This window comes from Nicotiana tabacum, chromosome 5, assembly GCF_000715075.1.
Source record: "Nicotiana tabacum cultivar K326 chromosome 5, ASM71507v2, whole genome shotgun sequence".
Taxonomy (NCBI): Eukaryota; Viridiplantae; Streptophyta; class Magnoliopsida; order Solanales; family Solanaceae; genus Nicotiana; species Nicotiana tabacum.
The window spans coordinates 37,225,819-37,297,907 of record NC_134084.1 but is presented as its reverse complement, the minus strand read 5'-3'; the positions used below and the strand labels follow the sequence as shown (position 1 = coordinate 37,297,907).

General features: G+C 39.8%; 2 protein-coding genes across 2 annotated transcripts; both read left to right on the top strand.

The window, feature by feature from the left end:
* The first annotated feature begins 31,532 nt into the window (after nt 1-31,532).
* On the top strand, nt 31,533-37,316 carry LOC107828681 (uncharacterized). Its single transcript, XM_075253486.1, has 7 exons — nt 31,533-31,947; nt 32,747-32,845; nt 33,712-34,285; nt 34,511-34,597; nt 34,688-34,813; nt 34,919-35,357; nt 37,073-37,316. Exons 3-6 carry the CDS (start codon nt 33,857-33,859, stop codon nt 35,129-35,131), a joined length of 855 nt encoding a protein of 284 aa, XP_075109587.1. The 5' UTR covers nt 31,533-31,947; nt 32,747-32,845; nt 33,712-33,856; the 3' UTR covers nt 35,132-35,357; nt 37,073-37,316.
* Nucleotides 37,317-42,539: 5,223 nt separating this feature from the next.
* Nucleotides 42,540-45,456, top strand: LOC107828680 (uncharacterized). Its single transcript, XM_075252820.1, has 5 exons — nt 42,540-43,162; nt 43,262-43,907; nt 44,004-44,173; nt 44,629-44,737; nt 44,878-45,456. Exons 1-5 carry the CDS (start codon nt 42,540-42,542, stop codon nt 45,454-45,456), a joined length of 2,127 nt encoding a protein of 708 aa, XP_075108921.1.
* The last annotated feature ends 26,633 nt before the right edge of the window (nt 45,457-72,089 follow it).

Genomic DNA, 72,089 nt, shown 5'->3' with positions numbered 1-72,089 from the left:
AAAGAAGAAGGTACATGGGTACAAGAAACATTTCGGCAATAAGGAATTCACTCGAAAGGTAAGTTTCCACGGAACTCCCTTTTATCTTCTACTAAGACAAGAAAATTCAAAAAAAAAAAAAAAAGAGGTCAGTTGTTGTTCTCGAATTTCGCCCCCAGCCATCAGCATTAGGGTTTTAAACCCTGAACTGAATTTTTCCTTTAGTCAGCATTAGGGTTTTAAAACCCTAAACTGAACTTTTTTCATTCAGCCAGCATTAGGGTTCTAAACCCTAAACTAAGCTTTCCACGCAATCAGCATTAGGGTTTTAAACCCTAAACTGAATTTTCTTTTAGTCAGCATTAGGGTTTTAAACCCTAAACTGAACTTTTTCATTCAGCCAGCATTAGGGTTTTAAACCCTAAACTGAGCTCTCCATGCAATCAGCATTAGGGTTTTAAACCCTAAACTGAATTTTTCCTTAATCAGCATTAGGGTTTTAAACCCTAAACTGAATTTTTCCTTTAGTCAGCATTAGGGTTTTAAACCCTAAACTGAACTTTTTCCATGCAGCCAGCATTAGGGTTTTAAACCCTAAACTGAGCTTTTCCATGCAATCAGCATTAGGGTTTTAAACCCTAAACTGAATTTTTTCCATTCAGCCAGCATTAGGGTTTTAAACCCTAAACTGAGCTTCTCCTTTCAGCCAGCATTAGGGTTTTAAACCCTAAACTGAACTTTTTTCCATTCAGCCAGCATTAGGGTTTTAAACCCTAAACTGAGCTTTTCCATGCAATCAGCAATAGGGTTTTAAACCCTAAACTGAATTTTTCCTTTAGTCAGCATTAGGGTTTTAAATCCTAAACTGAACTTTTTTCCCATTCAGCCAGCATTAGGGTTTTAAACCCTAAACTGAGCTTTTCCATACAATCAACGTTAGGGTTTTAAACCCTAAACTGAACCTTTTTCCTTTCAGCCAGCATTAGGGTTTTAAACCCTGAACTGAGCTTTTCCATTTAATCAGCATTAGGGTTTTAAACCCTAAACTGAACCTTTTTCCTTTCAGCCAGCATTAGGGATTTAAACCCTGAACTGAGCTTTTCCATTTAATCAGCATTAGGGTTTTAAACCCTAAACTGAACTCTTTTCCTATCAGCCAGCATTAGGGTTTTAAACCCTAAACTAAGCTTTTCCATGCAATCAGCGTTAGGGTTTTAAACCCTAAACTGAACCTTTTTCCTTTCAGCCAGCATTAGGGTTTTAAACCCTGAACTGAGCTTTTCCATTTAATCAGCATTAGGGTTTTAAACCCTAAACTGAACTCTTTTCCTGTCAGCCAGCATTAGGGTTTTAAACCCTAAACTGAGCTTTTCCATTTAATCAGCATTAGGGTTTTAAACCCTAAACTGAACTCTTTTCCTGTCAGCCAGCATTAGGGTTTTAAACCCTAAACTGAGCTTTTCCATGCAATCAGCGTTAGGGTTTTAAACCCTAAACTGAATTTTTCCTTTAGTCAGCATTAGGGTTTTAAACCCTAAACTGAACTTTTTTCCCATTCAGCCAGCATTAGGGTTTTAAACCCTAAACTGAGCTTTTCCATGCAATCAGCATTAGGGTTTTAAACCCTAAACTGAATTTTTCCTTTAGTCAGCATTAGGGTTTTAAACCCTAAACTGAGCTTTTCCACGCAGTCAGCATTATGGTTTTAAACCCTAAACTGAATTTTTCCTTTAGTCAGCATTAGGGTTTTAAACCCTAAACTGAATTTTCCTTTTAGTCAACATTAGGGTTTTAAACCCTAAACTGAGCTTTTTCCATTCAGCCAGCATTAGGGTTTTAAACCCTAAACTGAGCTTTTCCATGCAATCAGCATTAGGGTTTTAAACCCTAAACTAAACCTTTCCTTTAGTCAGCACTAGGGTTTTAAACCCTAAACCGAACTCTTTCATTCAGCCAGCATTAGGGTTTTAAACCCTAAACTGAGCTTTTCCATGCAGTCAGCATTAGGGTTTTAAACCCTAAACTGAACTTTTTCCATTCAGTCAGCATTAGGGTTTTAAACCCTAAGCTGAACTTTTTCCATTTAGTCAGCATTAGGGTTTTAAACCCTAAACCGAACTCTTTCATTCAGCCAGCATTAGGGTTTTAAACCCTAAACTGAGTTTTTCCATGTAGTCAGCATTAGGGTTTTAAACCCTAAACTGAACTTTTTCCATTTAGTCAGCATTAGGGTTTTAAACCCTAAACTGAACTTTTTCTTTAGTCAGCATTAGGGTTTTAAACCCTAAACTGAACTCTTTCATTCAGCCAGCATTAGGGTTTTAAACCCTAAACTGAGCTTTTCCATGCAATCAGCGTTAGGGTTTTAAACCCTAAACTGAACTTTTTCCTTTTAGTCAGCATTAGGGTTTTAAACCCTAAACTGAACTTTTCCTTTCAGTCAGCATTAGGGTTTTAAACCCTAAACTGAACTCTTTTCCTTTCAGTCAGCATTAGGGTTTTAAACCCTAAACTGAACTTTTTCCTTTAATCAGCATTAGGGTTTTAAACCCTAAACTGAACTTTTCCTTTAGTCAGCATTAGGGTTTTAAACCCTAAACTGAATTTTTCCTTTGGTCAGCATTAGGGTTTTAAACCCTAAACTGAACTTTTCCCTAGTTGGTCAGTATTAGAGTTTCAACTCTAAACTGAACCTTTCCCCAGCTAGTCGATATTAGGGCTCCAACCCTGAACTGAGCATGCATATCCTCTTTCATCAATTTTATGAACTTCCTGGCAAATAATTCACGAAATTTTCCTAGTGAAACTGGGGCAGAAAATTTCGTTCATTTGTTTTTCCCGTAGGTCTAACCTCGAGCCACACGGATCGAAACGACCCACAAGATGAGTCTCAACTCAGAATCTAAGAAGAAAAAGAAAAAAGATGTCCCGAGACACCAATGAAAATGGAAGGCGGATCGCTCCAAGATTTGATCAAGGTCCCGAGTTCTACCAACCCCGTCCTATTCAGTATCGCAGAAATAAATAGGCGCCTACAACTTGCAAGCATCAAGATTCAGATCGGAGTCTACAAGCAGAATCAGCTAAGACCCAAGATCAAGTCGCAAAAGAATCATAGATAGGAATCTTGTAATTAGCAGTTGACATGCATATAAGTGTTTAGTTCAGTTTCAATTTTTCTTTGGTTGTAATAAGGCGGTCAGTAAAGCAGCGGTGACAACAGTAACAGCAGTAACAGCAAGCATTGCAATCCCATGGTAGTCCCAGCTACCAAAACTTCCCGAACTACATTAACCTGATTCCCCTTTAGCCAGGGATATGTAGGAAACCTTTGAAGCAGAGGTTCGGTTAAATCTTTTTCAAAAAAAATGCTTCACACGGAGTACTCGGATAGGCAAAAATCGCTCACTTTATCTTTGCACGAAAACCCTTCGTGTCTTCGGGCAAAGAGGGGCAGCTGTGAGCACATGATTTTTGTTTTACACGACAATCACTCCAAAAGAATTAAAAAATAATAACAAATGGTCCTACTGTACAAATTGGATTTTTACATGGCACTTTGTTAATTATTTATGATTTTTGCCCATTTTTATTAAAACAAAATACAAAAAAAATGTGTGTGTCATGTGCTGTTTTAACCGAAAATCCGGTTATTAAATAAAAAAAATCATAAATATGCATCTTTGTTCCGTGATTGTTGTTTTGTTCGATCTTGCCTTCTTTAAATATTTTGATATATGTGTGCAAATAATTGTATTAAGTGTTTATGAAATTTTATTTTTATTTACTTAGGTTTTGTTTTAAAAATAAAATAAAAAAAATATATATATAAAAATAATAAAAAAGAGATACAGAATTGGGTTTAAAAATCGGTTGGGCCTATCTTTATTTTTAATTCAAAGCCCAAACAAACTCAGCCCAAACCCCATGTAAACCCGGTCCAGACCAGCTGGCCTCAGGGGGCGTTCCAAACGACACCGTTTTAATCCAGTCCGATCTGGGCCGTTGATCTCAAATTGATCAACGGCCAAGATCAATTCCCCATAACCCACTGAGGAACCCGACCCGTTTCCACTCGGACCGACCCAAACCCCTTTTGGATGAAACGACACCGTTTCCCCATCAGATGAAAGATCTGGGCCTTCCATCTTGCCTCATCCAACGGCCGAGATCAACCCACCCATCCCATATATAACCTTCCAACCATACCCTACCCCCCTATCCAATACCACAGCTTCCGTCTTCATCTCCTTCCCCACGAAACCCTAGCCGCCCCCTTATCCCTCGCCGTTAATCCCTGCGGCATGAACGCCGATGACCTTCACCTTAACACCCTAAAACCACCTTGACACCCTGAACATGGATCTGTAGTCCGTTTAGTTCGAATCATCCTCTAGGTCCTCGAATCTTCATTTGAAGATTCGAGCAAAACTCGATCTACACCGATCTGCCCTAGATTCATACCAGACAATTACCGGACCCCCCTCGTGACCAAACCATGCTTGGTTTGGTCCGAATCTAACCTTGGAAGCCCAAATCCCAAATCTACCATCCATGAACCCTATAAACCCCAAGCCTAGTCCATGCCTATTTAAGCCAAGAGATTAGGGTCTAATGGACCTTAGTCGAAGTGTTTCTCATCCAAGAAACACTTCGTTTAAAGTCCGTTCAACCTTAAAGAAGGTTTGTTCAAGCACAAGTTGATTTTCTGTTTCTTCTTGCAAAGTTTTTAAGGTAAGTTTGTTTTTCTCCTTGTTATTCAGTACGTGTGTGGTTTCAAGGTCTGTTCATATTTTGTGTAATTTATTTCGAATTTTATCAACTGTGTCCTATCCACCTTGCCTGAACCTTTGTTGTTTGATTGAGTTTCTTCTTCTACTTGTTCTGATAATGTGTATGTATGTATTTGTTGTGCAATTAGTTGAATCTCAAATTTGAACTGATTAACTGATTCCTCGGATACAATTCTGTTTAGTCAATACAATTCGAATCATGTGTCCTATACTGTTAAATGTTTGATTTTGGTTTCGATTGTATGTGTTATAACTAATATAGTCGAGTCGACATGTGTCGTCAATTAGTTTCAGCTATCTGAACAAAAATAAATCGATTTGCTTCTGTTAAACATTGCCTGAATCAATTAAGAACTAAGTTTAGTTACTTATAGTTTTTAATGTGATTTCAGAAACCTAAGGTTTGGTCTGTAATTGCAATCTGAATTGATGGCATGTGCACTTGTGCACAACATGTGCATAGAGGCCCTTTTTGAATTAAAATAGTTTGACAGGATGTTTGTCAGATTATATTCCTGCTGCCCATGTTTGCTTTTAGTAAATAAAATGGGAAAGAGGACTGTCAGGGAATGTCATGGGAGGGTTTTATTTTTAAGTAATTAAGTGAAAAAAGAAAACAGATCACATGGGAGGTTTGTATACTTAAAGGTTTGAGTGGAAACTGAAAAAGGGAGAGCACATGGGAGTGTGTTTGGGTGATTGATGAACAGGCTGTTAAGGGCAGACTTTAGGCTTATAAAAGGAAGAACTTCCATCAGTTTAAAGGAGGACAGACAGAGGAAAGAGATAAGAGAGAGATAAAAGATAGAGAGAGGGAGAGAACTAAGAAGGAGGAGAGCTGAAGTTCTGAGAAATAGATACACACACAGACAGAAATAGATAGATAGAGGCATATCACAGAAAAAGGGACTGCATTTTCATCTGTCTTGATTCTCATTGGTCTGGATTTCCTTGTCCCATATTGTTTTCTTCTGAGTCTTGATTAAGGTTACTGGTTGGGTGGTAGCTTTAGTTCACTTCTGGATTTGTTCTGCCTAAATTCTGATTCCACACTACTGGGAAATTGTTTCATTTTTGCCATTTTTCCATCGGCTCTAACTGCATCTTGCACTGGGATTTTGGTTACCTGCTGTTACTGTTGCTACACTTGTTGCCATTGTTACTCTGCTGACTTCCCTTTTTCTTCAATTGTCAAACATTTCCAGGTACACAACTTCTGAAACCATATGTTGTTGAAAGTTTGAAGTTGAAGCAGAAATAAAGAAACGAATGTCTGTTTACTTTATAATACTAGTGGTCAAAAATAGGTTGAATGTTAGTTTGACCTGTATTTATTTAACTGGAAACTGCAAATACTCTGTATAAACTAACATACAGTCTAAGTTGAGATGAACAATTAGATAGCATTGGCTTGTTAGATCAGATGTGTTTTAATGCATACAACCGTTAGTTTGTTTCAGTTATGACATCATAATATAGAATCATAGCAAGCATATGCATGTATTTTTGCCTAGATCTCTGAACTATCGAATATGCTATATTCGGTTCCATGTGACTTCAAGATAAGTGTACCCCAAACTAATTCTCATGCAGCGTTACGTTAACAGGGTAATAATGTACGCCAACCCTTTTGTTAGACTACTTGTTTCTACATAGTTTCGATATGGGCTTCAATATAGATTCATCGTTTCGGAATAATGCGATGACTTTCGAGGAAAACTAATAGGCATTCTCGAATCCAATTAACAGTAGTTTTTCTTAATAAGTAGCCGATTTCATTTATCAAGCCTAAATAAGTTAATTATAAAGTTCAAACTTAAGGTTTGTTTAATGTAAATTTAGTATGAGTTATCTGTTGCTTGCAATCCCTCCTATCAAATTAACAAAACTTATTCACTCCTTGAAGACGAGGCATGAAATAATTCTCACCTCATAAACAATCAATTAGGCAATCAAGCAAAATTCGGACTCGTCATATACAGTAGAGATTTAGTATGTTAGTTACTTAAACAAGTAAGTTTGGTATTTTTTCTCTTTTATTTTTTTAGAGACAAACGTAATAGAAATGTAGTCGCTTCAGGATATCCTTTTCTAAAATAATGAGACGAGCCTTGCCAAGTAAGAATGCAAATTGCGGGGCCCTCAATAACTAACCATAATAAATATTTAGAATTTGGGACAGGCTGTTTAGCAAATTTCATGGCCTTCTCCAAAAATAATAATGCGTTAAACTCTTTAGGCGCGACTCGATTAAATTATATTCTTAAATTTGGGTGCGCATTGATGTGACCCTAATCCAAATCTCAACGGAGTCGAATTGTGTTTAACAATTACGGGTGCATTGATTGCGACGTAGTTCGAGATACATTTTCACGACGTTGCAATTCTATAAAAATAAATGATAATAATAAAAGCGGTTTAAACTTAATAAAAGCACGTAAGTCATAACATGTATTTAAATTAGATATTTAGCCATTATAACAATTTAAGCGACCGTGCTAGAACCACGGGATTCGAGGGTGCCTAACACCTTCCCTCGGGTCAACAGAATTCCTTACTTTGAATTTCTGGTTCGCAGACTTCATTTGGAAAAGTCGAAAATTTCCTCGATTTGGGATTCAAGATAAACCGGTGACTTGGGACACCAAAAGCCAAACCTTTCCCAAGTGGCGACTCTGAATTAAATAAATAATCCCATTTCGAATATTGTCACTTAAATTAGAAAAACTCCCCTCGCGCATTTAACCCTTCGGGGCGGGCGCGCAAAAAGGAGGTGTGACACCCGAGGGGCAGATTTCTGTGCTTATCTGCACTAATTGTTTTGCATTCGTTGCATAACTATTGAAAAAGTCATTTTCAAAAGGAGTTTAAAAGGAGCTAAGATGTTTTAAGAGATTTCACAGCTTCATTACTTTTCTCAAAATGGCTTTTACACTGCTTCTGTACGACATACTGATACGCTTTACGAGATTTCTTACTGCTCAATTGTTATTTACCTTTATTACTCACTAAGTCGGAGTACTCACTTTACTCCCTGCACCTTATGTGCAGATGTAGGTATTTATACACCCGGTAGCAGGTTTTGGCTGATCAGAGACAGAGTCATCGGAGTTTAGCGAGGTGGCTGCCAGCGTTCGCATCACCGCTTTTCTCCTTTTTCATTCATTAGTCCTATTCTATATATTCGAGACCTTGTAGTTGTATTCATATTCTAATAGATGCTCGTGACTTGTGACACCCCAGTTTGGGCTATGTCGGGTTGTACTTTTACTAATTATTATTATTATTTAATCACATTTAAAACTGCTTATAAACTGTTTAACCGCTTTAATAAGAAGAATTGGGTTTAGTTGGGTGGCCTTGTCTTCACGAGAGGAGCCATCACGACTGGATCGGGGATTGGATCATGATTGAATGGGGTGATCTATTTCCTTTCCTTTTATGGGGTATTTAGATTAACAGAAACAAAAACAATTACAACAACACTAATTTCCCTACAACGCTAAAAATTATGATTGATCAAGCTAAGGAATTCCTCTTTCTAAACTCCAAGGGTGGACCTCTTTAATAAAAAAATGGCGGTTAACATAACTTGGCATGCACCCCAAAAATATTGGTATAAACTAAACACTGACGGTGCATATAAAAATAGTGCAAAAATATCAGGATTAAGTGGAGTGTTAAGAGATCACACAGGTAAGTGGATCATTGGCTTCCAAAGGCAGCACACAGTGCTTTCTCCGCTACATACTGAATTACAGGCAATACATGATGTCACACCTCCTTTTCCTGAGGGGATATGGAGTTTTTCTAATTAAGGTGACAATAATCGAAATGGGATTATTTATTTATTTTAGAGTCGCCACTTAGAATAATTTATGGTGTCCCGATTCACCGGTTTATTTTAAATCCCAAATCAAGGAAATTTGACTCTATTGTAAAGTCCATGAAATCAGAAGATCGGCTAAGGAATTCTTAACCCGGGAGAAAGTGTTAGGTACTCCCGAGTCCCGTGATTTTAGTACGGTCGCTCTACAATTATATACCTGGCTTAATTAACATATTATTACGTGTTTTAGATCCTATATGCGTTTTACCTTTTACCGATTTTAATTGCTTGATTATTTGCGATTATGGTATTATCATGAAACGAGTCACGCATATGTGTACCCATTTTGTTTGGCATGTCAAAGTCATGTCACGCGTACGTGTACACAACTAATAACTATTTATTATTGTTAAGATTGTTTGGTCAAGGTCACGTGAACGCGTACCTCGATTTATTTTGGGAATCATAATTATGTTATGCGAACGTGTACGTACTCACGATAATTTATTTGTTAAGCAAGCCTAAAGCCTTCTACGAATTAAAAATTATTTTTCCAAAACTAGTTTTGAGATTATTATGAAGGCCATGATTTATAGATATAGAATTTATGAAAGTAGAGTAATCATTACTAAGCATCATTTGATTTTAAAGTATTGCAATTATTCATAAAATAAAAATAAACCTTTCTAATTCACTGGCAGTAAGATAAAAGTTTAAACTGAAAAGGGCCTGATATACCCATCTACTATGACATATTGTTCAATACCGTCCCCCGTTATACTTTCTGATTGTTCAATACCGTCCCCCGTTATACTTTCTATCCCTTAAATCCCTTACCGTCCAACAAAGTTTTATATATTCCCCAATTTTAACGGTTGGGACACGTGGCACGCTCTGAGAAGACCAAGAATCACCTACACTAAATAAAACCAACCCGCCCAAATTCCACTGCCCTACCCGCCCGGCTCATAAACCCGACCAACTTAGTAAATACACTAAAATCACTATAAATAACACATAAATAAAAGATCAAAAACTGAGAAAAAGAAATGACAAACGGGATGGGTTCCATTTAGGGTTTCCATCAATGACAAAATTGCGGATATGAGACTCAAAAAGATGAGTTATTTCTTAAAATATTTCATGATTCAGCTAAGTAAAGTGGTGTTTCTGCTAATTTTGTTAAAGAATGTGGGATTTCTACCTAATGTTTTGAGCTAGGGTTTTTTTCTGGAAAAATGTGCATATTTCTATTATTATACATGTTTCCTACTTTGTAATTTGTCGATTTAATGTTATTTTATCGTGCATGTGCATCTTTTGAGGTGGTCCTTTAATTTCTGATTTCTGATGGTCTATTATTGCTTTGAGTTGTGTCTTTTTGCTAGTGTATGATCGAATGGGGTCCATATATACCTTATGTATGTGATTAAGTACATTGGAAAGTGGTAGCTATGCATTCTTTATTGTAATGTTCTGCATTCTTTACTGTTTTTTTCCTAATGTTTTGCTTTCTTTACTATTTTACCCCAATCTTTATTGTTTGATTTCTGAGTTCTTTATTAAGCGGGGTCCATTTTGTATAAAGTATTACTTTATGGTCATAAAGTTTTTACATTGTCTTATTTATGTTTGTAGATGGTTCTTGTTGACCTAGTTTTCAATTATGGGGGTGACTGGATTAAAGAGCCAACCTAGTCTATTCAAAGAAGTTGGTCCACATTTGGAAAGATAAAGATTCTGACCTATTGTCCTTTAAAGATATAGTAGATGACATTCTTCTGTTAGGGTATATGGGGTTCAACAATTAATAATTGCTGGCCCATCTGGTAAGTATTATGAAGTTGAAGGAGATATAGGGATTAGACGACTTTTATGCCTTGTCTATAATGAATTTAAGGTACTAAATGTCTATGCTATAGATGAGTGTGAAGAAACTCTTTGTGTCCCAAACATTGTCAACCATAGTGAGGCTTATATATCTCAAGTATTATTGGTACTGATGATAGTAGTAGTGAAGAAGAAGAGGAAGCTGAAGATCAGGCATGTTCTGATGGTCTGGCCTATGATTCTGAAGAGTTAGAACAATTTGAGGCTCAATGTAAAAAGCATCCTAGTGAAAACCTTAATGAATACAAAGAGATTTACAAAGGCATGTCTTTTAAGGACATTCCTGAAGCTAGAAAGTTCATGAACCTTTATTCATTGGTTAATCAAAAGAAATTAAAGCTGGTGAAAAGTGACAAAATTAGAGTGAGGTATAAGTGTGTATTGGGCTTCCCATTTAAATGTCTTATTTCCATTGAAAAGGGAAATTAGGGGTGTAGAGTGAAGACACTAGATCCAAGACATGACTGTAATCCTGCTTTTGATAACAATAGTGTTAAATATAGCACTATAGCTTACTACTTCAAGAAAAAGTTGCAAGACAACCCTAAGTATAAGGTGAGAGAAATGAGGGCAGACCTGAAGAATTCATTTCAACTTAATGCTAGTAAATCTAAGGTTAAAAGGGCAAAGAGAATGATATTGGAGAAGTTGGAAGGGAGTTTCACTGATGATTATAACAAGCTTGAAGCATATGCCAATGCTTTGAGGGACAGTAATCCTGGAAGTGATGTGGTTATTAATTTATATAAAGAATCATTGTTGCAACACAAAAGAAAATTCCTTAGGATGTACATTTGTTTTCATGCATTGAATATGGGGTACAAAGAGGGATTAAGACCATTTATTGGGCTTGATGGTACATTTTTAAAGGGGAAGGCTAAAGGACAGCTACTAGTTGTTGGGCAAGATAACATGAATCACTTTTATCCACTTGCTTGGGCGGTAGTGGATAGGGAAACAAAAAAAAGATGGACTTGGTTTCTGGAGCTTCTTCACAGTTCAATGGACTTAAATATGGACAATAGAGTCACATTTATGTCAGATATTCAGAAGGTATAACTGTTTCTTTACTGTTTTTTGTCACAATTTTACTGTTTTTACTAACTTTTCTTTACTATTTTTTACTAACTTTTCTTTACTATTTTTTTGTACAGGGATTAATGGAGGCAATAAAGACAGTACTTCCTGAAGCAAAGCATAGGTTATGTGTGAGACATGTAGAGTCAAACTGGTGCAAAGAGTATAGAGGTCTTGAAATAAAATTATTACTTTGGTGGAGTACTTGGGCTACTTATGAAGAAGACTTCAAGGATCAGTTGATCAAGTTAGGATAGTTGAAGGAATTAGTTGTTATAGACCTATTAAAGTACCCACCCCAGAGTTGGTGTAGGGCATACTTTGACACTGTCTGTAAAAATCAAGGTGTAGATAACAATTTTACAAAATCTTTCAATTCTTGGATATTAGAAGCTAGATACAAGCCCATTATCAAGATGTTGGAAGATATAAGACTCAAATTAATGAATCAGTTGAGAAAGCATGAAGATAAGGTGATAACATGGAAGACAAACTACAGCCCTCAAAGCATGAAGCTTTATAATGACTATTTGAAGATAGCTCAATCCATTGAGGTTGATTTCAATGGTGATGATGGGTTTGAAATAGTAGAAGGGGTTGACAAATTCATTGTCAATTTATAGGGAAAAAGATGCACATGTAGAGGATGAGATCTTTTATGGATCCCATGTCCTCTTGCAATAAGATCATGCTTGTATTTAAAGGAAGACCCTTTGAAGGAGATGCATTGGTGGTATAGCAAAGAAGCCTTTCTATTTACATACAAGCATAAGTTACAACCTGTACCTGGTGAGAAATTATAGAAACTAGATCCATCTCAAGCCATGGAACCTCCAGAACTGGTGAAACAAGCTGGCAGGCATAAAGTCAAAAGAGATAGACAAAAGGATGAGGCAATCAAGAGGCAAGAAGAGTGGAGTCAGTCTAGAAAAGGCAGAATAATGACTTGTGGCAATTGTGGAGAGGCAAACCATAATGCAAGGGGATGTAAAAAGGTATAGACCTAATACTTAGCAATGAACTTGTTATTATAATTAATTAATATTAACTATTTCTTTTTTACATTAAACAGCCAATGAATGTGCAGAAAGTGACAAAGAAGAAGCAACCATCAAATGAAAATGATTTGCAGACATCTAGGGCTAAGAAGCTAGCCAAAAGACAAAGGACTTTAATTAATGAAGACACTGATGATGATGAGCAATTGGAAGATATCAATTTATCAGCACCCCAAGTGTCCCAAACAAGTGAAGGTATTGGCAGCAGTCAATTATTTATCTTTATGCCTACTTCAACTCTAGATGCTTCTTTTGATTTTGATGATGGTCCTGAGCCTCCATTAAGACCTAGAATTATATCAAAATCACAAACTAGACTTATGGAAAGACAGAAGGTTGGTATGAACACTAGGACAAGGACAATCAAGTTTACTGGAGATAACATAGGTGTAAGTGAACCCGTTGATCTTCCATACTCCCCAATAAACTTGACATGGAAGGAAAAGGCAACAATCACTGGGAATCAATTGGAGATGCAAACAAGACAAAGAATTGGGAAGTTGAAGACATGAAAGGGGCCTTGATAATCTAATTAGAACTTGTTTTGTTAGTTTGTAGCTAAAGTAAAACTTAAACACTTTGTTTATTTTTGTTGGCATTTGGAGTTGGATGTCTTGTTATGACTAAGGTTGAGTGAGTTTTTGAAGTTATAGTTGTGGCATCCACTTCTCCAATTTGATGTAATAGGCAGAATTATGACTTGTTGAATTACTCTTACTGCCTAGTTTTTGTTACTGTTACTGCCCAGTTTTTTTGCATTACTGTCCAGTTTTTTTGGCCTTGCTGCCTAGTTTTTTTGGCCTTATTACTGTTGTCCTTAAGCAGTTATTGTTGTGTGTGCTACTGCTATCATGCAGCCCAGTTTTATAAGTTTTTTACTGCATTCCTGTTGTGTTATGTATAAGACAATTACATAAGGAATAGTACTGCAGTTTTTTTTGGCCTTGTTACTGCAGTTTTTTTGGCCTTGTTACTATTTTCCTTAAGCAATAGTGCTTCAACTTAGATTAGTACTACCAGTTAGCAATTATCTGTTTAAGATGTTGTGTAGCTTTCTTCTACTTTTTGGCTTTCTTCAACGTATTTTAGCTATGCAAATAGAATTAACCAATAGATTTCAAATTCTATTGAAATGTTTCTGTTGTTCTACTTCCTATTTTTCTAGATGTTTATAGTCAACTACTCTATCTTGTTTGGTTTACCATTTTAAGAAAAAGTTGTTAACTTGTTAGTGTTCACTATTTATGTTCTTTCCATTATGTGGGTTGACTAGTTAACAGTTTAAAAAAGCTTTCTTACAGCAACTCAACTCATATAGTTCTGTTTGGATTTTAGAATCATATATCAGGAGAGCTCAGAATTATCATAAACAACATTCCGATAATCATTTAGTTAACAATTACATTACAATACAAAATCCAACCATTAAACATCTAATTGAAATCCCAACAAGTTCAACATTCCAATATTCAACTGTAAATACAACATTCCCCTTCTACAAACTACTCTCAACATAATTTCACTTCATTATATAGGAGAATGGAAATCCAACTATTAGCGAGCATAAAATTGTGATGATCATCTTCAACTTCACCACTTTTGCTCCCAATTCCATATTTTTTTAACTTCAAAATTCTTCATAGAATCTATGAGTTCAATCTTTTCAGTCAGCCCGTCTCTTTCAACCTTAAGAACTTCCAAAGAACCATTCAATATCTTAATCACGCGATTTGCAGCTTCTAATCTTACATTATTAATTGCAATTAAAGCAGCATCAGGATACTCTTCATCATGCCATTCCCAAAACCCACATCCTTCACTCTACACAAAACACAACAAAATAAATTCAAAGATTGAACACTATAAAGTTGGGAATTGTAACAAGAATCGAAATAGAGAAATAAAAACTACCTCAGGTTTAGGACATTTGTAAAATCTTATACCAGGGTTTAAGAGAGTTTTTGAAGTAAAGTGATTAGCAACGTCCCCACATCGGCAGATCCTCTTCGACGAACAACTATTTTTCGACATTGTACAACAATTTCCGACTAGCTGAATACTTAGCAATGGGAGCGAAGAAGAAGCCCAATAAATTTTGATGTTTTGATTGTGTTTTTATAGTAGGTTTTTTATTTATGGTTTTATCAGAATGGGAATGATGAAGAAGCCCTAGAATTTTGGTGTTTTGTTTGTGTTTTTACGGTGGTTCTTGATTTATGGGTTTATGAGCTTATGAGTTGGGCGGGCGGGGCAGTGGAATTGGGCGGGTTGGTTTTATTTAGTGTAGGTCATTCTTGCTCTTCTCAGAGCGTGCCACGTGTCCCAGCCATTAAAATTGGGGCATATATAAAACTTTTTTAGACAGTAAGGGCTTTAAGGGACGGAAATAATAACGGGGGACGGTATTGAACAATATGTCATAGTAGAGGGGTATATCAGGCCCTTTTCTGAACTTTAAAATATTAAGATTAGACCTAAAAGAAATATTTATACTAAAACAGTGTAGAATTTGGGTGTGGTCAAAAATTAAGTGTTCACAGCATGCCCCTCTTTGCTTGGAAACATGAAGAGTTTTCAGGCAAAGAAAATGAACAAGGTGACTGATTTTTTACCTCACCATTATTTAAAAAGAAAAACAAGATAAAAAAGGATGTGACCGAGCCTTGATTTTTGGCAGCCTACATATTCCGGGTTATAAGGGAATCAGTTCACGTGTAGTTCAAGTGAAAGAAGAGTGATGGAGTATTCTTGGAGGGAGAGTTGAGTGAAGTTCCGTCGAGGTTCCGATCCGCGGTTCCTACTATTACATCAAAATAAAAAGAAAATTACATACAATTGAAATCTAAAAGTTACAAAATTCCTATCTAAATGCCATCTGGAGTCTTGTCTTGATTATTGACTTACTTCTCCCATTGACTTTAGACTGAAACTTGATGCTCTTAATGCAATAGACTATGAAATATTCTCGCAGGCTTGTTTATTGATCAGATGATAGGAAGATGGATCTTGACCCTATGTCTCTGCATGCATTACGTCAGAGCTTGTTGCGGCTGATATTGAGCTCAAACGTTCTACTTTCTCTGGAAAAAACTGAAATCTTATTTTTGCACATCCAATCCATGCTTTGCAGAAAAACCTACAAGCCCTCACTAACAAACAAAACGAACAAAAAACGTTTGCCCCAATTTGCACTAGGAAATTTTTGTGAGTTATTGAAAAGACAATAAACTATCTTTGCTATTGCGAAATGAAGAATTGAAAGAGAAATGGACTCTTTTTTCTTTTTCTTTTTGATAATAGGGGATGTCTTACCCTATGTTTGCAACAAAAAATGCAACCAGGGGATGTAGTACCATATGTTGGGAATGAGGTGAGGCTCTTGGCTCTCTAAGATTCTACTAGGGAATGTCGTACCCTATGTAGGCATAAAATATGCGACCAGGGGATGTTGTACACTGTGTTGGCAATAAGATGAGGCTCGTGTCACTTTGGGAGGATACTAGGGAATGTCGTACCCTATGTTGCATAAAATGAGGCTTGTGTCGCTTTGAGATGCTATTCGAGAATGTTGTACCCTATGTTGGCAATAAAATGAAACCAGGGATGCAGTACCTTGTGTTGGCAATGAGGCAAGACTCTTGGCTCTCTAAGATTCTACTAGGGAATGTCGTACCCTATATAGGCAGAATGTAATGCGATTAGGCGATGTAGTACCCTGTGTTGGCAATACGATGAGGCTCGTGGCACTCTAGGATGCTACTAGGGAATGTTGTACCCTATGTTTGCAACAAAACATGCAACCAGGGAATGTAGTACCCTGTGTTGGCAATAAGGTGAGGCTCTTGGCACTATGGGATACTACTAGGGAATGTCGTACCCTATGTTTGCAATAAAATAAGGATCTTTGCTCTCTAAGATTCTACTAGGGAATATCGTACCCTATGTAGGCAGAAAGTAATGTAACCAAGGGATGTAGTATCCTGTATTGAAGATAGTTTGTTGATACCCTATAATGAAATTAAAAATAACATGATTACATGCATATTGGAAAGAAATCATGGATTTAAGAACTTCATTTGGTGGTGTTCATCTTTCCATGAACCGTTTCCTAAAATTGTTCTGTTCCTGTTCTGAACAAAGAAAGATTCGTTAGTTTTAAAATGGTGGTCAATTTGTGGCCTTGATTATTTCAATGTCTTGATCTCGACACATCTTCTTTAATGATTTCAATTGCAACTAATTATTTTTTGAATACCAACTGCATTTTTGACTCTGGAGAACCATTAGCTTTTCCAAACTTTGCCATGACGGTACTTACCCTTTTTCAACTTTATGTTGCCTTTGTGGGTATTTCGCTTTTGACTTCTTTCTTTAAAATTCTTCAATTTCAGAGCATTGGGAGACTTTTGGGTTTTCAAACTTTGCCAATGACTGTTATTCACGTGGGGCTTAACCTTTCAGCTTTATTTTGCCTTTGCTGGCGCTTCAATTTGATTTTCTTCTTCCAATGTTTTCAATTTCAAAGCATCGGCCAATCATGGTCAGTCGGGGTCGACTTGATACCCTTGCCGAGGCTGGGTGCCTTCTTGAACATTGGCTCATGTCAAACAAAAGCCCATTAAATCAATCTTTCCATCCCTTTTTTGTCTTAGTTTCAAAACAGAATTAGACCGAAAGGGATTCAAAGATAAACAAACAATGAAATAGATAAATGAACTTAGATGAGAGGTATCCCTTTCGGGGAAAGGAAAGAAGGACTTATCTGGAGTACATGGAGACTTTAATGAACATGACATGCCTCTTGGAATGGATGCCTGATCTGTGTAAACCGTCCAACTCTCATAAATTCATCACAACTCATGTATTCAAACCAAGAAACCTTGCCAGGGTTCTATTGATGTCGAACGGTCGTGAGGATCCTCTTTTCGATCAGTGGCGCCCTTTATGGATTTTCACCAGCTAACCTCTCTCGTTTCTCTTCTCACAGTCGCCTTGTAGTGCTCTTTGCGACTTTTCACTAACAAGACTCTCTTATTTCAATTTCTATGCTTACCATCGCCTTACGGTGCCCGGGAGGGTTTTCACCAATAAGACTCTCTCATTTTATTTCTCTTATTTTGATTGTATGAGATCCAAACTATTGTATCCTCTAATTCTTTAAACATTCTCGCTGATTGATCCGAAGGACTTGAAAAGGATTTGGGCAAAAAGAATTTGGACTGAATTATAACTTTGGAACCTTTCAAGCAAAACCATTGCCGAAACATTATAATATCTACCTCAGTTTCACTTTTTGAGGAATTTGGATTTTTATTTTAGTGTGACTGAACCTCAGAGAGAGGATGCCTATGTTTCCTTTCGGAATCAAGTCGAACGTAGTTCAGGGAACTCTATTTTTTTGTTTTTTTTTCATTTTTGTTTTTTTTCTTTTTCTTTCTTTTCTTTGTCATTTTTAATAATAACTTCCAGATTCCAAAGAGGGTAATCAAAGAGAGGGAACCGAATCAAAGGGTTTGCAAAAGGGTTAATGGTATTTGGGTAGTGAGAAAGAAAGCCTCCGTCATACCAATCAGAGAATGTTAACACCAAGTAATGAGACATAGTAACTTTTGACTGTATCTGTATTAACTGTTGTCTCGGGGACATTTCATTTGATGTTTCCCAAATACAATGGACCTTTGCAATTTGGAGCAAATTTTTCCTTTGCTTTTTCATGGTACGGGAGAATATATCTTAGGACGAGTTGCCCCACTTCAAATTTCTTGGGACGTACTTTCTTGTTGTAAGCATGGGCCATTCTTTATTGTACAAATGCCCATGGTAGACTCCGACCAATCATTTTTTGTCAATCAAAGATAATGTTTCAATCGGGTCTTGATTCAATCTTCATCATCGATCTTTGCTTCAACAATGATCGAAAGAGAGGGAATCTCATTTTCGTTCCAATTTTGTTTATTTTCTTGCCTTATCTTCAACAAATTATGCTTCTTGGTTCATTACTTTAAAGTCTAACAGCATCTTAGGATCTAGGCATGAAGTCCGCAAGCATGTCATGTTATTGAAATCTGCATCAACACAACTGAAAAAAGAATAAGAAAGGGACAAGATTAAGAAAAGAGACATTCATGGAAGATGAAATATTGATTTCATTTCTTTGCATTTTAAGATAGAAGGGTTTATATCAGAAAGTAAGACAATAAAGTAAAACATCTGGATTACATCCTAAAATAATCCGGACGCAGAAAGGACAGCAAGACCGACTACGAGATTCCAATCTGACGGAAAACTTTTCATGGCTTGGAGACTATTTTAAGTTTCTCTTCTATCGCGGAAATGGATACAATAGCTTTCAGTGTCGGATCAAGATCCCTATTATCATAGATCATTCCAGCGACTGGCCCATTGTTGTGAGTAGGCAAGTGATTGTTTGTCACATTAGGGGCCTCTTCTTCCACATAAACTATTGCCTTGACCTCAATGAGGTCATCCACTGCTCTTCTGAGAGTCCAATAGTCCTAAGTAACATGTTCGATTGCTCCAGAATGTTATTCACACCTAGCATCAGCTTGGTGCGAGGGGGACTTGGGGTTTGGCCTGTTCGGGGCCACTAGCTGCAGCAAACCTAGCCTGGTTAGCTTTTGGAACAAATTTGAATACGATTCATCGATAGGGGTGAGTTGATTCCTTATGGGAGGCTCTCTTAGGCGGGGAATGTATTGGGGAATATTTTGTTGGGGATTACATGGAGCTTGGTAGGGCCGAGCATTTTTGGGAGGTAAAGCTCGGCTTTAGGTATGATTTTGTGGCTGTGTGGAAGGTTGTGTGTTCATCACTGCGTAGTGAGGCGGTGCCATGGAATATGCAGCATCATAATGCGGGTTGTAATGTTGCAAAGTTTTGGGTAGCATATATGATTGGCTGAATGACCCACAGGCCTCCCTCGAGTTTGAAGCCATCATGGCTCCCTCTCCTCTCTTGTTTCTATTTGTCAACCCCCCAACCAATTTTGGATGCCCTGCGATGTGGCTTTGAAGGCGGCCTGACTCAATATTCTTCCTATCTTTATGCCATTCTCAATTATTTCTCCAATTTTAATCGCCTTAGCAAAAGGTTTGCCAATGGCGGCTAACATGTAATGGATGTAATCAAGATCCTAAGCTTGGAGAAAATAAACAATCATCTATGGCTCTTTTATGGGTGTTTGACCCTAGCAGCCTTCTCCCTCCATTTGATTGCATATTTTCTGAAGCTTTCTGTTGGTTTCTTCTTTATGTTGATAAGAGAGGAGCGGTCTGGTACTATATCAATATAGTACTAAAACTATTGGACAAAATCTTGAGCTATGTCATTCCAAACGTTCCAGTGAGAGATGTCCTGATCTATGAATCACTCAGAAGCAATTCCTGACAAATTTTCTCTAAAATAGGCCATGAGTAATTCTTCTTTACCTCCTACTCCCCTCAATTGGTTACAATACCTCTTAAAAATGGGCAACGGGATCACCATGCCCATCATACTTATCAAAATTGGGGGTCTTGAAGCCGGGTGGCAAATGAACATGGGGGAACATGCATAGGTCGTTAAACAAAACACTCGTGTGGCCTCCCAAACCTTGTATGTTTCTCATGTTTTGTTCCAAGATCTTCATTTTTCTGGTCATTTCCTCTTGTTCCATATTCTTGTCGGGCTTTTCGATCTCAATTGGGAATACGTTCTGAGGAGTATGCTTGTATGAATCTAGAACCTTAAAAGTTAATTCTGGAGAGTAATGTTGGGCATGCATCATTATTGAGCTTTTGAGAGAGAGTCGGTTGAGGAATAGTGAAAGTAGGGACAATGGGTACAGTAGGTGAGTCATTTCTGAGGGGTTCAGTTGTAGGACGTGGAATGGATGTACTGGGGATAATGGTAAGGTTAATGCTCGGACTGAATCCAGGATGGTACAATGGGTTACTTGTTATGGAGATAAGTACTTGATTCGCAACTGACACATTATGAAGATTATCCAAAAGCCCTATGGGTAGTGGGGGTGGTGCCTGTCCATTCACCCAAGCTTGGTACATTTGTGCCAATTGTTGCTTCAATACTCTTACTTCTTCAACCAGTCCTAAACCTTGTTCGACCAATTGTACATGGACATCATCATTATCTGACTCATTCTCACTGTTGTTTGTCATTCTACTTTGTCCTTTTGATCTTGTGTTGTAAGGGTGAGTCACCAGTTTAAACCACAAACCAACCACCTCTGTTTAACTTTATCTCAAGATGACAAACAACAAACGTGTTAGAGTTGGGCATTTTGCAAATATTAATCACATATTGTATGTCATGCACCTAATGCCATTTTTATTTCTAAAATGAGCTTGGAAGGCTTCATGGTTCATCCCGGCTTATTGAGTTATTTCTTCTTGAATTTAACGCTTTTTTTTCTTTCCTTTTTTTCTCTCAATTTTTTTTTCTCTTCTCTCTTTTTCCCGATTAGTTATGGCTATGATCGCATCCGATGGGGATTGCTTACGTATCATGACGCCTCATGAATCAGACTATTACGTAAATTAGGGAGATTAGGAATAAAGCAAATAAACTAACTCTTTTTCTTGTGTGGATATTTTATAAAGAAAGACTTCTAAAGAATAAAGAAATTTTTTTTCTTTTTGATTTTTTGGGGGGGGAATTTTTGAAAGAAAAACTCTTGAAGAAGAATGAAAATATTTTTGGATTTTGAGAAGAATTTAAAAGAAAACATTTTTGGACTTTTTAAAAAAGTGGGGGCCGGACCCGATTAAGGTTTCCTACATATCTCGCATTCGTTAAGAATCAGACTCGTATAGTTCGTAAATGTTTCAGGAATAGGATGACACTTTTTGAAAAATTCAGGCTTATTTTGTAAAAATCTTTTTGGGGTAAATACTGAGATTTCGAAAACTGGATAAATTTTCTCTCTCCTATTTTCTCTCTTATGGTTTTCCCTCAATTTTTTTAATATTTTTATTTTTATTTTATATATTTTTTAGAAATAGGTCAACATGCACAAGCCGAATCAAACATAATGCACAAGTAGCAAATAAGATGCATCAGGATGGGCTTACAATTCTCGGGTATACCTATCCAAGACGGACCCAACCCCTGTGTTGAGTCCCAAAAGTCAAATGCACATGATGCAAACAAACGTTCTTACTAGGGATCCGCCATGAGGCTATGTTATTCTACGTTTAAATCCTAGGGGGAGAGTTTTAGACTTGGCTTACCCAAGCGGACATCTCGAGCCGAAGAGGGGGCAACGTATCGGAGCACCAAAGTCTACCCGACCTAGTTACTGACCCAACCTCGTTCTAATTGGTATGACTTCTAACAGAAAAGTGGGCCACACACACGTGTGAGCCATAAATTCAGAAGACTCAGAAGGGAGGCGTAAGAATATAGATTAATACAGTTCAAATAATATAAAAGCGGTAAATAAGCAGCAATTAGCACATTAGGCCCAAAACCACATTAATAACATCAAATCAATAAAGTCAAGTATAGATCACATTACAAGCTCGAATTCTGAACCCTGAACAGATGTTCTGTGTTATTATTCCCAGCAGAGTCGCCAGAGCTATCACACCTCCTTTTTCCGAGGGGATAGGGAGTTTTTCCAATTAAGGTGACAATAATCGAAATGGGATTATTTATTTATTTCAGAGTCACCACTTGGAATAATTTATGGTGTCCCAAGTCACCGGTTTATTTTAAATCCCAAATCAAGGAAATTTGACTCTGTTTTTAAGTCCACGAAATTAGAAGACCGGGTAAGGAATTATGTTAACCCAGGAGAAGGTGTTATGCACTCCCAAGTTCCGTGATTTTAGCGCGGTCGCTTTACAATTATATACCTGGCTTAATTAATGGATTATTACGTGTTTTAGATGATATGTGCGTTTTACCTTTTACCGCTTTTAATTGCTTGATTATTTGCGATTATGGTATTATCTTGAAACGAGTCACGCATACGTGTACCTATTTTGTTTGGTATGTCACGCGTACGTGTACACAACTAATAACTCTTTATTATTGTTAAGATTGTTTGATAAAGGTCACACGAACGCGTACCTCGATTTATTTTGGGAATCATTATTATGTTACGCGAATGTGTACGTACTCACGATAATTTATTTATTAAGCATGCCTAAAGCCTTCTACGAATTAAGAATTATTTTTCCAAAACTCGTTTTGATATTATTATGAAGGCCATGATTTATAGATATAGAATTTATCAAAGCAGTGTAATCATTACTAAGAATCATTTGATTTTGAAGTGCAATTATTCATAAAATAAAAATAAACCTTTCTAATTCACTGTCAATAAGACAAAAGTTTAAAATATTAAGATTATACCTAAAATAAATATTTATAATAAAATAGTGTAGAATTTAGGTGTGGTCAAAAATTAAGTGTTCACACACGAGGGTCTCCAAATTGCATAAAAAATCGAACTCTTTCCCCTTGAAGTGGAAACTGACTCAACTGAAGCCGTCAATGCAATACAGCAGGACCACTTAGTGTCACGACCCATTTTCCCAATAGATCATGATGGCGTCCAACACCATTGTCAGAAAAGCCGACGCGGAAATATAATAAAGTTCTCATTTTACTTTTACCAAAATAAGTGCAGTAATTCCTTAAGTTAAAGTTAAAACCAGAAATGAACCGTAATGTTCCAAAAATAATCATACAACCCACAAAATAAAAGCCTACTAATGTGTGTGCCAAGACATGGTGTCACAAGTAGTGGGCAACTAGCAGAATGTACAAAAGAATAAAACTATCCTACTGTCCAAAACAGAATAGACAGCAAAAGTAAAAAAAGACTCCATCAAGCTACTGAATGGCATAGGAAGGGGCAGATTACCGTGCAAGTCTCAGACTATGAATCAGGGGCGTGCACCAGACTGGTAGCCAGATGTATGTGCCTCAGATCCTGTACAATTAAGTATAGAAGTGTAGTAAGAGTACATAAACAATATGTACCCCGTAAGTATCCCGTCTAATCTCGAAGAAGTAGAGACGAGAGGTCGACTTGATACTTACTAAGGTCAAATAATATAATAAAGTATTACGCTAAGCATGGGGGTCACAATTAATCAACAGTTTATAGCAAGAGGTAATAAGTCATGTTCTTAACCATATTATAGTTAGCCATTTACATTTCAAATATTTAGCAGAACAAGTCATGGATAAGATTTCACATAGATATCATGCGCACATTATGCCGAGGTCGACGACCCGATCCAACAGAAAATAAATTGTGCACTGCCAGAGGGTTGAATGGAATGAATCATAGATGCATCTATTTCTACTGAGGCGATCGGTCCAATTAACAAATATCAATTAATATCAATAAAACACATGGAGGCGCAATTATTTTCAAACAAATTCATACAAGTGTCCAACAAGTGTATACATTCGCTTATATTCCTTTCCAAGTCTCTAGCATACCCTAAGTGATCACATTAGCAAGAAAATATAGAGACATTCACAATATAGCATGGTACGGGCCCTAGACTACATGGACAATTAACATAATAGTAGCTACGCACGGACTCTCGTCACCTAGTGTGTACGTAGCCCCCGCATTTAGTAGCAATTAATCAATTATTACACCTATGGGGACAATTCCCTCTTACAATGTTAGAAAAGAGACTCACCTCGCTCCAAAGTGCACTTCCAATACCAAGAACGAGACCGAACTCTCAATTTGGAGCCGAACGATCCAAAACTTGTTAAATGAGGTAGGAACTAGTCAATATAAGATCACAAGATCGTATTCTAGCTATTTAAGCAATTTTTCAACCCTTGACACAAGTTTCCTAAAATTCGACCCCAGGCCTACGTGCGTGGATTCCGAAATATTTAGAAGGAAGTTGTTCTCCATAACCTAAGGATCGATAATATATGATTTCTAATTCGTTTCATCACAAATTTCGTGGTTAAATCTAACATTTGTTAAAACCTAGGTTTTGCTCTAACCCCTTGATTTTACCTAAATCCTAGTGTTTAATCTACCTAAGACACAAGTATTAAAACTAAGAATAGGTGGGATACACTTACCTCAAGGTTCTAGGTAGAAGTCTTCTCTCAAATGCTCCAAAAATCGCCAATGGACGAGTGAAAAGTGGCAAATATGACTTAGAACCCGTATTAAATGAGGCTCATGCTTCAGCGATTTCCGCATCTGCGATCAGGGGACCGCATCTGCGGTCCCACTTCAAGCGGGCTGCGATCGCTTCTATGGTCTTGAAGCCGCTTCTGCGGAGCCGCTTCTACGATTCTAGGCCTGGCCTACCTTGGCCGCATCTGCGATAGCCGGACCGCTTTTGCGGTCTCACACCTACGGTCGACCAACCGTAGGTGCGGTTACGACGGACGTAAATGCTTCAGAACATTTCCAACTTCACTCGAGCCTCATCCGATTGACGCTCGAGGCTCCTGGGCCCCACCCAAACATATCGACAAATCTAAAATCACAAAACGGACCTACTCGAACTTTCGGAATGCCCAAAACAACGCTAAATTTAGGAATCACCCCCTAAAACCAATTGAATCAAACTTATGAACATCAAGTTCTTAATTTTTCCTCTAACAAGCCGAAACGCCCTTAAACTACTCGGATTGACACCAAATTTCGTGGGCAAGTCTTAAATGTTATATTGGACCTGTACCGGGATTCGGAACCAACATACGAGCTCGATACCCATGTAATCAATCATTATTTAGTTTCTTTAAATTCTTATAATTTCAGTTTAATAATTTCTAATAAAAAATTCATTACTCAGCCTAGGGACCTCGGAATCTGATTGCGGGCATACGCCCAGGTCCCATATTTTCCTACGGACCTTCCGGAACCGTCAAAACACGAATCCGGGTCTGTTTACTAAAAATGTTGACCAAAGTCAAACTTAGCCTTATAAGAAAATCCTAAGGAATCAAATGAGCATATTTCAACCCAAATTCTTCCAATTCCCGAACCAACCATCCCTGCAGGTCGTAAATTAGTTAAAGAAAGTGTGGGAAGTTTTATTTAGGGGGACGGGGTTCTAAGATGCAAAACGGCCTGTCGGGTTGTTATATTCTCCACCTCTTAAACAAAAGTTTGTCCTCGAACGGACATAGAAAAGTACCTGAGGTGCTGAATAAATGTGAGTATCTGCTCTGCATGTCTTCCTCGGATTCCCAGGTCTCCTGCTCGACTGGTTGGCCCCTCCACTGGACCTTTACTGCTGAAATCCTCTTGGATCTTAACTGGCGATCCTCTCTATCAATAATGGCAATTGGCACCTCCTCGTAACTCAGGCTCTCACCCAACTAAATAGTACTAAAGTCCAACACATGGGACAAGTCGGCATGACACCTCCGAAGCATGGACACGTGAAAGACTAGTCAAACTCCGGATAAATTGGGGGGTAAAGCAAGCTCGTAAGCAACCTCCCCAACTCATCTCAACACCTCAAATGGGCCAATAAACCTTGGGCTCAGCTTGCCCTTCTTCCTGAACCTCATAATGCCCTTCATTGGCGAGACTTTCAAGAGGAATTTCTCGCCAACCATGAATGACACATCGCGCGCCTTCTGATCCGTAACTCTTCTGTCTAGACTGAGCTGTGCGAAGCCTCTCCTGAATCAACTTTACCTTATCCAAGGCATCTTGCACCAAATCTGTACCGTATAACTTAGCCTCACCAAGATCAAACCACCCGATAGGAGAACGACACCGCTGACCGTATAAAGCCTCAAATGGAGTTATCTCAATGCTGGACTGATAGGTGTTGTTGTAAGAAAACTCTGCCAAAAGCAAGAACGGATCCCACTGTCCTCCAAAGTCAATCACACATGCTCTAAGCATGTCCTCCAAGATCTGAACTATCCGCTCTGACTGCCCGTCGGTCTACGGATGAAATGTTGTGCTAAGCTCCACGCGGGTCCCTAACTCACCCTAAACAGCTCTCCAAAAATGAGAAGTGAACTGAGGGCCTTTATCTGATATGATAAAAACAGGCACACCATGTAACTGGACTATCTACCGGATGTAAATTTGAGCCAGTCACTCCGAAGTGTAAATAGTCACAGCCGGTATAAAGTGTGCCGACTTGGTCAACCTATCCACGATGACCCACACCGCATCAAACTTCTGCAAGGTCCGGGGCAAGCCAACTACGAAATCCATAGTAATTCACTCCCACTTCCACTCTGGTATAGGCATCTGCTGAAGTAGGCCACCCGACCTCTGGTGCTCGTACTTGGCCTGCTGACAATTCAAACACCTAGCCACATACTCCACTATGTCTTTCTTCATCCTCTGCCACCAATAATGCTACCTTAAGTCACGATACATCTTCATAGCACCCAGATGAATGGAATACCGCAAACTGTGTGCCTCCTCTAATATCCTCTCCCTCAAACCATCAACCGTAGGAACACATAGGCAGCCTTGGAGTCGCAAAACACCATCCTCGCCAATAGAAACCTCCTTGGCACTACCCTGAAGCATTGTCTCTCTAAGATCTGCCAAATATGGATTATCAAACTGTCGGGCCTTGATCTGGCCCAATAATGAAGACTGAGCAACAACGCACACAAGAACTTGGCTAGGCTCTGAAATATCCAACCTCACAAGCCTATTAGCCAAAGATTGGACGTCCAAAGCTAGTGGCCTCTCCTCTTCTAGAATGAATGCCAAGCTAACCATACTCTCTGCTTTCCTGCTTAAGGCATCTGCGACCACATTTGCCTTGTCCGGGTGATAAAGAATGGTGATGTCATAATCCTTTAGCAACTCAATCCATCTACGCTGCCTCAAATTAAGATCCCTCTACTTGAACAGGTGTTGTAACCTGCAATGATCAGTATAAACCTCACATGATACCCCATACAGATAATGCCTCCATATCTTAAGAGCATGAACAATAGCGACCAACTTCAGATCGTGCAAAGGATAATTCTTCTCATGGATCTTCAGCTGACGCGAAGCATATACAATAACTCGCCCCTCCTACATCAAAACGCATCCCAATCCAACGTGCGAAGCATCGCAATATACCGTATACATCCCTGAACCGGAAGGAAACACAAGAACTGGTGTTGTAGTCAAGGCCGTCTTGAGCTTCTGAAAGCTTGCCTCACAATCATCGGACCAATGGAAAGGAGCACCCTTCTGGGTCAATCTAGTTAGAGGTGATGCAATAGATGACAAGCCCTACAAGAATCGTCTGTAATAACCTGCTAACCCCAGGAAACTCCGGATCTCGGTCACTGAAATAGGACGTGGCCAACACTGAACTGCCTCAATCATCTTGGGATCCACCTTAATACCCTCTTCTAACACAACATGCCCCAAGAATGCCACTGACTCTAGCTAAAACTCATACTTGGAGAACTTAGCATATAGCTTCTGCTCTCACAATGTCTGAAGCACCACTCTCAAATGTTGCTCGTGCTCCCCCAGGCTACGAGGGTATATCAAGATGTCATCAATGAAGACGATGACAAAGGAATCAATATAAGGCCTGAACACTCTATTCATCAAGTCCATAAATGTTGTTGGGGAATTAGTCAGGCCAAAGGACATCACCAGAAACTCATAATGGCCATATCTACTTTTGAATGCAGTCTTTGGATCATCCGAGCCCGGAATTTTCAATTGATGATAACCCGACCTCAAGTCGATCTTAGAGAACACCCTAGTACCCTCCAACCGATCGAATAAATCATCAATACGAGGCAATGGGTAATCGTTCTTGATGGTGACTTTGTTCAACTGGCGGTAATCAATGCACATCCGCATAGTCTCATCCTTCTTCTTCACAAATAACACTGGTGCACCCCAAGGTGATACACTAGGCCTAACAAACTTCTTTGCTAACAACTCCTCAAGCTGCTCCTTCAACTTCTTCAACTCCTTAAGAGCCATACGGTACTGTGGAATAGATATAGGCTAGGTGACTGGAGCCAAATCAATACATAAATCAATATCATGATCTGGTGGCATGCCATGTAGATCAAAAGGAAACACATTGGGGAACTCTCGATCTATTGGAACTGAATCAATCATTAGAGACTCTATGGTGGTGTCTCGAACATAAGCCAAATAAGCCAAGTACCCCTTCTCGACCATTTGCCGAGCCTTCAGGAAAGAGATAACCCGTCTAGACGTATCAACCGTGGAACCCTTCCACGCCAACCCTAGCAACTCTGGCATCGCTAAAGTAACAATCTTGGCATGGCAATCTAGGATGGCGTGATATGGAGATAACCAATCTATGCCCAGAATGACCTCAAAATCGATCATATGAAGCAACAAGAGATCCGCTCTAGTCTTGAAACCACAGAAGGTGACCATACAGGATCGGTAGATCCGATCCACAACCACGGAATCGCCCACAAGAGTGGACACATGAACATGAGTGCCCAAAGACTCAGGAGAAATAACCAGGATGCGAGCAAACAGAGATGATATATATGAATAAGTAGACCTTGGATCAAATAACACCAAAACATCCCTAACGCAGACAGAAATGATACCTGTGATGACGGCATCGGAGGCCAATGTATCTAGCCTAGCCGGAACGACATAAAATCTGGCTGGAATGCCGGCTGGCTGGCCTCTACCTGACTGAGTAGTGGCTGGCTGACCTCTCCCTTGCCTGGTCTCCTCCTATAAGACGACCCCTACTAGTCTACCCTCCACCTCTAGGTGGCAGAGTAGCCGGTGCAGAAATCATAGGCTGCTGACCCTGATGTACTGCCTTGCCCCGAAGCCTGGGGTAGTATCTCCTAATATAACCAAGGTCTCCGGCGGTGCGGCAGCCTGCTGCCGTGATGGCTGACCTTGATGGCCTGTAGACCCACTGGAAGAAGCCTAGATAGCCGGTGGACGATATGAACTCTCCGACATAGTACTAAATAAGAATAAAAAGAACCCTGAGGACCTGAATACCCACCGGATGAACCCTGAATAGCTGGTAAGCAATAAGAACTCTCTGGCATGGCGCTGAAATAGGGGCGCGCCAGAGCACCCCGAGTAGGTGACGGTGCAGAATATGGGGGCCTGCTGGGCTGACCCCTCCCAAACTGACCTCTATCCCTAGCCGGGGCACCTCTGAACTCTCCTAAGAATCTAGACCTCTTGTCCTGCTGCATCTACTCTCTACCCATCAGATGGTAGCCCTCAATCCTCCGAGCAATTTCCACCACTAGCTGATAAAGAGTCCCTATCTCCATCTCTCGGGCCATGTTGGCCCTAATTCCAGAATGCAACCCTGCAACGAACCTCTACACCCTCTCTGCGTCAGTAGGAAGTATCATCAATACATGGCAGGATAACTCAGAAAACCTCTCCTCATAGTCGGTCACCGACATCTGACCATGCTCCAGCTGCTCGAACTGATATCATAGCTCTTCCCTCTCAGAAGGTGGAATATACCTGTCCAGGAATAACTGTGTGAATTGACTCCAAGTGATGGGAGGAGAACCTGCTGGCCTGCCAAAAACATAGGACTACCACCATCTACGGGCCCTGCCCTCAAGCTGAAAAGTAGTGAAGTCAACCCCTGCGACTCCAATATCCTCATGTTGTTCAGTCTATCCCTGCACCTATTTATGAAGTCCTGGGAATCCTCATGGCATTCACCCCCCGAAGATAGGAGGGTGAAGTCTAGTCCATATGTCCAATAACTTATGTGGGTCACAGTCCATAGTTGGGCTGGGCTAGGGTGCTACTGTAGCAACTGGCTGGGCCCCATCTACGGGTAGTGCACCCGGAGTTTGATACAATACAGTTGCATGTCCAAGACCTGAGTAGTAGAGGTTTGTGCTTCCCCTCCTACCTGTGATGTAGCTGGATCCGCTGGAAATAAACCAACCTGAGTCATGGAATCCATGAAATGCAGCATATGGCCCATGACCTCTTGGAAGTTCGGTGCCGTCATAAAGTTCGTCGGGGTAGGCTCAACTGCGGGCACCTTGCCCTATTCCTCGATGATAGGATCTCCTGTAGGATTTGCTGGTGGTACTACTGGGATAACTCTGGGATGCCCTCATCCCCTACCTCGGGCCAGTGCCCTCCCCCGGCCTCTACCTTGGCCTCTAGCAATAGGGGAGCAGCTCTTCCCAGGTTTGGAACATCAGCCGTGCGTGTCCTCACCATCTGTAAGAGAATAGAAGAGGGAAATTTAGTAGACCAACCACTGCACGATAGGAAATGAATAAAGAGTAGTTTTCATAAGACCCTATAGCCTCTCGAAGATAGGTACAAACATCTCAGTACCGATCCGCAAGACTCTATTCGGTTTGCCTATGACTTGTGAGACCTACGTAATCCTAGTGCTCTGATACCATGTTGTCACGACACATTTTCCAAATTGATCGTGATGGCACCCAACACCATTGTCAGGCAAGCCGATGCGGAAATATAATTAAGTTCTCATTTTACTTTTACCAAAATAAGTGCAGCAATTCCTTAAGTTAATATTAAAACCAGAAATGAATAGTAATGTGCCAAAATTAATCATACAACCACTACCAGAAAATGGGCCTATGGGAACAGTTATTTTGGCAACGGTTTGTGAACCGTTGCCATAGACCAGATATAGTAACGGTTGCAACCGTTACAATAGAATTTGGGTGGTATCAGCACACTTTAGCCATCAAACCGTTGCAATTGTGGCAAAACCGTTGCCATAGAGGTTTGTTTCGCAACAGATGTTTAAACCGTCCCAATAGACATATATATGACACCGGCTAGTGAAAAAAATTCTATGGGAACAGGTATTCATTCCCCCTCGTTTTTTCCCAAAATTTTAGTGAGCCCGCCAACCTGACCTGTCATTTTTTATATTTTAATTAATTTTAATAAAGTAAATACAATAAACATTAACCCACCTCCAGTATAGTCATACAGTCGTCGATACAACCAAACTCTGATCCCCTCTCTCTTTTCTTTTTGCCTTGGATTCAAGAATTCATCTCCTAAATCCTCTCTTGGCCGAATTTCTTCCAAATCTTTCAGATTTACTTTGTCACTTTTACTCTCTCTATATCTATGCAATTACCTCTTCATTAGACCACAATAATCATCAAGCCCTAGAGTTCCCAATGCCGATAACGTGGTCGCCCTTCACCATTTTCTGTTGGTCTTTTCGGCACTTCTCTGAAGCTTCGCAGGTTACAAATCCAATGAACTCAAATACCCACTTCTTCAAGGACAGTTGCTAGACTTCCCAAAATCCCCAAATTCTAAATCATATTTGTGCTCGAATCAGAGAATCCAAAAATCACCATATGCCTGGTAATTTTCTCTCTTCTTTTGGTAATTTTTACTGTGTTTTTTAGTTCTTGGAAAAAAGGTTCTTAATTCATGCTTTAGTCTTTTGGGTTCTTTGCTTAATTCATGTTGTAGTCTTGGCAAAAAGGTTCTTAATTCAAACGTGTTTTATGTGTCCGATGTAGTCTTTTGGGTGTTCATTTTCCTAGGCTTTTGTTTGCTGCTAATAATGGAAAGCCCAGAAAACTTGGGTTTTAGTTTCTATCCTGATGGGAAATTCTGTAATGGATTCGAGCAAGTACTGAGTTGATATAGACAATTAGTTCCTCAGTTACGCCTTTTAGGACCAACATCGTTCGCTCCTATTATTGAAATGTCAATCAGTATTGTAGAGTGGAGTGGTGGCCAGTACCATGTTTTATTGATAATCGCGGATGGACAGGTTGGAAATGGAAATGTTACAAGAAATGCGCGTAACAGATTAAACCCTCAAGAGAAGAGAACAATTGAAGCAATTGTGAAAGCAAGTAAATACGCCTTGTCTATTGTTGTAGTTGGGGTTGGAGATGGACCGTGGGATATGATGAGGGAATTCGATGACAATATACCTGCTCAAGCCTTTGACAATTTCCTAGGCTTTTGTTTGTTGACAGAATAAAAAAGCATTCTGTTGAATTTGCCTCATATGAGCCAATAAAAACTTGGGTTCTAGAGACATTTATCTAAGCATGAAGCTTTAGTTCATCCACTAATTTCTATATTACATTGCTTTAACTTTTTATAATACTATATTCTAACAATTTTCGTCTTAATTTTATTGCAGGGAATTTTTCATACTGAGATTGATACTTGAAGCTTTTTTTTGCCCGCAAATTCTTGGTTTTTCTTAAGGCTGGATCTCGATCGCTGTAATAGTAATCTGGTTTGTTCTCCTTTCTCACTTTATTAACTGATTGAAAAGAAGATTTTGACTTGATCTGACTTGCAGATTAGATGTACTTTTAGTATAACAAGTGGTTAGAATTGAAAATTTGGCTATGGAGTTGAACGGACGATGCTTCAATTGTGATTTCCTTGTTTGCTTTGACTTGAATATGTCAAATATTTGTATTCCTTGTAATTTGTCAACGGCTAATGTAACAAAACTCATTTTTTGGTAGCTTCAAGTGATGTTAATTTAACAAACTTACTAATTTTGTACGTGTACTGGTCCCTATAATAATTTTGTAATGTTGGAAATAAATCAGTATTAACGCACTAGCAGATGTATGGAGCGAGATATAATTTGTGTGTAATCAGATTACAAAATATAATCAATTAACTAGGCTTATTTCCAAAGTGGCAGTTGTTTTTACTTAACTTGTAGTAAAAATAACAACGACTTACATCGAGTGATAGATTGATCAACAATGAAATGGACAAAGAAACTTTGCAACAATTCTCTTCTTAAATGTTTACTTGGAATGGACGTTTATTGGGATGGTTCTAACCGTTGCAATATTACATGGCTGATACTAGCACACTTTTTCTATAAAACCGTTGTCTTTAATTAGAAGGAACGTAATGGTTTTTATTGTTTAAACATGACTCTACACATTTTTTGAAAAGTATAATAACTTAATCACATCTTTCCTATTCATATTATAAGAGATGATTTTTAAGAAGTTAACTTTTAAAGGTCTTAAATTGTGACTTTATGAGTTTCACCCTTAAATGCAGTGGTCAATGTCAAATTAATATGCTTTTGGTTTATTTGGCTAATTTTGTTGATTTACTTTTATCGTATAGGATATTTATGGATAATGGTGATAAAAGTTGGATGAATCTCCTGAGATGGACGGATGAATATATCCGTGGAGTGAATGATTTTCTTGATAAGGCATTTAAATGAGCCGCCCAAGGAAATAAAATATTATGCCCTTGCAAAAAGTGCATGAATCGCTATTGGTATTATAGAAATGTGGTGGAGGATCATTTGGTTGTTCATGGATTTGTTGATGGTTATACCAAATTAGTTTTTCACGGGAAAGGATTTTCCTCGAGAAATACACCTCATCCAAGCAATGGTGATGAATGTTCTACCATGTGTGACGATATTGATGGACTACTTCATGATACATTTAGAAATATTGAGGGTCAGGCAGGGGATGAGGAAGGAGTTGGGGAAAGATTATCTAAAGATGCAAAGAAGTTTTTCAAATTGTTGGAGGAAGGAAAACAAGAGTTATATCCGGGGTGTGAAAATTTCAGTAAACTGAGTTTCACTATTCGATTGTACTTGCTTAAATCCTTGCATGGGTTGAGTAATGTGGCTTTCTCCGATTTGTTAGAGTTGATAAAAGAGGCATTTCCCTTTGCTCAGGTACCAGAGTCTTTCAATAAGGCTAGAAACATGATAACAGATTTGGGTCTTCATTATGAAAAAATACATGCATGCCCTAATGATTGCATGTTATTTTGGAAAGAAAATGTGAATGCCGATAATTGTTCTATTTGTGGGTCTTCAAGATGGAAGAGTGCTGGTCCTTTGACATGGTTGTTGATTAATTGTTTTAGTTACTTCAGTGGTTAACTCGTTTATTTGCAGAAAATGTCCAAAACCAATACAGAGAATCGAAATAGGTTGAAGTGTCCGCACACTACTGGCAGAACACCTTTTGCTCTAATTCGCGAGGTTTGATGTTTTATCTTTCTTAATTTTTTTTGGATTATGAACTTGCTAACTTTATATGAAAAGATTCTTATACCTTTTTCATGTAACTAGGAAAAAAAGAAGGAAATCTCTGATACTTCAGATACTCTGTCAAGTAAGGACATCTTTGTGGCTACAAGAAAAAGAAAACTTGGTCGAGTATACAAAAGCTCATATGACAATACAATTAGTAAAATTGTACGAAATTTCTAATTTAAAGTTTGTCGTGATTATTTATTTGTTCTTAATTATTGATTCAATTTCAGTTACTTAAAAATCTTTTCTCTCGCATTTGGTTTGTAGGCTGAAATGGAGAGAATACAATCCACTCAGGAAAGTGAAGATGGCAGTCATTCAGTTGACGCGTTTGCATCCGTAATGGGACCTGAACATCCACGTCGCGTGAGATTGTACGGACGAGGGGTTACCAAGACTTTGTTAAAAGGGAAAAAAGGGAATCTTGGATCTTCTTTAGATGTTGATGAGAGGATGCAGCAGAAAATAGAGGAAATGTAAGAGAGGATGGAACAAAGAATGCATGAAAAGTTGAACGAACAAAAGGATGCTATGGAACAAAATATTACAATGAACGTCATCGCACGACTTCAGCGTCTGAACCCAAATTTGCGACTTGATCCTGACATGTTAAGGTTCAGTGCATGTTCACCTGTAGATGTTTCCTCTGCACAACAAGCTGCTGTTCAACTAAACAGTCGACCATCTGCTGGTAGTAACACTCAAGGTCAGTACCAAATGTTATACATTTCTTCTATTTCTTGTTCTCCTCCTTTCTTGCTTAGGATTTTTCTTTGGTTCAAGGCAGAGTGGATATGGTAATATCCTTTTTCTATTTAGTAGGAGTATATGATTTCTTAAGTGCCAAGTGGTCTCGTATGTATAGTAAATACCCGAGTAATACTGACAGTTCTATGATAGTAGAACTTTGAGAATTTAAATTGGAAAAGATAGACAGGTTGATGCTTAAGACAAAGTTATGGAATTGAATTCTCTGTAGCAATGCTGAAAGACAAAGTTCTCATGAACTCCTAGGTCTTTGATCTTCCTGATGAGATGTGCTACCTGTCATGCTATTGTTGTTGTTCCATTGATCATTTTAATATTGTGTTCGATTTTAACTTATGAAAAAAATGTAGTAGTATGTAAGAGCTTAGCTTATTGTGTGTGTGTATATATATATATATATATATATATATATATATATATATATATGTTGAGTGTCATATTTGCAAGGAATGGAGAAACATAATAATTTACAGATTCATATAGCCGGCCTCAACTTGCTTGCGATCAAGGCATAGTTGTTGTTGTTGTGTTTGTCTGCACTTCGAAGTTAATATTGTATAGTTGGCACTGGGCTATTGTGTAACTAAAATATTTCTCTAGAGGAATGTCAACTACTTTTAAAGCTATTTTGCATATAACATCAATCACTGCTGAGTTGATATAAGAACTCTTTAAAATCTTTGTCTGCGTGCTACTTTCCTTATTTTGGTGCTTTTAGTTTTGTGTTCTCTCAAAAACATTTTACCTGGCACATACTAGGAGATATACCTTTGGTTTGAGATATGGCATCTAGGAACTAAAGGAACTCTTTAATACTTAAACTTAATTTGGCTGTGTGGATCAGTTAAGTACATGTAGTCTCTAGTTAAACTTGAAGTTTAATCCATTGAATCCCTTAAGATTTCTGCTAATAGGATAGATTTATAGTACTGAAATCATAGGAATTATTGAATCTTTGCCTGTTCATAGCAATTAGAGTCAATATAAGCTAAATGTCTCAACAAATATTCTGAAGTTAGCTGCCTCTTAGGACCGTTGTAAACACATTCGGCTGACTTTATGTGCTGAGTAGTAGCAAGGGTGATACGCTTTCACACATTAAAGGATATTTATATCGACGGAAACTCCTCTCTCTTCTTGATGATGCAGTCTCTGTTCCATATTTGTTTTTCTTTTCTATTTTTTTTCCCTTGAGGATCAATGATAGATTGGGATCTGATCCTTGTTCCATTAAATGCCATTGTTCTTTACTACACTAACTGACTAACCATTTGTAATGCTCTTTTCTTTGGTTGCGCATATTAACTAGGCAGACTTGTTTTGATTTCCCTAGTCCGTTACATGTGTGCATAACATGAATACATGCTCTGAAGTTGTGTGTGGGATTGTTTGGATGTGGGATGGTGCTCTCCGGAAGGGAATGAGTTGAAGAATTTAGATCTGACTGCATTTTTTTTATGGGTTGTGGTTGATGATGCAGGTTTCCCCTCAGAGATTGGTTTATATGAACATAGATTTTGAGACTCTACTTTTGAGTCTTTAAGTTGATATATATATATATATATATATATGGTTCACTTCTTTTGTATTTAGTTATTTATTTATCTGCGCAAGGTTCATTTTGGTAATAACTTTACTTATCCTCTTTTGTAGGTGGAGTAGATCAAGAAATGAATGATGAAGACAATGAAGAACTAGACCTTACTTGAAAAGAATTTTGTATTGTTATAGATGAATGTTCTAGGAATCTTTTGTTAACAACATTTTTGAAATTTATTACTCTGTTGACATGTACTAAACTTATGCACTCACGTGGTAGAACTTTTGCTTTATGGATATTATTTGTTTTATGGATAATTTTGTATTATTAATAGTTTCATTTTATGATGTATTTAAATTTTAGTGTTATTATAATTTATTATATGTATAAATATTTATTTATAACAGGTGCTATATTTTGGTTTTAATTGAACTGATACAATAGCCTACCAGAATCGTTGCAATAGGACACTAATGGCGTTCCAGTAGACAATGTAAACCGTTGCAATAGGTCCCATAAGCTGTTCCAAATACAAATATAACCGTTACGATAGCCTAAAGAAACCGTGGCTATATCCAACATAACCATAGCAATAGCTTACATAAGTGTTGCTTTTAATAATATGGTAACGGTTAAAAACCGTTGTATAAACAATACAGTAACGGTTTTAAACCGTTCCAATTGAAAAAAATAACCGTTCCAACTGAGAGAGGGAAAACCGTTGCAATAGACGTATCTATTGTCACGGCGATGCAAACCGTTGCAAGAACCGTTCCAGTAGGCCTATGGGTACACCGGCTGATGTGACGGTTTTTAAACCGTTCCAATATCCCTATGGCAACGGTTTGGCGGTCTGTGGGAATGGTTTTTCAACCGTTACCGTAGACCAATTTTTCAATAGTGAACCCCAAAATAAAAGCCTGTTAATGTATGTGCCAAGACCTGGTGTCACAAGTAGTGGACAACTAGCAGAATGTACAAAGGAATACAACTATCCTACTATCCGAAACAAAATAGACAACAAATGTAAAGAAAGACTCCATCAAGCTACTGAACAGCACAAGAAGGGGCAGCTCACCATGGAAGTCTCGGACTATGAATCAGGGGCGTGCACCAGACTGGTAGCCAGATGTACCTGCCTCAGATCCTGTACAATTAAGTACAGAAGTATAGTATGAGTACATAAACAATATGTACCTCGTAAGTATCCCGTCTAATCTCAACGAAGTAGAGACGAGAGGTCGACTTGATACTTACTAAGGTCAAATAATATAATAAAGTGTTACGCTAAGCATGGGGGTCACAATTAATCAACAGTTTATAGCAAGAGGTAATAAGTCATGTTCTTAACCATTTTGTAGTTAGCCATTTACATTTCAAATATTTAGAACAACAAGTCATGGATAAGATTTCACATACATATCATGCGCATATTATGCCAAGGTCGACAGCCCAATCCAACAGAGAATAAATTGTGCACTGCCAGAGGGTCGAATGGCGCAAACCATAGATGCATCTATTTCTACCGAGGTGATCAGCCCGATCCACAAATATCAATTAATATCAAGAAAACACATGAAGGCGCATTTATTTTCAAACAAATTCATACAAGTGTCCAACAAGTGTATGCATTTGCTTATATTCTTTTCCAAGTCTCTAGCATACCCTAAGTGATCACATTAGCAGAAAATATAGAGACATTCACAATATAGCATGGTACGAGTCCTAGACTACCTGGACAATTAACATAATAGTAGATACGCACGGACTCTTGTCACCTAGTGTGTACATAGCCCCCGCATTTAGTAGCAATTATTCAATTATTACACCTCTAGGCACAATTCCCTCTTATAAGGTTAGAAAAGAGACTCACCTCTCTCCAAAGTGCACTTCCAATACCAAGAACGAGCACGAACTCTCAATTTGGATCCGAACGATCCAAAACTAGTTAAATGAGGTAGGAACTAGTCAATATAAGCTCACAAGATCATATTCTAGCTATTTAAGCAATTTTCGAACCCTTGACACAAGTTTTCTAAAATCCGACCCCAGGCCCACATGCCCGAATTCCAAAAGTTTTCGAAGGAAGTTGTTCTCTATAACCTAAGGATCAATAATATATGATTTCTAATTCGTTTCATAACAAACTTCGTAGTTAAATCTAACTTTTGTTAAAACCCTAGATTTTGCTCTAACCCCTTGATTTTACCTAAATCCTATTGTTTAATCTACCTAAGACACAAGTATTAAACTAAGAATAGGTGGGATAAACTTACCTCAAGGTGCTAGGTGGAAGTCTTCTCTAAAATGCTCCTAAAATCGCCAATGGAGGAGTAAAAAGTGGCAAATATGACTTAGAACCCATATTAAATGAGGCTCACTGCTTCAGCGATTTCCGCATCTGCGGTCAGGGGACCGCATCTACGGTCTCGCTTCTGCGAGAAATTGGGCACATCTGCGGACCCGGCCAAGCGGGTTGCGATCGCTTCGGCGGTCTTGAAGCAGCTTCTGCGGTTCTGGGCCTGGCCTACCTTGGCCGCATCTGCGATAGCCGGACCGCTTCTGCAATCTCGCACCTGCGATCGACCAACCGCAGGTGCTGTTATGGCAAAAGCAGATGCTTCAGCACTTCTCACCATTTCCAACTTCACTCGAGCCTGGTCCGATTGACTCTCGGGGCTTCCGGGCCTCGCCCGAACATACCGACAAATCTGAAATCACGAAGCGGACCTACTCGAACCTTTGGAATGCCCGAAACAACGCTAAATCTAGGAATCACCCCCTAAAACCAATTGAATCAAACTTATGAACTTCAAGATCTTAATTTTTCCTCTAACGAGTCGAAACACCCTTAAACTACTCAGATTGACACCAAATTTTGCGGAAAAGTCTTAAATGTTATATTCGACCTGTATCGAGCTCCGGAACCAACATACGAGCCCAATACCCATGTGATCAATCATTATTTAGTTTCTTTAAATCCTTAGAATTTCAGTTTAACAATTTCTAATTAAAAATTCATTACTCGCCCTAGGGACCTCGGAATCCGATTCCGGGCATACACCCAGGTCCTATATTTTCCTACGGACCTTCCGGAACTGTCAAAACATGAATCCGGGTCCGTTTGCTAAATATATTGACCAAAGTTAAACTTAGCCTTTTAAGAAAATCCTAAGGAATCAAATGAGTATATTTCAACCCAAATTCTTCCAATTCCCGAACCAACCATCCCTACGAGTCGTAAATTAGTTAAAGCAAGTGCATGGAGTTTTACTTAGGGGGACGGGGTCCTAAGAGGCAAAACAACCAGTCGGGTCATTACACTTAGTTTGTTCTAACATTGTTTTTGCATGTAGATCATTAATGCACCAGCAGAAGAAGCTCCTATTTCGACATAACTTTCGTGAAGGCATTCAAGTGGCGCATCTCCTAGATAAAGACGCTAGTAAAAAATAACTTCAAGCAGCTTAGTCCGGACAATCCAAAACTCCATGCAACCCCACCTCTTTTTGTGAAGCAACAACTGACGATGGAATAAAATGGAGTTTGTCTTTTTGTAAAATCTTTAGCAACTACTGCTTGCAATATGCTTAGAACTTTAGGTAATCAAAATATTGCTTGTTATAATCCACCAATGTGTGGTAATTTTCCAACTACTTGTAACAAGCTAAACAACTTCTAGTTATTATAATATATGTTCCGTTACTATAAAAATAAGGAGTATAAATCGCTTTAACCACTATACAAAACCTCCAGCAATATAGAAAAAGAGCAATTTAATATTTTTAAACGCACTACTAAGAATAAATGTCAAAAACAAAATTCGTCGAAGTAAGTTGTAGTAATTAAGGGTAAAAATAGCATCGGCTAGCCAGTTTTCGGACTGATAATTGAAAAATAGCCAGCGTTTGCAAAGTCATTGAAAAATAGCCACTACTTTGTTGCAACATGAAAAGTTCCAGCAAAATATACTGGAGACTAGTGCACCTGTGTTTAAACTTCCAGCATATTATGCTGGAACTCCAACACGCGAAAAGTTCCAGCATAATAAACTGGAGATTGGAGCACCTATGTATGAACTTCCAGCATATTATGTTGGACCGGTATATTATACTGGAACTCCAGTATATTATGCTGGAATATTTTCCGGATTTTGAACATGTTTTCGTTCAGATTTCTCTTTACATGAAAAGTGGTTAAATTCGATTACTTTTGAAACTGTGGCAATTTTTCAATGGCCACTTGTAAATCTTGCTATTTTTGAATTTCTCCCTAATTAAAGTTCTTGATTTTTTTAAATTAGAGCGCGTTTGGATTAGGTTATGGTAAATAGCTGATAAGCTTGAACTGCTGAAACTGATAATAAGCAGTTGATGTATTTGATTAAAAAGTGCTGATAAGCAATTCTTTTTTTTTTTTAAAATGACTAAAATATTGATTTTTTTTGGAGAAGATTATAAATTAAAAATTTCTTTGTAAAGAAAAAAATTAACAACAAATATGGGATGAAGTGAAAGTCAAGAAATTTATTTTGGGAAAAGTATTTTGTGAATTAGAAAATATTATTAAGGATAAACTAGTAAAAGTGTTGGTCAAACTAAAAGTGCTTATAAGCTGAAAAGCCATAAGTTGGGGGTGACTAGTTTATGGCTTTATACTGATTATATATATATATATATATATATATATATATATATGTGAAGTTGTTACAGTGATTTGTTTACTTGTTCATTTTTTAAATATCGACACCGTTCACACAATTACGTAGGCCACTGTATTTCGACACCACCCGTTATATATATTTTTTTGCGTATCATTTTTTATGCTGGATAATTTAATATAGTACATTCTTTTGGATGCCTCAGAAAGTTTTCATGGAGTGGTGTTGTTTCTTTTACGGGAGAGTGATAGTTTGGAAGAAGCTAAGGAAAAGGAGAAAGCCTTTTTATATAGTTTTTACATTCTTATATATTTTCATTTTTCAGATTTTACATTACATTTTATTTTTCGTCTCTTACACTTGTAAATATAAATAGAGACTATTCAATAATAAGTTTTAGTTTTTGGTCAATTAAGATTGACCGACTCATTTCAGTCATCTTCTTCTCTCAACCCTCCTAGGGTTTTATTCTGTTGCTTTCCACCATAACCATCGAGCTTGGATTTTAACATGGTATCAGAGTGGGAATATAGATTCCTCTTGTCACACCCTTTCTTCCGATGGTAGCCTCGTTTGAAATCGTCAAGGATTGTATCAGATCGTCGATTTTCAGAATTTGTTCGTGAAACTTTGGGGTTTCATTCAATCTTCGCATATTTTCAACTTCTATTGCGAGAATCGTTGATAATATTCAAGCTACACAGTAGTCTCTGCTATATTTCTCTACCTAGGGTTCATGGCTAAACAAGACCTCACTTCTTCGGGTTTTCAGAAGAAGGACGGTATCTCTGTCACTCCTAATCACAAATTCTGTTAATTTTGATGTTAGTGTTCTTTGCATGTACCTGATTTGAGTTTGTTTCTGATTACTTCAACATGCTATCATAATTTCTTAGTATTAGACTTAGTTTCTGCTGAAAATGGGTACTGTAGTAGATGAAGTTAATTCTTCTTCAACTTCCAACGGTTTTGTTCCGTTTTCCCTAGATTCTTCACATCCATTCTATATTCATCCCTCGGATAATCCTAGAAGTCAACTGGTATCCGTTCCATTCAATGGTTGTGGGTTTGTGTTATGGCGTAATAGTATGCTCACTTCCTTTTCTGCAAAGAATAAACTCAGCCTATTAGATGGCAGAGTCAATCAACCCACTCCTGAATCTCCTTATTACCCATATTGGGAAAGGTGCAATGATATGGTCAAAGCCTGGATAACTAACTCAGTATCTGGAGAAATAGCTGTTAGTGTAATGTGTTTTAGAACTGCTAAGGAAGTTTGGAAAGATATAAATGAAAGGTTTGGTCAGTCAAACGGGTCTAAATACATTCAAATACAAAGGGAAATCAGCTCTACTACTCAAGGCTCATCTGATATAGCCTCTTACGTCACAAAGATGAGGAGTTTGTGGGATGAGCTGAACTCTTCATATGTAGGTCCTACTTGTTCATGTGGTGCATTGCCTAAATTCATAGAGGACCAGCAGTTGTTTCAGTTTCTCAATGGTCTAAATGATTCATACGCAACTATTAAAAGCGTCATCATGTTAATGAATCCTCTCCCATAAATAATCAAGGCCTATAGTCTTTTACAACAAGATGAGAGTCAAAGGGAAGCTCACTCTACTGCTCCTAACTTCTCTAGTGATGCTACCTCTTTCTTGGTGTCTCCTAGTGCTTCTACTACAAATAGGCCTTTCAGTCAAAAGGTGAATTTTGAGGCCAAGAAAGCTGCTCCAAATGTCTCTTGCAAATATTGCAAGAAGCCTGGCCACACTGTAGACAAGTGCTACAGACTTCATGGGTTCCCTACTGATTTCAAGTTCACCAAGAGTAAGAAATATGCTTCTTGTGTTCAGACTAAAAGTCCATCCACCACTGCTGTCACTACTACTTCTCAGCATGCTGATTCTTCAGCCTATAGGTTTACCAAGGAGCAGTATCAACACCTGTTGACCTTGTTCCAACAAGTTCAGATGTCAAACATTTCCACACCTGATGCCTCCAATGTGGATCAATCTACTTTTGCACACTTTGCATGTTTGTTTAGTAAGTATGTTATAGATTCTGAGGTTTCTCATGTGTGTACATCTTCTCAATTAGGTGTCAACCCTTGGATCTTAGATGCAGGGGCTACAAATCACATGACTCCACATAAACATCTTCTTTTTAATGTCCAACCATTAATCAAGCCTTTCCTTGTCACCCTACCTAATGGATATAAAGCTAAAGTTGTATCAACTGGATCTTTGTATCTTAGGCATGATATAATTTTACTTCATGTTCTTTTGGTGCCATCTTTTCACTTCAATTTGATATCAGTTCATCAGCTTATATGTTAGCTAGATTGTTCAGCACTTTTTACCAAAACAATTTATTCTTTACAGGGCCCTTCTCTAAAGAGGCCACTGGAAATTGGTAAAGCTGCAGGCAGGCTGTACTACCTCCATCCAGATGGTGATCTCTTTCCTGTTCCATCTGATTCTCTGAATGTTTCTTCTAGTAGTTTACCTAGTTCTGTTTCTACTTCTAGTGATTTACCTTCTTCTATTTCATTGTATCTGATAAGTCCAGTCATGTTGTTACACATGTTAATGGTACTCCTGATTGTAATCAATTTCATTGCCTTAATAAATTGGACTTGTTTTGGCATCAAAGATTAGGGCACATGCCTTATCATAGAATGAAAACTATTTCTTTCTTATCTGATAAAGTGTCTTCCAAACAAAATTTCATGTGTCCTGTATGTCCTCTAGTAAGACAACAGAGATTACCTTTTCCTTAGAGTGTTATACACTCTTCTTCTCCTTTTCAACTAGTACACATTGACATTTGGGGTCCATATAACACTAGAACTTACCATGGTTTCAGATATTTTTTAACTTTGGTTGATGATTACACTAGAGTCACATGGACCCATCTCCTTTCCTGCAAGAGCAATGCTCTTTCTGTCCTTAAAGCCTTTACTATTATGATTAAAGTTCATTTTAAATCATCTGTCCAAACCTTTAGGTCTGACAATGCTTTTGAACTTGGTGGAAGTTCTGAAGCCGCCAAGTTCTTCTCAAGCCAAGGCATTCTCCATCAGACCTCTATTCCTCACACCCCTCAACAAAATGGGGTGGTTGAAAGGAAACACAAACACTTATTGGAAATCTCTAGGGCTCTTCTTTTTCAGTCTATCCTTCCCCTCAAATATTGGGGTGAATGTGTTCTGACTGCCACTTACCTCATCATAGACTTCCTTCTGTTGTTTTGAAGGGTGTCTCTCCTTATGAAAAACTCCATGGTCTTCCTCCACTTTATGATCACTTAAAGTCTTTTGTTTGTTTATGCTTTGCTACTTCACCTAAGTTTGGCAGAGAGAAATTCCAGGCTAGAGCTATTCACTCTATATTTTTTGGGTACCCCTTTGGTAAAAAGGGTTACAAACTTCTTAACCTTACTACTCATTCCATTTTCTTTTCTAGAGATGTGGTTTTTCATGAAAATATATTTCCCTACAAGTCTGATCACCCTTCTATCTTTCCCCCTTCCTCTATTTCAGACTTTGTAGATTCTTCCTCCTCCTCTACGCCTTCTCCTACTCCTGATGTTTCCACATCTCCAGATTCCCCTATTCCCTCACCTCTTTCTCCTCCTCCTATAACTGATTCTTCTCATATTATTCCTTCTCCTCCACTTTTGAGAAAATCAACCAGAACAGTCCATCAACATTCCTATCTCAAAGATTATGTTTGTTCCTCTGTCTCTTCCTCTCATCCTCTTCCCTCCTCTTCCAAGGTCTCTGATAATAAGCGAAATCTGGGTGATTTAGCTATTGTTTATGCTTCTACTTGATGATATTCCAATGATATATTGTGATTAATTAATGAATTATGGGCTTTAATAGTGAATTGTATACATTTCAGGTAAAAAAGCGTATATTACGTAAATCAAATATGATTGGAACCATTTTGGAGCAATAAATGAAAAACCCCTCGGAATTAATTATGGTGGAAGAACAATAAAAGAATCAAGAATATGGGACAACTGGACTAGCGCGGTCAGGTGCGCGGCCAGATGCGCGGCCGCGCTAGTCCAGATTTCGGGAAAGGTTGTTTAAAGGGGTAAAATTGGAATTTCTTCTTAATCCCACTCAATTTACATAAAGCAAGAACTCCATTATTGGAGTTAAGCTGATGGAGAGTGGAAGATCTGATTTTTAGAGAGAGAAGGAGGAGGAAACTCATCTTCAACTATCAAAAATCAATAGGAACATCAACTTGGAGCAAAAATTGAAAGAGTTTTTCTAAACCTTCTCTTAGTATTTACGTATATTATGTTTAAAGATTTTTATTGTTGTTATTTGTATAATTATGAGTAGCTAAAAACTCAAGTATTCTTGGGTCATGGATGTTAGATGATCTTGTTGTTTGAAGCTTAGATTGAAGATCTTGAGTCTATCGTTATGGGTTGTTTATTTGATTCTGCTTTTAATTATTTTACTGCATAGCTAACAGTGAAATATTATTTACGGATCTTGAGTTAAACTTGAAAAAGGAAATTCTTGATTGCATATAGAATCAAATAGAGCAAGATCCAGATCCTAGGCATCGGGTGAAAGATTTGCAATTAAGATAGACATATACTTAATTGTCTTGTTTGGTTGAAAAATAGGAGTTGTAAATGCATTCTTGCTAATATTAATACCATAGACATATAGGTATTAGTTTAACTTGAATAGATGCATAAGAACTCGAAAGATTCTTATGAATATTATTAACCCTATAATCAATAACCCGGATAATTCAATAAATCAATCTTAAGCTAAAATAGTAGCATGATCTCTAGCAAGTCCATGACCCTGGAATATCTTTCCCAAAATTGTTATCAAAATATTGTGTAATTGGTGTAGTAATTTTGTGTTGAATTATTGTGTAATTATTAAGTAAGTTGTAAATTGGTTCTTTATATATTTTGTAATAATTTAGCTTGAATTGATAATTGTTTGAGACTACATCAGTCGATAAGTTGATCACAATTCCTCGTGGGAACGATACTCTACTTACGACTATATTACTTGTCGATCACGTGCACTTGCGTGAGTGTTTTGGTCGCAACAAGTTTTTGGCGTCGTTGCCGGGGAATTTGAAATTAGCTACTTGACTGTTTTAAAATTTATTAGGTGTTGATAAAAAAAAAACTAAATTTTCCATCTATTTTGTTTGTGTTGCGCAGACTCTCTCTTGAATGCGGAGGAGTAGAAGCACAAACAACCTCTTCCCTTTTGATCCTGAAATTGAATGAACAATTCATAGAACAAGGAAGGAGTGGGAAGCTAGAAACAAAACAGAAAGAGAGTTGGACATTCAAGTTCAACCACAGCCAACAGTGATGGCAGGTAATCAAGAACGTGCGGCGATAGAAGCAGCAAGGCCAAACCTTGCTAATATGATTCAGGCCATTGTGAAGCCTGAAATCACCGGTAACTTTGAGCTTAAATAGTACATGGTGCAGCTGATACAGTCCACTGGGCAATATGTTGGTCTATCTTATGAAGACCCACAAAGGCACATTCAAATTTTTTTGGAAATAATGGATACTTACAATTATCCAAATGTTTCCAAGGATTATGTCAGGCTGACCTTATTTCCCTTTTCATTATTGGGGGATGCTAGAGAATGGTTGCAAAAATAGCCAGCTAATTCAATCCATAATTGGGATGATTTAGCAATGAAATTCCTAATCAAGTTTTTTCCCACCAAAAAGATAAAGTTTTTGCGGAGTCAGATTCTTGGGTTTCAACAATGGGATGGTGAAACTCTTCGCAAAGCCTGGGAAAGATACAAGAAACTACTTCGGGATTGTCCTCATCATTGTCAAACTGATGAAGTACTGGGCCATACTTTTGTTGATGGATTGGACGAAACTTCCAAAATGAATCTTGATTCAGCTTGTGGAGGTAGTTGCATGGCAAAACCATACAGTGAAATACAACTTCTGCTAAATAACTTTACTGCTAATGATCATAATTGGCAAGGTGAAGGAGAACCAAGGAGAGCAATGAAACAGAAAGCAGGGTTACTTGAACTGGATGACATTTCCGCCATGAGAGCAGATTTAGCAAAATTGGCAAATCAAATGACCAGAATGACAATGGGACCATCACTACCAATGCAGCAGGTTCAACAAATGTCAGTTTGTTGTGAAATGTGTGGAGATAATCACACAAGTGATATGTGCCCAACGAATCCTGAATCTATTTATTATGTGGGGTAACAAAGCAGAGGACCGATGAACCAACAGGCACAATATGGGAACACTTACAATGCAAATTGGAGGAATCATCCTAATTTCTATTAGGGTGGAAATCAATTAAATCAAAATCAATATAGACCCCAAGGAAATTTTAATCAACCTCAAAGGCCACCACAACAGGCAGAAGAAAGTACAAATGATTTATTAAAAAAATTGTTGCAAGACAATCAGCAACTCAGAACGGACTTCAGAAATCTTAAAAGGCAAATGGGACAACTGGCTGCAAATCAAAATACTAGACCTGCAGGGGCACTTCCTGGTGATACAGAGAAAAATCCTCAAGTGAGTGCAATTACACTTAGAACAGGAAGGGAGTTACAAGAAGTTTCATCAAAGAAAAAGAACAAACAAATACCTGAAGGCGAATTAATTCCCAAAGCAACACAAGAAGTAAGGAAAGATGATACAATTTCAGCACCTGTAAATATTCCAAGACCACCACCACCTTTTCCACAAAGATTGCAGAAACAAATGACGATCGCATGTTCAACAAATTTCTCTCTATGTTGAGTCAGATTCAATTGAATATTCCGTTGGTAGATGTGATTCGTGATATTCCAAAATATGCCAAATACATAAAAGACATTGTGGCTAACAAGAGGAGACTGACTGAATTTGAAACAGTTGCACTTACTGAAGAGTGCACTTCAAGGGTCCAAAATAAGCTTCCTCAAAAGCTAAGGACCCTGGCAGCTTTACTATCCCTGTAAGAATAGGCAATGTTGACGTAGGTCATGCACTTTATGATTTGGGAGCAAGCATAAATTTGATACCATTGTCTTTGTACAAATAATTGGGTTTGGGAGCTCCAAAACCCACCACAGTGATGTTGCAACTAGCAGACAGGTCCATAGCTTACCCGGAAGGGGTGATAGAAGATGTGCTACTGAAAATTGGGAAATTTATTTTCCCAGCTGATTTCATTATCTTGGATTTTCAGGCCGATGAAAAAGTTCCTATTATATTGAGAAGACCTCTCTTGGCTACAGGTGATGCTATAATTAAAGTAAGAGAAGGAAAAATGATCATGAGAGTTGACAACGAGGAAGCTGTTTTTAATGTATATAAAGCAATTCAACTTCCTCGGCAGTATGAAGAATTCTCAATGATATCTGTCATGGAGATTGATGAACAACTTGTTACCTCAAGTGTATATTTACAGGATTCTTTAGAAAAAGCAATTGTGTTGATTGAAAGTTTGGAGATTAATGATGAGGTTGAGGAGATAAAACATAATTTGAATGCAACATGTGAATATATAAAAGGTTTTAATCCCTTTGAACAGTTGAATAGGCCAGATGGTCCTCCTCTGAAGCCCTCAGTTGAAGAAGCTCCCAAATTGTAATTAACGCCTTTACCTTCTCATCTTCATTATGCTTATTTGGGTAGTTCTGAAACGTTACATGTTATTATTTCGGCTGACTTGTCTGAATTGCAGGAGGAGAAATTGTTAAGAGTAATACGTGAGCATAAAAGAGCAATTGGGTGGACAATGTCCGACATAAGAGGTATTAGTCCAGCTTTTTGCATGCATAAAATTCTCATGGAGGAAGAGCACAAGCCAAGCATAGAACAATAACGCCGCCTAAATCCGTACATGAAAGAGGTGGTAAGAAAAGAAGTGATTAAATGTCTTGATGCAGGTATTGTATTTCCAATATCTGATAGCAAATGGGTAAGTCCAGTCCAATGTGTTCCAAAGAAAGGAGGAATGACCAAATGCTTGATAGATTAGCCGGGCAGGAATACTACTGTTTTTTGGATGGCTACTGGGGCTATAATCAAATTGTTATAGCCCCAGAAGACCAAGAAAATACCACATTACATGCCCCTATGGGACATATGCATTTAAAAGAATGCCATTTGGTCTTTGCAATGCACCTGCGACTTTTCAAAGGTGTATGATGGCTATTTTCACTGATATGGTTGAATGATTAGTGGAAGTATTTATGGATGATTTTTCTGTATTTGGATGTTCTTTAGATGAATGTTTAATGAATCTTGATAAGGTCCTTGCTAGGTGTGAAGAAACAAATTTGGTACTAAATTGGGAAAAATGTCGTTTCATGGTACGTGAAGGCATAGTCTTAGGGCATAAAGTGTCTAAGAATGGATTGTAGGTGGATAAAGCAAAGGTGGAAGTAATCTAAAAATTACCTCCACCAACATCCGTTAGAGGCATTCGCAGTTTCTTAGGCCATGCGGGCTTTTACCGTCGTTTCATCAAGGATTTTTCAAAAATCTCATCTCCTTTGTGCAGGCTTCTTGAGAAAGATACATCTTTCAAGTTTGATGATGCTTGTCTGAAAGCATTTGATAAGCTGAAACGAAGATTAGTTACTGCACCGATTATCATTTCTCCATATTGGAAACTTCCATTTGAATTGATGTGTGATGCAAGTGATATAGCCATTGGAGCTGTTTTGGGGCAGCGGAAGGAGAAAATATTTTGTTCCATTCACTATGCGAGTAGAACTCTTAATTCATCTCAAATGAATTACACTGTTACTGAAAAAGAGTTGCTCGCAGTAGTATGGTCATTTGATAAGTTTAGATCCTATCTAGTGGGGACAAAAGTCATAGTTTACACAGATCACTCAGCTATAAGGTATTTATTTGCAAAGAAAGATGCCAAGCCAAGGTTAATTCGATGGGTTCTTCTTTTGCAGGAATTTGATTTGGAGATTCGAGATCGAAAGGGAACAGAGAATCAGGTTGCAGATCATTTATCCAGGCTGGAAAATAGAGGTCATGTCACTGAAGGAGAATCAATCAAAGAAACATTCCCTGACGAACATTTGCTAGCCATCACTTCGGATGAAACCCTGTGGTATGCTGATTATGTGAATTTCATTGCAAGTGGGGTGACTCCACCAGAATTCACAGCTGACCATAGAAGAAGGTTCTTACATGATGTGAGATTTTACATGTGGGATAAGCCTTTTCTATATAAGCAATGCACAGATCAGTTGGTAAGAAGTTGTGTCCCTGAGGAGGAGATGAATGCAATATTGCATGATTGCCATTCTTCTCTTTATGGAGGTCATCATGGGGGAGATAGAACTGCACAAAAGGTTTTGTAATCAGCTTTTTACTAGCCAAAATTATTTAAAGATGCACATGCTTTTGTTAAAAATTGTGACAGGTGCCAAAGAACCGGAACGATCACGAAGAAGCACGGGATGCCTTTACAAAATATTTTGGCAGTAGAACTCTGTGATGTCTGGGGAATAGATTTCATGGGACCATTTCCATATTCTAATGGGCACAAATATATTTTGGTTGCAGTTGATTATGTGTCTAAGTGGGTTGAGGCCATTGCTCTTCCTACTAATGATGTGAAGGTAGTGGTAAGTTTCGTAAAGAAGCACATTTTCACACGCTTTGGAACTCCAAGAGTGTTGATAAGTGATGGAGGAACACACTTTTGCAACAAATTATTGAAAAATGTCCTAGCAAAATATGGTGTGAGACACAAGGTTGCTACTGCATATCACCCTCAAACGAGTGTTCAAGTTGAAGTGTCAGACAGGGAGGTAAAACAGATTTTGGAGAAAACTGTGAGCGCAAATAGGAAGGACTAGTCCGGTAAGTTAGAAGATGCATTGTGGGCTTACCGAACTGCATACAAGACTCCAATAGGTACTTCTCCATACAGGTTGGTTTATGGAAAGGCATGTCATTTGCCTGTTGAGCTAGAACACAAAGCTTATTGGGCAATCAAAAAGCTAAATATGGATATGGACTTAGCCGGTGAAAAAAGACTGCTACAACTCAATGAACTTGATGCGTTTCTATTGCATGCTTATGAAAATGCCAAGTTATATAAATAAAGAACCAAGAGGTGGCATGATAAGAACATCCAACATCGAGAGTTTGTGCCGGGTCAAGAAATTCTTCTGTTTAATTCAAGGTTAATGCTTTTTCCAGGAAAGCTTAAGTCTCGTTGGGCAGGCCCTTTCGTTGTAGTAAGCGTGACTCCTCATGGAATAGTTGAATTACGAGACACAAATTCAAGTGGTACTTTCTTGGTAAATGGGCAACGAATTAAACATTATTGGGGTGGTGACATTCAACGTCACAAACCTCAGTAGATTTAATTGATGTATAATGCAATATGGCGTCGTGCCGCGATGTAAAATAAGGCGCTGGTTGGGAGGCAACCCAACAATCATGGTATTTTTGATTATGATGTTTATTGTGTACTAATAAATACAGGTGAACGAGGGCTGAATTTATTGTTAAAAAAAAATAAAAATAAAAATTTCAGAAATCGCTCAGGTGCGCGGCTGCGCACCTGACCGCGCTACTTTGGGGTGCTCTCTGTCTTGGCCGCGCACCTGACTAGCGCGGCCGCGCTAGTTTAGTGGCTCTCTGTCTTGACCGCGCACCTGACTAGCGCGGCCGCGCATTTGACCGCGATAGTTCAGTGAAATTTTTCATTTTTTTTTAGTTTCTTTTTGTTTTTGTTTTTGTTTTTGTTTTAATTTGTTAATTAAATTACTATCCTACCCCCCTAATTACCCTTATCTGAACGCCCTCCCCCCAAAAACCCTCATTCCAACAAATTATCTCTTTCTCTAACCCAACTTCCCCTCTTCAAAACCCTTCTCTTCTCCAAACCTTTCTTCCACCATTTTTGCTTCACCATTTTCTCCCAAACAATCCCCATCAAATCTTCTTTTCTATCTTCTTTACCATTCTCTTCCAACAAAGGTATGAATTCTTGTTTTGTTTTCTTTAATTTTTCTATATTTTTTTTCCAGATTTTTGTTTATATGCAAATAAAGTAGTTATAGTTGTTAAAGTTGGTTTCTAAGAATGGTGTTGATATTATAAGTTGAAATGTTAGTAAGAAATTAGTTTTAAGTTCTAAGTTCTTCTCTTCTTTTATTTTTCTTGTTATTTTCCAGATTTTGTTTTTATGTTTTAAGTAAATATAATGATAGTATTGATGGGTATTGTGTAATAATAGTGAACTATTCTCGTATAGTTCTTTTATACAGAGAATAATGTTAGTGATAATTTAGTTTTATTTTTATTGCTATTTTTCGAATTTCTGTTGAAGTGTTTATACATATGTTGTGTTAATTGTACATAAATTGTATGTATAAATTAGTGAAATACTTGGGGGTATTGTTGGTTGATGAGTGTGGGGAGGAGAACCACTTGATTGGTGATGTTTTATGGGTGAATAAGGGTGATTATTGTTCTAACAAGTGTAAAAGGGGTTATGATAATACAATGCATGCAATGTGTTTGTGAAAAAGCCCCCATGAATAAGAAAATGTAGTTTGTGACCAATGATGAGTGTGAAGTCTAAGTAACCCCATTGAGACGCGAATTTTGGATTGGGCTATGTTAATATGTTATTGTCTTGCAGGTATAATGACTAACTCCAGAAAAAGACGTACCACAGGTCCTTCCTCAAGCAACCAAGCAGGCAGAGCTAGGTCACGAGAGGCAGCAATTGCACGCCCATTTGATAATACAAGATTTGTTTCGGCCAAAGCTCAAAGTTCAAGCAAACTCTCACTCGACCATAAAGCCTAAGGGATAATTTGACTACTAGTTTAAGAAAGTCCTCACTCGACTACAAAGCCTAACGGCTACCTTAACCCGAGTTCGAACAAATTCTCACTCGGGGGCTATCTATCAATCCCAAGGGCTACCTTATTTCGAGTTCGAGCAAGTCCTCACTCGACTATAAAGCCTAAGGGCTACTTTTACTGTGAGTTTGAGAAATTCCTTACTCAACCACAAAGCCCAAGGGCTACCTTAACCCGATTTCGAACAAATTCTCACTCGGGGACTATCTATCAAGCCTGAGGGCTGCCTTATCTCGAGTTCGAGCAAGTCCTCACTCGACAGCCTAAGGGCTACTTTTACTTTGAGTTCGAGCAAATCCTCACTCGATTGTTAAGCCTAAGGCCCACCTTATTTCGAGTTCGAGCAAGTCCTCACTCGATCATTAAGCTTAAGGGTTGTGTTTACCTCTAAAATGGTAATAACAACTAGATTTGATTTTGTGGTTCTAATAATATGTGATCTATTTTTATGCTAGTTATTAGGCAATAGATATTAAGTGAATGATTAGATAAATAAGATAATATTTTGTAGATGATGTAATAATCAAACCGAATGGCTGGAAATCAGGGCCTCGAGCTTGCGTATACGGGGCCTCAAGGTCGAGTCGGATGCCCGGCTAAGGGCAGTCGATGGAGGATTAACAGTTATAATAAATTTGATGGAGGATCTTTATGACAAATGATGAGAATAAATGAAGAACAATTAATGAAATGTAAAAAATATGAGCAAGACAATAAATGCAAGCAATAGGATCATACAAAAAGTATGTTTGAGTTAGAGAGCAGAGTCTTGTATTGGATGTAGTGTGTAATGATATTGTGTATCCCACTACAAAAATGACAAGGGTCTCCTTTATATATGAGTAGAAAATCCCAATATGACTCATGCGTAATTCTTTGGGCCCTTCGAGATAAAATTACGTAATGCCTCGTCGATCGTAAAATTGGTCTACTCGATTTTAGTCGCATACATATAGTCCCCGCATTTCTCAGAGTAAAATGAAGAGAAACGTCCTCGAGATCTTGCCCCTCCGGTGCTTCTAGCGAAGCAAATAGTTGCGTCCTACCAAGTGACTGATGTAATAGACAGGGCTTCTAAAGGTCGCGTCCACACAATCCTCAAAACCTTCAAATTAATTATAGTGGTTGGCTGTCCTTTGGTCTGCTCCAATCGCACATGTTAGGCTTCTATAAATACTCATTTCTTCGCCCCTTCCTCTCTACTGCATCATCAGGATCCCAACGGAGTTTTTCTTTCCTCTTACCTCTCTCCTGTGTCCTTTACTGAAACGTGATTTTTCTTTTCTTCTTTGTAACCCTTTGGTAAAAATGGAGAATACTTCCACCTCTATCCCTCAAGAAGATGTACGTTCCTCTTCCACGCTCTCATCTGGGGGTAAAGAAACAACATCGCCTAGTGCTGGAGAATGCATTCTAGAGGCCTTTGAGACGACCTCTGATTTTAAGGTTGAGAGACCTTATTCGAAGCCGGGGCGATGCGAACCCGCATCTCGATACATCAGTTTAATAACAGACATCGAAAGGGTGAAAATCAACTGTCGCTGGGGAGATGCGGTGTTATTGGAAGTTCCTTCTCGGGGGGAGAATGCAATGACGTATAAGGCCGACTTCCTCAGTGTGTATACTTATCCATTTACCCTCACCCTGGTGGTGCCATCCATGCCTTCGATAGATCCCATGATCCTCGACTTTTTCGAATGATATCAAGTGACTCTCGGCCAAATTCAACCATCATTCTGGCATATCGTTTACATGACCAGGTATTACGCGAATATGATTGAGGGGATGCCCTTCACCCTTGACCATTTTATCAAAATGTATAGTCCCCAACTCTTTTGTGGGGGCCTGATTAAGCTCCGTTGCAGGGGCCTCGAGGGCCCTCTTCGCTTGTACTGACGAGGTTCAGAATGAGGGGTGGATGAGTCGTTTCATCCGAGTTAGGACTTCAGACTTGATCCCCACAGAAAGGATGACGTTCCCCGAAAGATGGAACATGAAGCTTAAGTAGACATACTTAATTAACTACCCATTTCTTTCTTTTAGATATATTTCCTCATGAACTGATTTCCTCCGCTGATATAGCTGTCGCGACATACCCTGATGCAGTAAGGAATCTTTCAGGCTAGGTAGCTAAATTGGACTCGATTTTCCCATATGTCAAGCGCGTGTGGCACAATTTATCCAAGGCTCGATGGGAAGCCAAGGATCACAGTGTTACTTCATTCTCTGCTATAGTTTCAGTTTTACAAAAGCTGCTACTAATTGTGCTTTCATTCCCCGTGATTATTTTTGTATTTGGGTAGGTCTGGGGGAGGTTTTCTTGATGAGAGAAACTCTGCCTGGTGAAGCGGGTGCTCCAAGACCCGACGAAGAGGGGGAAAAATGAGGGGGGTCGTTGACTTATCCTCAGAAATCCAAGAAAACCAGAATGGAAGATCCTAAGGATGATTCAACAGCCTTAATTCCAGAAGCATCCGGGAGCCCCCGAGCTGGAGGCGGAAAGAAAGATGATCCTTTGACAGCACCAGAAGGGGGAGAGATTTGATTGTTTCACATACTGTTGAGTTGGCGGCTTCCGAATCGCGGCTCGGTTCCGTTGTTGCCCCGTCTTAGGCTGAAGAGGCCTGCGAGGGTGTATCGGGCGCTATTGCCAAGCCAATCGATGGCCAAAATTTCCCTCGAGCTGAGGTACGCATGGCAGGTGATCCAGGGGAGCCCAATTTTGAAGCTCTTTATAAGCAAGGGATAGCCCCGATTGGCCCAGTCAAGGTCATTGAAGTGAGCGATTCCCCTTCGGAATTGGCTTTTACTCCGAGGGAGATACAAGATACCCCCAATACAGAGTCTCTCGGCATAGGGAAGCTCATTGGTGATAAAAATATGTTTGAAAAGCCTTCTGCTGCGCCTGAGGAAGATCCTGAGCCTGACATTTCGCTTATCTTTAATGAGATCGACAGGCTATGTGAGCAGGTAATCTATTCATAAATTCTACTTGGTGCCCCGACCTTTGCCCTGCTAACCTTATTTCTTTCTTGGTTCCAGGCCAAGGTACTTTATAATCAAGCGTTTGTCAATTTTGAAACCGAGTTGACTCGCCAAGAGGACAAACACAAGAAGCTTACCTCGGAAACTGATGAGCTCAAGGCTCTTTCTACCAAGAGGGATAAAGAACTCTGTGGCCTTCGGAATTGCTTGGAGGCGGCGTCCCGGGGAAAAGGCTCGTCTTACTGAACAGGTTACATAGCTCCCATTTTTTTTTGTCTGTACGTCTAACTGACTTCCGTGTTTTAATATCTTTGGGTCGATTTTTGCAGTTTAAGGAGAAGAATGTCCTTATGGGGAAGGAGCTCCGAGCCAGGGACTCTGAAATTCTCGAACTTAAGCAGCATTTAAGTGAGGTAATCTCTGAGAGAGATGCCCTCCAAGGAGAGGTGGTTTCGATTGGGCATTTACTCGAAGATGCGAGAGCTGAGAGCAGTAAGCATAAGGATCTCCATACTGAGTTGGTTACTACACTATCCGAGGTTAGGGATGAGGCCGAGGCGCTCGTGACCTTGCATAAGGAGGATGTCGCTACTGCAAATGCTCAGGCCCGGAAGGTGTCCGAAGAGACTGAGTTGCGCCTGACTCGAGCAGTGGAGCATGCCCGGTTAAGGAAATGGATTTTTTCCCAATTGGTTGCAATTTTATAGGATTTTTGTTAATTGTTTGCATGTCTGTGCATGTTTACTTTTATTAATATCATGAAAAAATATCAAAAATACCATGCATTGCATTTAGATTTTGTGTTCACATTTTAGGATTAATTAATTAATTAATTGCTTTATTAAAAATTAAAATTACAAATATGCCTTATTTTTACATTCTTAGCTTTTAATTTTGGATTATTAAGTTTTCTCTTTTAATTTAGGATCAACTAATTTATATATATATATTATGGTTAGATAATTAGCTTAATTTACAATTTGAATTAATTTAGGAATTTAATTTAGGTTTTTAATTAATTAAAGAAAGAAAAGAAAATAAAAAGAAAAGGAAATTGAAAAAGGCTGGTTTTAAATTCAATTGGGCCAAACATTTTAGAAGCCCAAATTTTTCCAAACCCAGCCCAGACCGGGTCGACGCGACCCAACCCAACACCCAAAATCCGGACCCGTCTTCTTATTAAACTAACCTATTTTCCTAGACCCCTAGACTTAGAACACAGATCCGCCGCTGAACACGAGGAGACCCCCCCTCTGAATTTCGATCTTCTCCATCAAAATTAATAGCAGCTAAAAAAAGCCATCCAGCGATCCTCTTCTTCTCCATTCCAAAACCAGCAAAATCTCACTCCCTCCCCTCCATGTCTAGAGTTTCAGCCAACAACCAGACCCCAACCAACAGCCCTTGAGCTCCCCTTCTTCATTCTAAGATATAACTCCTCACCCTCTATCACTTCTCTGAAAAAATTCACACACACGCCCCATCATATACATCTAGAATAGCCAAGAAAGAGGGCCTGAAACTCGAAAAGCTGAGACTCAGAAACTAAAAAATAGAGAATGAACTCTGAAACGAAGAAGAAAAAGCAATAGAATTCTAGTTGTATTTTGCACTCAAAACAATTCAAAAGTGGTAGTTGTGTAGAAGCTACAGTTCCTCTCGCATTTTTGGTTTTTCCAAGCGGATTCAATGGTGATATACTGTTTGTTCGCCGCTGATTTTTGTTGAGTCTGCGTAGCTGAGCTTTCTAGTTTCTTCTTCGCCTTTGTTTGATTCCATTTTTGCCTTGTACTCGGCGAAATCAGAAGACCTGATTTCTCTCTATCAAGACATTTTGGAAGCATGCCCCGGGACCCCGAGAGCGGGAGGCCGCGACCAATTTCTCGGCCTCGGGGCTCATCAAAGCCCGACTCGAAGGAAACGAAGAACGAATTCAGGACAAAGGGGGAAGCCCCTAGGCACATGGCTACATCTGACGGGCTTGGGCTATCTGGAGCCTATGCTGAGGCGTCACGTCTAGCCATCCCATCGTCGTACTTTGTAATTAATCTCCACTTTCTTGTAGCCGAGTCTCCCCTCCTATATAAAGGGGACTCGCCCTACCTTGTAAAGGGCTGATGTTGCTCCATTCTCTCCACAAGTGCAATAATATCTCTCTGTCCCTTTTCTTCTAAGTTGTTCGCTCTCACTGGCCCGAGGCCGCTTTAGCATTTATCATTCTCTTATTTGTTCTTCACTACTTTGCTCAATATTGGTAACATAGAGCCTTCCTCGGTCATATCCCTGCCTGTTATCCCATTCCCGACTGCCCCCGATAGTTCTAGATCGATACTAACGCCGACCCCGAGGTCCCATTGACCATCTATGCACCCGGGCAACAACCCCCTTTTGGTTTGATTACTGCCACGTTTTAGCTCACTTTTCATCATTATACTTAGCATTCTTAGCATGAACTGTTCTAAAAACTAACTCGGGAATAGATCACGTATTTTTAGAATCCCATTTACAAATTTAATTGTTGTTACCATTTTCACGGAAAACAATTTGGCACCCACCGTGGGGCTAAAAATAATAGTGATGATTTTCTTGCTAGTTTTGCTGCAAAAATGTTAGTTATCTTTCACACTTCTTCTTGCCCAGAATCTTCACTTTCAGGGAAAGACTCCTGGCTCGACTAGTGAAATGAGAAGATGAAACCCCAAAAGCGACGGAGAAGACGACACGACCAACCTAGAGTCTGGTGCACCTCCGGGTTCAATCCGAGCGAAATGGAGGGGTCCCCAGCATAGTGTCCACATGATTATCGGAGGAACTAACGATCTCCAAGGACCCAAGTCCAAACGAACGAAAACATCCACTACAGAAGAGGGACCGGACCGAAAATGCTTATCCAAAGAAACCCTCATATTCAGCGAAGACGATCTCGAGGACATGGGGGGAACCGCATAACGATGCGCTAGTGATCTCGTTTATCTTAAACAACACAAGGATAAAGCGAGTGCTTGTGGACCCGGGCAGTTCAGCCAACATAATCAGGTCAAAAGTAGTAGAACAGCTGGGGTTGCTCGATCAAGTTGTTCCCATCCCTCGAATCTTCTATGGTTTCAACATGATCGGATAAGCAACGAAATGAGAAATCACCCTCCCGATCAACACGTCTGGCACAACCCAGAACACCGAGTTTCAGGTCATCGACGATGACTCGAGATACAACGCATTGCTTGGAAGGCCTTGGATACGCAATATAAGGGTAGTGCCCTCGACCTTGCACCAGGTGATAAGGTTACCCACAATGGAAGATATCACGATGATACATGGAGAACAGCAGGCAGCAAGGGAAATTTTGCGGTCCACCATGAAACGCCAACCCCCATACACTCAGCCTCAAACGAGGAGAGAAGCATGCAGACTCTTGGAGATGACGAGGAAGATTTCTCTGCCCCCGAACTTTCGTCGCCCCCGAAGAATCAGATGCGACCAAGTCAACAGTCGAAGAGCTGGAGCAGACCGTTCTGATCGAGAACCTCCCAGATTGCAAGGTATACCTGGGAACGGGGCTGACCCCCGAACTCAGGAAAGGGTTTATTCAATTTCTTAGTAACAATATCGACTATTTTGCCTGGTCCCACCTAGATATGATAGGTATCCCACCGAAAATAACCTCACACCGGCTGAGCGTCGATCCCAAATTTAAACCCGTGAAGCAGAAGAGGAGACCGCAGTCCGAGGTAAAACACGCCTTCATCAAAGAAGAGGTGGCGAAACTTCTTAAAACCGGATCCATCAAGGAGGTAAAGTATCCTGAATGGCTAGCTAACGTAGCGGTAGTTCCAAAAAATGGGAATAAGCTAAGGATGTGCGTAGATTATAAAGATTTAAACAAATCAGACACCAAAGATTCCTTTTCGCTGCCTAATATCGATCGTTTGATCGATGTTATGGCCGGCCACGAGACCCTCACCTTCCTCGATGCCTACTCAGGGTACAATCAGATCCAGATGAACCCCGAGGATAGGTAAACGACCTCGTTCATCATGAAATATGGTACATATTTCTATAACATGATGCCCTACGGGCTAAAAAATGCAGGAGCGACATACCAACGCCTTGTTAATAAAATGTTCTAGCATTAAATAGGTAAATCGATGGAAGTATACATTGATGATATGCTATTTAAATTCTTGCGCGCAGAGGACCATCTGACCCATTTGCAGGAAACATTCAACATCCTCAGAAGCTATAACATGAAGCTCAATCCCGAAAAGAGTACCTTCGGAGTAGGCTCGGGCAAATTCCTGGGCTTCATGGTCTCAAACAGGGGAATCGAGATCAACCTCGACAAAATAAGGGCCATCGAAGAAATCACAGTGGTGAACAACGTGAAAGCCGTCCAACGGCTGACCGGGCAGATCGCGGCCCTGGGCAGATTCATATCAAGGTCATCAGACAAGAGCCACCACTTATTCGTCCTACTCAAAAGAAAGAGCAACTTCAAATGGACTCCGAAATGCCAACACGCCCTAGAAGAACTAAAACAGTACCTGTCTAGCCCGCCTTTGCTGCACACGCCCAAGGAGGACGAAACACTGTACCTGTCCCAGACCGTGTTCGAAATAGCAGTGAGCGGTGTATTAGTCCGAGAAGAGCAAGGTACACAATTTTCTATGTATTATGTAAGTTGAACCTTGGGGGACGCCGAAACCCAGTACCCCCATCTAGAAAAATTGGCGCTCGCACTAATAAGCGCCTCGTGCAAGCTGAAGCCTTACTTTCAGTGCCACCGCATTTGTGTCCTATCGACTTATCCTCTCTGGAGCATACTGCACAAACCCAAGTTGTCGGGTCGACTGGCCATATGGTACATTGAACTCGGAGGGTATGATATCGAGTATCAATCTCGGCCGACCATTAAATCCCAAATCCTGACGGATTTCGTGGTCAATTTTTCGCCATCACTCGTCCCCTAGGTAGAGAAGGAACTTTTACTAAAATCAGGCACGTCCTCCGGGGTATGGACCCTGTTCACAGATGGTGCCACAAACGTCAGAGGATCCGGACTCGGTATAGTCCTAAAGCCACCCGTCGGCGGCATAATCCGACAGTCCATAAAAACCACAAAGCTAACAAACAACAAAGCCGAGTATGAGGCTATGATTGCAGGTTTGAAGTTGGCGAAGGGATTGGGAGCCGAGGTTATCGAGGAAAAATGCGATTCGCTCCTCGTGGTAAGTCAAGTGAACGGGAGCTACGAAGCCCGAGAAGGCAGGATACAGAGGTATCTAGATAAGATCCAAATCACGTTGCGCCGCTTCAAAGAATGGACCTTAGTCCATGTACCGTGAGATCAGAACAACGAGGCCGATGCCATGGCGAACCTGAGATCGTCTGCTGAGGAGGAAGACCTGCTCCCCGGAGCTGTTGTCTAATTAATCAAGTCCGTGGTCAAGGAAGGTCATGCGGAATTTAACTCCACCAGCCTAACATGGGATTGGAGAAACAAATACATCGTTTATCTGAAGGATGGGAAACTGCCCGCAGATCCAAAAGAATCTAGGGCCTTGTGAACTAAAACGACTCGGTTCTCGCTCGACAAAAATGGGGCCCTGTACAGGAGAACTTTCGATGGCCCTCTGGAAGTATGATTGGGACTGGGCGACACGGATTATGTGCTCTGAGAGATCCACGAGGGCACCTGCGGAAACCACTTCGGGGCAGACTCCCTAGTCCGAAAGGTAATCAGCACAGGCTACTACTGGGATAGCATGGAAAGGGGCGCCAAGGAGTTTGTCCAAAGGTGAGACAAGTGTTTGAGATTCGCCCCCATGATCCACCAACCCGACGAATAGATACATTCCATTTTATCACCATGGCCATTTATGAAATGGGGAATGGACATCGTTGGCCCATTGCCAACGGCACCAGGTAAAGCTAGATTCATTCTGTTTATGACTGATTACTTTTCGAAATGGGTGGAAGGGTAGGCCTTCGAAAAAATAAGAGAGAAGGAAGTAATCAACTTTATACGGGAACACGTCATATGCCGGTTTAGGATCCCATCCGAAATAACATGCGACAACAGGAGGCAATTCATCGGGAGCAAGGTAACACAGTTCCTTGAGGACAACAAAATCAAAAAGATCCTTTTAATGCCATACCATCCGTGTGCGAACGGCCAGCCCGAATCCACAAATAAAACCATCATTCAAAACCTGAAGAAGAAATTAGAAAGCGCCAAGGGAAAATGGCGAGAAACGCTGCCCGAGGTACTGTGGGCATACCAGACAACTCCAAAATCAGGCACAGGGGAGACACCTTTCTCTCTAATGTATGGTGCTGAAGCACTAATACCAGTAGAGGTCGGGGAACCAAGCACCATATTCTGGCACACCAGCAAAGAATCAAACCACGAAGCCATAGCAATGACCCTCGAGCTGCTTGATGAAAGACAGGACGCCTCGCTGGTTCGGATGGCCGCCCAGAAGCAGAAAATTGAAAGATACTACAACAGGAGAATGAACCTCCGATATTTCGAAATCTGAGACTTGGTCCTAATGAAGGTTACTCTCAACACCCGAAACCCCAATGAAGGGAAGCTAGGCCAGAATTGGGAAGGGTCGTACCGTGTCCTCGGGATAGTTGGCAAAGGCTCCTATAAGCTTGGCACCATGGAAGGCGAGCAGCTCCCGAGCAACTGGAATGTGTCGATGCTCAGGTGGTATTACTGTTAGGGCATCCGATCATGAAACCCCACAGGAGCCCTTGAGCGAACGTCGCACTCTTTTTCCCTCAATCAGGTTTTTTATCCCGAAATAGGTTTCTTGCCGGCAGGATTCTCCAACGATGAGACGTACGTGCACTCCCTAAAGAAGAATTTGAAGGGCCTTCGAGACTCCTTTTGCAGTCAGCCCAACCTTGGGAAAACGACGAAAGAGGCTCTAACATGAGGCAATGCACCGGGCCAAGCAGCCCGAGGAGCCCTACCCACGCGGGTCGAGCTCACATCAACGGGACAATATGTATTTACAAACTATGTTTACGTCAAGCGATAAAGGATATCTTTTCGGCATTTCTCGCTTCGAAAAAGGCTATTTCGGCATATTTACGGCAAAGGCCTCTCCGCTGAATATGTCCCGAGATACTCGGAGACTTAAACGGTTCAAACGCCTACACGACCCCAGGCTCACAAAGCCCTCACAATGCAACTCTGAGTTCATGAGAAGAGGTCTTCAAGCTTAAACAAACTCGATGACTTGGAGACTGTCGCCAATCGCCATGCACTTGAAAATCCGAAACTGTAAGACCCTAGCGGGCAGACTCGGCCTAACCAGATCTATTCTACACAAACTGTAAGACCTCAATAGGCATGACAAACTGTAAGACCTCAACAGGCATGAAAATCCCAAAGTTTAAGCTATACATTGCATTTGTAAGAATCCCTAAAGGGCATACCCTCGATGTAGACGCCTAAACTATCAATTGGGATAAAAAATGGCTATGGCCAAACGCATATGACTACGGTCAAAACGGCTGATACAACCAAAATAACGCGACTCGGGGACGCCCGACTGTCGCTAAAAATTGTAGGTCACTACTCCGAATATACTTCGAAAAGAACTGGTTAAAACAGGCTTCCCTCAACAGGCAAAAATAAGCTCCGACCATGTCGGCTCCAAAATGCAAGAGCGTCAATCTACTCGACCTACGAGCTATGAACCTTACAAGGTGCTCGAAACAGAGCCGACAATGACTTGAAATTGAGGTTCCTCTGGAACCGACAACGGGTCAGGCAAAAATAATCTAAAAAGACCTTAACGAGCAAAAACAAAGCCTAAAAAAAACAAACCACGGGCAAAAACAACATACGAGCCATTGTCGCCAGCTAAGCAAGCCTACGGGACTCATATTGAAAGGTCTCTACGACCAAACAACATAAGAGCCATTGTCACGATCTAAAAAATCTTGACAACTTGAGGATTAAAATGAGCTCGAATCCTAACCCGATTCGGAGATCGGATCCAAAATAATTAACTATGCAAGCCTCCGAGCCACATACTAAAAGGTGTCAATGATCAGACGACATAAGTACCATTGTTGTCGGCCAGAAAATCACGGAAATTTAAGGGTCGATTACAGCTCGAATCGCAATGCGACTCGGAGACTGGACCCAGAAGCTACAATATGCCTAAGGGCATGGCATAAGTACCGATGTCACCGACCGAGTAAACCTCTGGGCCACGTGTCCGTACGGTCACTTCGACCCAGAGCACAAAGGGTCATCATCATCCGCCCATGCAGGCAGGAAAGAGCTTGAGGGTCAATTGAAGCTCGAGTCACAATGCGACTCGGAGACTGAACCCAAAACAGTAGGAATGCCAAATGCCCAAGGGCAAGAAGTAAAAACAACTACTACCTGCCCGCACGGGCACAAACAATTCGAGTACAAGAAGGCTCAAGTCGCAGCCCGACTCGGAAACTAAGCCTAAACAGCTGGGCCAAGCACAAAGGCCCCAGCACCTTCTCGCGCCAAGGATCGCACTTAAAGAGCCCCCGGGTCTGATCGATCCGTTCCGGACCTATGAAGATCTCGCCAAACACCAAAACCAGCCTGCCCGATCAAAAGCGACAACAGAAAAAAGGTATAAGAGAAATAAAGCTTCAAGTTTCTTCTTATATATTACATGCGCAAAAAAGCGCATTCTCCACCTAAAGGCATGCCCTACGTATATCAGAGACAAATCGACAAAATGACAAAATGTACATTCTACGCTAAAGGGCTACAGCTTGTCAAATTCGTCCTCCGCGGCGTCAACAAGAAGTGGCTGAGCGTCATGCTCGTCTGCCCTTGCTCGGGCAAACTCCTCCGAGAGAACGAAACCCCTTGCACCGACCTCCTTGAGTACCTCTCTCCGAGATCTACAGCGAACATATTCCTCGATCCTCTTCTCCCGTTCGAGGGCTCTCTTCAGCTCAGCTTGGGCCTCAACAACATCTTTCATATGAATCTCCATCTCACAATCAACCTTGGTTTGGCTTAATGTCGCTTCTGCCTGGGCATCAATTATCTCGGCTCTGACCTTCGAGAAATCAGATCCAAGTTTACCAATCATATTCGCTTGAACTTTGGCGTTATCATGAGTCAAGCTGAGTTGGACCTTGAAGGCAGGGACCTTAACTGAGGCGCTCATTTCCTCTAAAGCTCGAGCCTGCACTTGAGTCCTTAGCTCCTCGCAAACAACTGTGATGCGATTGACGTCGCCTTTGAGGTACTCCAAGGCCTCCGCCTTTTTCTGCAACTGATACGGCAAAAAGGAGTTGGTCTTACGGTTAGAAAGGAGCGAAGCACATACTACAGGAATTTACTTGCTCCATCAAACAACTCTCATAGTTTGAGCTCCGGTACGCCTCATATCGCCAATGTTGCAGCTCAACTTCCTTCTCCTTGCTAAGAAGCCTAAAGGATTCGCCCTCATCCAGAATCTTCTGGGGCTTGGCCCCTTGACGAAGCAGCTCAGACCTAAGCCTATCATAGGCTTGCACAAGAAAGGTTCAATAGAGGGAGGAGGACACGGGATACAGGGAAACTGTGCATAAACTCACCACAAAGTGAAGCCGACGGACTTCCCCGAAGTCAGAGCCACTCCTGTTGATCCTGCCCATGCGGCCCAAGAAGAACCGACCTCGAGCACGGCATGATCGCTCAAAGGAATCGTCAGCCGGGAGTCAGGCACTCCGGGAGCAGCAGACTCGGGCGAAGCCCCTTCCTCGATAATGTGAGCACGACCAGCACCGTTAAAGGCTCTGTCACACCGCAGGTGCCGATCCCTCTTATTTGCCATCGTCCCTCGGCCCAGAGGACAACGATCCCTTCCCCTCTTCAGAAAAACATTGCCTCATCCCAAGGAACTGTCCGATATCTGAAAACAGCGAATCCAGTGCAATTGAAAGTGGAAAGTATTACCTAGGGTATAAGAAGGCAAGACAAAGGCGGCATACGCACATACTTTGGTATTACGCCCCCATCTGGTACGAAGCACAACTCGCCACCTGCGCTCGCTGCAGGACAAATGGGTCACCAGCCTCTGGACCTAGCCGAGCAGATCATGGACTTCACCCGGCATCCACGAAGTTGCTGCAACAAGGGAGACAACATTATTACTCAACTGGTTTTTGCTATATGCGAAATCTGAAAAACGGCGTCTCACGTGCATGATTCCACCCTTAGGGAAATGGCAAAAACTCCACAAGGATAATATCGGTCGTCCGGACCCAGATAAACCAATTGGCCCACTCTCGATCCCCGCCTTCCTCGTCATCAACAACAAAGGGCATGGACGAACGACACCTCAGAGTTAGATGGCCTTGATGATGAAAGGATCGATATAGCCTGACAAGATGGTCAAGCGTGAATTCAAGCCCGACTTTCTCCGCAAATAATCTCGTCATCAACACCGTTCAACAAAACGATGGATGAATCTGTGCCAGGGTAACCCGATACTTCGAGCAAAAATCAAGAACAACCCTATCAGGGGGCCAAATGCGAAAGGGTATAGGTATACGCTCAAAAATACATTAGTGGAGTTCGGATGCCCTCATCTGGGGAAAGCACCTGTAGTGTTATCCCCTCGCTACACCCGTAGTACCTCCTCGCCATATCCAGGTGTTCCTCTCTTATCAAGGACGTCGTATCCAGAGCAAAATCCCTCGGTTCCTGAGTATCAGGAGCAGCTCCTACGTCCCCTGCTGGATTGTCCCCGAAGTGGTTTCCATGGCTATAGTGAAACTAAAAGGTCAAGGAAAGGGCTTGCACCAACATTTTTTGCGCCTAAAGAGATGAAGTACCCCGAGCCAAAGCAGAAAGGGGGCTATCTAAAAATTAGTGAAGTCTTGCAAAGGAGCTGAAGCCGCCCCACATATATGCGAGAAGCAACAACGATTCGCCTACCTGAGGCAAGGCCAGGGAAGCCAACAACCTCGAAATATATTGACGGATCGGTACCCGATCCAGAAAGCACCCTTCAATGAGGAGTCAAGACTTGATGGGCCATTCATATTACCTCCAAGCTCGAGGCAGCACTCTGCATCAAGAACCTCCGGCCCAAAGAAGTTGGACCTCGGTAAGCTTTAAACGCAGACACTCGACGCAAGGCAAGCACCTGGTCTCGTGATCCCCTCTTTCTGAAAAGAAGAGTAAACATAGGAAGCTCCGATCGCGGAAGTTCCACAAAGGTCCGAGGAAGCGCCAAAATATAAGCAAACTCCTCAACAAAAGTCAATCTTATACATTCTAAAAAGGATATCTACATCAAGATCAATAGGGACCCCCGGGTACTCGAAGACGACCCTCATCTAGGATAACGTTCCCGAAGGCCCTAAAATTCGATGCATGATCTCCGAACAACTCGGAGGACCTCGATAGCCCGAACCTATCAGATCAATCCAAGATTGGTCCGAAGCACGACGATGGCTTTGGAGGAGAGACATGTCGATCAGCAGAAGACCAGATTGAATGCTTGCGCTCAAGTCAGATATCAGCGGTCAACGAGTAAAAGAAGGCATTCAAAGAGCCTTGAAGGGCAAGAGAGCATACAGAAACAAAGCAAAGTAAGGAAAGCAGAAGTCAGAAAAGTATATTCTTATTCATAAAAATTTGCGTACAAGTAGCCCTCGAGGGGTCGTTACATACAATTACAAAAGCCTACATGAGTCTATACCTAAAGCAGAGGAATAGAAGGATGTACATGTGATGAAACTCGGACGCCCGATCCGCCCTCGAGAGTCCATCTCCGGTATTATCATCCTCGGGCGCCGCACCCACGAGCATATCCTCGAGGGTGATTCCTTTGACCTTCACCTCCCATAGGTTCCCAGCTCAATCCCCTGAGGGATCCCCCCTGGAGAAGATGATAAGAAGGAAAAGGCAAGCAAGCAAATGAAGGCACTAGGATAGGAAAAACAAAGCCAAGGTACCCCCATTTATAAGGGATTACAACATGGTCATCTAGGCTTTGGAAGACTGATCGATGGGCGCAGTTAATGCGTCCATAAAAAACCGAACCGACGGCGGTACCTGCACTATGGGAAGCAAGAATCAGGGAGTGCAATGAATGAGGTCGAAAAGCACGAGCCTGTGGATGTCCAATCACCATGAAGCTTATGCCTGGGGTCGCATCATCGATATGGCATCGCCGAAAGAAGGTCGAGGAGTCAAGTGTCAGAATCATTTCACATCACTTCTTTATGGGAAATGCGAAGACTATCTATACGCGGCGAAATTGGAAGACTTGATTTCTCGCTATCAAAATATTTCGGAAGCATGCCCCGGGACCCCGAGGGCGGGAGGCCGCGATCGAGTTCTCGGCCTCGGTGCCCGTCAAAGCCCGACTCGAAGGAAACAAAGAACGAAGTCAGGATAGAGGGATAAGCCCCCTAGGAACATGGCTACATATGACAGGCTCGGGCTATCCGGAGCCTATGCTGAGGCGTCATGTCAAGCCATCCCATCGTCGTACTTTGTAATTAATCTCCACTTGCTTGTAGCCGAGTCTCCCCTCCTATATAAAGGGGAATCTCCCTACCTTGTAAAGGGCTGATGTTGCTCCATTCTCTTCACAAGTGCAATAATATCTCTCTGTCCCTTTTCTTCTAAGTTGTTCGCCCTCACTGGCCCGAGGCCGCTTTAGCATTTATCATTCTCTTATTTGTTCTTCACTACTTTGTTAAATATTGGTAACATAGAGCTTGCTCGTTCATATCCCTGCCTGTTATCCCATTCCCGATTGCTCCCGATAGTTTGAGATCGATACAAAGGCCGACCCCAAGGTCCCATCGGCCATCTATGCACCCGGGCAACAACCCCCTTTTGATTTGATTACTGCCTCGTTTTAGCTCGCTTTTCATCATTATACTTAGCATTCTTAGAATCAACTGCTCTAAAAACTAGCCCAGGAATAGATCACTTATTTTTAGAATCCCATTTACAAATCTAAGTGTTGTTACTATTTTCACGGTAAACATGCCTGTTTCGCTACTGTCCAGGTATTGTTGCTTTCGAATCTGTATTTCAGCCTAATAGGTGAATTTTTGGAATTATTAGGATTGGCTACTAGCTCTTCTTCATTTAATTGCTTTGTTAAGTGTTTAAATCTGAATATTTGAGTTTGAATTGTCTGTTGTGTATCTGCTGGTTTTGTTTTGAATTGTCCTCTCTTTTAGACTAAAGAACCGTTTATCCTGTAATCATGTTCAAATGTTTAGATCAAGTATGTATAATTGCTAAATTGGTGTTGTGAATTCCTTCTCTATTAAGCTTTGAAATTCTCAGTAGGTTAAAGTTGGATATTCAAATTGTTAGAAGCTAAGAGATAGTTTGATGTTTACTATTGATAATTAGTCAATGTTAGCGTTTCATTTGTAATCCCATAGATCTATTGCTCAAGTGTTTTGAAGAATCTGGATGTGCTTTTTCGATTGAAATAAGTTCCGAAATTGAAATAGGTTCTGAAACTGAAATCCTCAGATTAAATGAAATAATGAAAGCGTCAGTATCAAGTCATGAGTTTGTTTATGGCTTGAGCAGATTTAAAATTTAAAGGAAGCTGAGCGTGTCCATCCCTATATTGATTGGCTTCAATTGAGCTAAACCTTTAGTTCTGAATTTGTTGGAATCAAGCTTAAAATAGCGTTCCCATGTTTGTGGTAGATGTATAAAGTCAGTTGGTAATTTTATGTTCTCAAAGTCTCATTTGGTTCAACTGGTATGAGTTTAGGCTAATTGTTGATGAATTTTGAATTACAACATCTCCTCCAACCCAATACATGGCTCTGTAGCTCTCAACTTTAACACACGATCTTGAATATAGAAAAGTAATTGATTTTATGAACATCTATAGATTGCTTTAATTGAGTACAAATCTTTTAAAATAAATTAAGGTGTGCCATATACAAATAAAATTCATAACCCATGGCCCTCACATTAATATTGACTTAGTGAAGAAAACATTTTTTAGACATTCGTAGTTTGCTTTAGGAATGTTTATAATAAAATCATCATAGCTACGGGTACGGTTCCCGTGACATAGTTGTGATACCTAATTTCCAAATCCGGTGGTACATTTATGTGACCCGGCCACAACTTTTAATAACTTAAATAAATTAAATATGTTGTAGATCGTGGGTACAATTCCTGTGACATGATTCGCAATGTGTATCAAACAAACAAGTGTACGACAATCGTAACTTGTTCCAGAATAATTCCATAAAATAATTAAAAGCGGTTATAAAGCTAAAAATGCACAATAGGTTTAAAATGTGTAGTAAATCAGATAATAGGCCAATTGATAATAGTTAAAGCGACCGTGCTAGAAAAATGAAAACCGGGAATGCCTAACACCTTCTCCTGGGTTAACAAAATTCCTTACTTAGAATTTCTAGTTCGCTGACTTTTAAAAATAAAGTCAAAATTTCCTCGATTTATGATTTTAAAATAAAATGGTGACTTGGGACACCAAATAAACTATTTCAAGTGGTGACTCTGAGAAATTAAATTAAATAATCCCATTACGATTAATGTCACTTTAATTGGACAAACTCCCATATACCCTCGGGTGTAAAAAGGAGGTGTGACAGCTCTGGCGACTCTGCTGGGGATAAACTACCCAGAATTTCCAGTTCAGGGTTCAAAAATTCGAGCTTAGAATAATTGTTATAGTTGGAAATTGTTTATTATTTGATTTTCTACATGCTTGGGCCTAATGTGCTAAATGCCGTTTTTTACCGCTTTGATATTATTTCAACTTTATATAAACTGCTGTGAAACATTTCTCTTCTCATCTCCGGGGAAGTGCATGCTGGCGTGACTTCTGTTCTGTTAGTGTCATACCCTAATTTAAAAAGATGTTCGGACAAGTTACAAAGCTGGATGACCTTTTGGTGCCCAGTACATAGCCCCACCGGCTCAAGTTGTCCGCTCGGGTGCACAAGTCTAGAACAACAAACCCAGGTTTTGAACCTAGAATAACTCAGCCTCATGCCGGATCCCTAGTAGGAACGCTTGTTTGCATCATGTGCTTTTGACTTTGGGGACTCAACACAGGGGTTGGGTCCGTCTAGGACAGGTGCACCCGAAGTAAAAAGACCATCCTAATGCATCTTACGTGCTACTTGCACACCTGTTTGTTTCGGCTTGCATGTTGACCGGCTTCTAGAATAGGGAAAGAAAATAAAAAAATAAAAATAAAAAAATAAAAAGAAAACTAGAGTGAGCTAGGAAAGAGAAAATTCACCAGGTTGTGAAAAACTCAAGTATTTAAAAATCTTGAAACTCTGCCGAAATTCTGAAAAAAAAGAAAAAGTCATTTCAAAATGAGCCAAAATTTTCAAGTGCCATGATTCCCTTGTTCCGTCAAAACTGACCGAACTACGCGCGTCTGATGCTCACCGGATGTGAGACGCATAGACAAACCTCATCAGTTCCGACCCCAATTTTCAAAAAAAAAAATCCAAAAATATTTTCCATTAGTTCTTTCTTTAAAAATCTTTCCTTAGAAAATTTAAAAAAAAAAGATGTTTTAAAAACTCAAA

Coding starts and splice junctions, on each gene's coding strand:
- LOC107828681 (XM_075253486.1), top strand. CDS start 33,857: ATGAATCGCTATTGGTATTATAGAAATGTGGTGGAGGATCATTTGGTT. Junction 34,286..34,510: donor AGGCATTTCCCTTTGCTCAG/GTACCAGAGTCT, acceptor GTTTATTTGCAG/AAAATGTCCAAAACCAATAC. Junction 34,814..34,918: donor ACAATACAATTAGTAAAATT/GTACGAAATTTC, acceptor TTTGGTTTGTAG/GCTGAAATGGAGAGAATACA.
- LOC107828680 (XM_075252820.1), top strand. CDS start 42,540: ATGGGTACTGTAGTAGATGAAGTTAATTCTTCTTCAACTTCCAACGGT. Junction 43,163..43,261: donor ACTATTAAAAGCGTCATCAT/GTTAATGAATCC, acceptor TAACTTCTCTAG/TGATGCTACCTCTTTCTTGG. Junction 44,738..44,877: donor ACACCCCTCAACAAAATGGG/GTGGTTGAAAGG, acceptor GTTGTTTTGAAG/GGTGTCTCTCCTTATGAAAA.